The 72,089-nt window shown below is 33.7% G+C and overlaps 7 protein-coding genes and 1 pseudogene across 18 annotated transcripts in view; 4 read left to right on the top strand and 4 right to left on the bottom strand.

The window, feature by feature from the left end:
- Positions 1–276, top strand: part of LOC104900128 (H/ACA ribonucleoprotein complex subunit 4) — a 2,055-nt gene extending 1,779 nt beyond the window's left edge. Inside the window, exon 1 of the mRNA XM_010687479.4 lies at positions 1–276. This exon is cut by the window's left edge and continues 1,779 nt beyond it. Coding sequence (XP_010685781.2) covers positions 1–64 — 64 coding nt within the window. The 3' untranslated portion in view covers positions 65–276.
- Positions 277–3,218: 2,942 nt separating this feature from the next.
- On the top strand, positions 3,219–8,096 carry LOC125491625 (uncharacterized). The gene is made up of 3 exons (XM_048633684.2): positions 3,219–3,760; positions 7,031–7,232; positions 7,779–8,096. The coding sequence occupies exons 1-3, from the start codon at positions 3,444–3,446 to the stop codon at positions 7,890–7,892; spliced, it is 633 nt and encodes a 210-aa protein (XP_048489641.1). The 5' UTR covers positions 3,219–3,443; the 3' UTR covers positions 7,893–8,096.
- Positions 8,097–8,152: 56 nt separating this feature from the next.
- LOC130589420 (probable xyloglucan endotransglucosylase/hydrolase protein 27) lies at positions 8,153–9,869 on the bottom strand (annotated as a pseudogene).
- Positions 9,870–16,436: 6,567 nt separating this feature from the next.
- Positions 16,437–23,306, bottom strand: LOC104900129 (uncharacterized). Of its 12 annotated transcripts, none has more exons than XR_007276167.1 (15): positions 23,101–23,306; positions 22,868–23,002; positions 21,960–22,026; positions 21,782–21,863; positions 21,659–21,709; positions 21,296–21,392; positions 21,093–21,176; positions 20,733–20,773; positions 20,272–20,331; positions 20,112–20,171; positions 19,726–19,777; positions 19,494–19,605; positions 19,001–19,049; positions 17,167–17,214; positions 16,575–17,079 (listed from the first exon to the last, which is right to left on the bottom strand). XR_007276167.1 is itself a non-coding variant. In XM_048647931.2 (13 exons), exons 1-12 carry the CDS (start codon positions 23,261–23,263, stop codon positions 19,523–19,525), a joined length of 975 nt encoding a protein of 324 aa, XP_048503888.1. In that variant the 5' UTR covers positions 23,264–23,306; the 3' UTR covers positions 16,437–17,214; positions 19,494–19,522. The 12 variants fall into 12 exon arrangements, 1 of the variants encoding a protein (XP_048503888.1); XR_007276165.1 differs by having other exon boundaries at positions 17,167–17,321; XR_791042.3 differs by having other exon boundaries at positions 17,167–18,912.
- On the top strand, positions 16,722–17,392 carry LOC104900130 (17.4 kDa class I heat shock protein). The gene has a single exon (XM_010687483.4). The coding sequence runs from the start codon at positions 16,722–16,724 to the stop codon at positions 17,199–17,201; it is 480 nt and encodes a 159-aa protein (XP_010685785.2). The 3' UTR covers positions 17,202–17,392.
- Positions 23,307–31,108: 7,802 nt separating the features above from the next.
- LOC104900131 (U-box domain-containing protein 13) lies at positions 31,109–35,749 on the top strand. Its single transcript, XM_010687484.4, has 4 exons — positions 31,109–31,622; positions 32,955–33,071; positions 33,277–33,732; positions 34,242–35,749. The coding sequence occupies exons 1-4, from the start codon at positions 31,350–31,352 to the stop codon at positions 35,382–35,384; spliced, it is 1,989 nt and encodes a 662-aa protein (XP_010685786.2). The 5' UTR covers positions 31,109–31,349; the 3' UTR covers positions 35,385–35,749.
- Positions 35,750–46,211: 10,462 nt separating this feature from the next.
- LOC104900132 (dof zinc finger protein DOF2.4) lies at positions 46,212–48,392 on the bottom strand. The gene is made up of 2 exons (XM_010687485.4): positions 48,039–48,392; positions 46,212–47,783 (listed from the first exon to the last, which is right to left on the bottom strand). Exons 1-2 carry the CDS (start codon positions 48,087–48,089, stop codon positions 46,629–46,631), a joined length of 1,206 nt encoding a protein of 401 aa, XP_010685787.2. The 5' UTR covers positions 48,090–48,392; the 3' UTR covers positions 46,212–46,628.
- Positions 48,393–61,646: 13,254 nt separating this feature from the next.
- Positions 61,647–63,971, bottom strand: LOC104900133 (dof zinc finger protein DOF2.4). Its single transcript, XM_010687486.4, has 2 exons — positions 63,543–63,971; positions 61,647–63,268 (listed from the first exon to the last, which is right to left on the bottom strand). The coding sequence occupies exons 1-2, from the start codon at positions 63,591–63,593 to the stop codon at positions 62,099–62,101; spliced, it is 1,221 nt and encodes a 406-aa protein (XP_010685788.2). The 5' UTR covers positions 63,594–63,971; the 3' UTR covers positions 61,647–62,098.
- Positions 63,972–72,089: the final 8,118 nt, after the last annotated feature.

Below are 72,089 nucleotides of genomic sequence, written 5' to 3' on the forward strand. Positions count from 1 at the left end.
TGAGAAGAAGAAGGAGAAGAAGGAAAAGAAGAAAAAGAAGGATAAAGACGCTGATGAAGAATGAAAGAAGACAGTTTTTGGATGGAAATAGCTCTTAGAATTGTATGTTATTGTTTTCTTCTTTAGTTATCTCAGGCTGTTAATTTTGTAGTGTTTGCATGAATTTCCAGAAGAACTATGTTGGAATTTAGATTTTGCTCATTGAATGAGTTCTCTTGTGCCCTTGACCCTGGGGCCTTTTTAATTATGAAGTTATGATAATATTACCCTTTTTCATGCTCTCTTGAATTACTTTAGCAGCGTCTTGCTTTTGCTCACCTTAATTTCATGGTTTTACTTGTGTGCTTCTAACTTGTAGCCCGTAGCCTTCTTCGTTCATGGTGACTTTTCATGACGAAGAACGGGCAGTTTATTGAGGCCATTGGATGGTGTTCTTTGATTATCATCTTATGTTGTTTTGGTCACGCTTTGGTTCAACCTGCACTCGGCTTTCGTTGTACTAACCAATATTGCATCTTATTCCTATCTGTTAACCAGTGGATTTCATGGGAACATGTAGCAATTTTGAGACACATTGTTTTTGTCCCTGTTTTAATGTCTACTTTGCAATATCAATATATGCCATTTGATACCCCTCTATGTGAGATTCAGATGCCATATTCTGTTACTTCAGAATATGCAAGTGAATTCGAACTTGTTTGCTCCCCACACTTTTCAAGCAAGAATCAATGCGTAGGGAAAATTCCACTTTTGTAGATGCAGGAACCTTTCTGAGTTGAACAATCCCTTGAACTAGAGCTGATCAACTCCAGCCCAACCCGATTTTTGGGCGGGTTTGGGAAAAATTTTTTGGCCTGCGGTTGGGCCCGACCTGATTTTTTTTGCTTTGGGCCGGGAAAAAAAATGACTTTTTAGTCTATTTTTTAGCTCGGAAATTCCGCTTGGCCCGGGCCTGAAATAGTGGGGTTTGGGCACAAAAATTTGACCCGGCCTGACGTGACCAATGGGCAATTTTTTTAGGCGTGGCTCAAGTGCTCAACCAATGATCGCCTCTACCTTGAAGTGATGGAAATGAAAATGAGTGCTTGCTCTGTTTTTAGCGAGCGCACTTCATTGGTGACTACGTCGGTCGGTGACGACAGCTTACTCATCCCCTTCGTAAGTTCGTATGGCACAGTCTGAATTTGGTTTCAGATACTGTATACTGTTGAGAATTGCTATGGCTCAGTTATGCCAGGATCCAAAATCTGAATTAAATCTTCTGTATTGGTTTCGAAGTTTAAGAAGATATTAGATGCAGCCTTTATGTATCGTGCAAACTCAATTATCTTCTTATTAAATTCTAATTCATCTGTTGATGGAGATTTTTCTTATTGAACTTTAGCTCGGATTAGGATTCTCATAGCAACTCCAACGGTGCAAAAGAATGACTTGTTAGCAAGTTTTCAAAATAGTTAGCTAGTTGCTAAGATATTGGAGAACAAAATAGAGTTTTGCTTTGCTAAGCAAATTGGCTCTATAAAGCAAAAGAATGACTTTTGCTCACATTAGTTTATCATGATTAAATTTTCATTTTATGACATAAAAACCCTTTTTTTTTCACATATTCAAAATTCACAATTTATATCTGCTCATCTTTTATATCTGTTTTTTAATAGTGACTTTTTTTTTTTTTTTCATAAAGCACATGAATTAGCATTAGGTTCACATTAATTTAGTGTGGACCAAGTCCATATAAGTTTTTTATATGTCTGATATGTAACCTGGCAAAATGCACCTAAATTTGTTAGAAGCCCATAATCTCTAAATCCCTAAACCCCAATCAAAAATAAAAACTAAATGTTAACTATTCCCAATTTATATAAAAACTATCATTAATTGCAATATCATGGTATAGGAAATTTAAAAAATAAATGTTTTTTTATTATAAAAATAACTACTTTTTCTTTCTTCTTATGACCAAAGAGAATAGCAAAAAATAGAGAGTTACTTATTGAGAATATTTCTTTATTTACTCACATTTTTTAATTATGAATGCTATGTTCTTATATGAATAAGGATAAGAGATATTTCTTTAGTTCATTATTAATCATACATATCTTTAGAAATTCACTAGTTGTTGGACTCTAGCGATATCTCGAGTATTGTAATAAGAACAAAAATGGTGGTTGACTAATGAGTAATGACTCTCAATGTGAGGGAAAAAGGGCTTAAGAGTTAAGAGTTAAGAGTTAAGACCTCATATACATTGATGCATATACCATGAGGTGTGAGTATGGTACACCCAAGTCTATTATCTTATTCATTGATTATTTGGGATGACACATGATAAATTGTATATTTGGCCAAGCGTTTTAACAACATACTGTTCCATCTTAGTTGCAACAAATTAATCGACATATTTGCCAATGACCAATAATATCTCAAATTATCTTTTAGAGTTTTTTGTCATATTTTGTAAGAAACAATCTTATGATTTTTCTTTTGTGATAAACAACCTTTAAACTCTATTTTCTTGTCAGGTCAAATGATCAAACCTTTCAACCATTTTCCGGCATTGACCATATTTTTTCTTGTATTGACCTTTTCCCGATATTTTATTTGTTTTGGAGTTTCATTTCCCTCCATATTTCCCCATATATAACCGTCTTTCCCACCCTTCCACACTCAACCACATTTTCCCACCCAAATCCAATTTTTCCCAATAAAATCCCCTCAATTCGGATTTTCAGTTGGTAAGTTTAGGGTTCTTGATTCCTACAATCGTTTTTTGTCCTATGTTTTGGGGTTCTTAATCTCAATTCATTAACTTTTTTCAAATTAATTAGGGCTTCTCTTTTCAATAGATCTAGGACATTCCTTCAAACTTAATATGTGGTTTTCTTTCTTGCAGTAATATAGTGAATTGCAGTTGTGGATTTCCAGTGGCAATGAGGACAACATGGACCCATGTGAACTCAAGCATAAATTTTAGAACTTGCAAATTTTCTTGTCAAATCAAAACTCCAAACCATTTTAGTGCATTGACTGGATTTTTTCATGCATTGACTTTTTTTTTCTTGTTGGGCCTCTGGGTAAGTGGTCCTATACAAGAGCATCCCAGAAGTAATTCATCTTACCAATAACGGGTCCCCGAAAAAGGGCCAAAAAAAATAGTAAAAGAGTCAAACTGCGTCACGTATTTTAAACTAGATGAAAACATATCAGAATGAAAAACCTTCTAATAATGCGCGCCCACGGCCCAATACAATGCTTATCTTTTACACTTTACTTCATTTTGTAGTGTGCACTGCCAATTTGCGAATTGCGATGATCCATTACTTCTGTTAGTAGTTTTCTATACATGCTCCAACTTAGGTTAAAAATAACCAAAAAAACCCTATTTTTTCCATTACTCAAGTCTCTGGTTTACTTTTGCAACTAGTAACAGCAAAAAAAATAAAATGGGGTTGAGGCTAAAGTTGCTTGTAAACAAGGAAACGAAGAAAGTGGTATTTGCAGAATCAGGGAAGGAATTTGTGGATTTTTTAATGGGTTTAATGGAGATTCCACTTGGTTCCATCCTTAGACTTCTCAAAGAAAATGGTACAGATACTAAGAATAGTAGTGTGTCTTTGGAGAAATTGTATGAGAGTATTCACTTTCTTGAAGATTCCTATCTCCAGAAATCTGATCTCAAGAAGTCTATCTTGGACCCTAAATTTACGTCTGATGCTAAAATTAAGCAAGCTCCTGTGCTTAGCAAAATGATCCAAGCTCGGTCAGTTTCTTTCTTCTTCTTACTTTTTTTAATATATTTGATGCCCCTGTCATGCACTAAGGCTAATTGACTATTACGGCCCGTTTGGTAGTTGGTCATAAATGGTGGTAATGGAAATGAATTTGTGTGTAAATTTGTGAAAAATATCATTGTCCATTCCCGTGGTAATGCTAATTTATCCTAAAGTGTCCATTTTCCTTCTTGAATTTTCATTCCCATCCAATACCACCTTGTAAGGTGGTAATGAGTGGTAATGAAAATTGCTTCCCCTTGGAGACAAAAACACAAGTTTAGGAGTGAGATTGATTGCTCATGGAGAAAAAATGTCTCCCCATGGAGATTTTAAGGGTGATTCTCTAATAAAATTACACTTAAAATTCATTCCCATTACCGCAATTTATTAACGTCTACCAAACGGGCCGTTAGAGTATTTCCTGCCGTTGTCCTCTTTATGAATTATTAGGAGAGAGAATAAAAGTATTATTAGTTTAGTAGGAGATAGAAAAAATTTGGCCAAAAATTGATGACTAGCTCTTGATGATGAAAAGAAGAGCAAAGAAGGAATGGGAGAAGAGAGAATATATGGTGAGGAAGTAATAAAATAATCAATGACCACAAACCATAGGGCAACCATTGGTTGTGCTCTTAGTGGTCGTTTGGTTGAATATGAGGATTCCCTATAAAGTTCTACTTACCCGGCCCCATCCTTCATTAGCACCACTATGTAATGGTTGACATCCAATTGCCTAGGAATTGCAAGTTTTTAGGAAGTGCAAGTATAAGTAGATGTTTGTTTAACTAGAGCATAAGAAGTGGAACTTCCTAGGAAGTTCTACTTCTAGTTCCCTCTAGGTAAGTGCCATTTTCCATGGGAATTCCATCTTCCCATAGCCTACCAAACAATTTTGCTTACTTCCTAGGAAGTGAAATTTCATGGGAAGTGAAAAAATCAACTTTTTAAGTGCAATCAAACGATATCTAATATTATATGTAAAAGAATTTTAACTTTTGACAGTATTAGGTTTTTATATATCGTTGTATATATATATATATATGGTGCCAGGGTTAACATTAGATGAAAAACATAAAATAAACAAACACCAAACAAAGTCTAGCTCTTACAAATCATATAACGGAAAAATAAGTAAAACTAGTAAGAAATTGCTTGATATGGAGGCATTTGTTTTTTTCGATGAATGTGATAAATGAGTCTTAACTCTGATGGTTATGGTCGATAATCGCTTGTTCCTAGTAGCGATAAATGAGAATACCTTGTAGCTTCTTCGATACAACCTCCATGTAAAGGGTATATCATACCTGATAGAAGTGGTGAGAGGAGCGAAATTCTTTCACAAGCTGGATGCTGAACAAACAAGTACGAGACTTGCATCTCGTAGCATGAGCAATCCCAATGACCTCTTGTCCCCTCAAATTCTTGGCTCATGATTCCTTGAAGAGTCATGTTCCTTTGTGACTCCTTACTCTCATGAGAGAGTATCTCGGGTTTATTCCTTTGGTAGGAGAACCATATTTGAGTTGACGCGTTGAAAACCATCAAATTTAACTGGGGTGCCGTCTTCTACGTTTAATTTTTTTAAGGCAAAGATCGTTAATTGCCAAATTGAAATGAGAGATAAGAAAAATTAGCTCTCGAACAAACCTCTGATATACAAAATCGAAGAACATGCATCTCAGCTATGAAAACCTTCCCCTTCCATGCTCACGCTCACATATTTTTGAATAGACAACTGGAGGATTTCTAAACTTTGGTTCTCCGCTTGCAACTTCCATTTTTTCAGGCTCTAAGCTATTATCGTATTTTTGGTCTAATACACTAGAACCCTTTCCCATAGTCACCCTCAAGATTGGGAATTTTTTTCGACTCAAAATTAAGTAGCCACTCTGTATCTTGGAAAGATCTAACTCTAGAGACAATGACGGGAAATTGACTATGCTATCTGAACTCAACTTTACCTTCACTAAACATTCCAAGAAGCCTACACTGCTACACACTCTTCCATTAATAATGACACATTGATTAGGGTATTTTGTGGAATACTCCCTCCGTTTCCTAAAGATCTTCCCACTTACTGTTCCTACAGATACCAAGGAAAATCAAGTTGTGTGGGGCATGGTGTGAGTAAACTAGGAGAGAGAAAGAGGTTAAGATAAATAAACAAATAAAAGGGGTTAAAGTAGGAGAGAGAAAGGGAGTAAAATTGAATGAATAATGTAATGGTGGACCATATGATATTGACATGAGAGGGTAAATAGGGAAATTTGTTTTGTCAAATAAGAAATAAAGCAAAAGAGGGAAGATCTTTTGGAAACACCCTTAAACGGAAAGAGGGAAGATCTTTAGGAAACGGATGGAGTATTTTGTAAGTTTAGGTATATGGTATGAAAAGTTCAAAGAGAGAGTACAACGTAGAATTTCAAAAAATATAGTGGCATTGTGTAGAAAAACCCTTCTTAGACAAGTATAAAAATTTAGTTTGCTAAGATTTTGTTCAACAAGTCTAGTAGATTTATTCTTGTGGGGGTCACACCACTCATATATCTTATTTAGCTAACTAAAATTCAGACTATGCATCAATTGCCACGAATCCAAGGTAGAATGAATTTGGAGTTCCCCAAATGATTCGTATAGATTTATTTAATCAGTCACCAATATGAGTATTAGTATTACTACGTTTTTTCCTGTTTCTTGTAACCACTCACCTATTAGAATTTGATAGATCCTGAATTGGAGTCAGGATCAAACATCTCCCATTGTTGCATTTTTGAGATTGAACCCAAAACCTTGAAGCAACCCCTTATAGACTGATTCTTCATTGTACATGGTTGGTCATTAAACTGATAGTACATAAAGTGAGAGCTAAATAAGAATAGAGAAATTGCATAAGGATTTTCTCATTGTTATATGCACTCTTATACTCATGTCTGACACGGGTACGTGTCCAAACTAAGTGTCTAACTCGGCTAATCTATGAAAATTTTACATGATTTTGGCCGAAAATGCACGAGGTGTCCAAGTGTGTACATCCAAGTGTCAAGGATCTGATACGCATACTTGAGGTGAACTGAAAGTTCCATATAACAGTGCAAAGAGCAAATAAAAAATATATTGACAATTGTCTTGTTAAACAGATAATGGGATCTAAAGCACAGTAGAGTGTAGAGTAAATGAAATTGAGATAAAATTGAGCTAGCTAGTAGTGATTTGTCTAATGATTTCATAGCTCATCAATTTTGCAATGTGCTTGACAGAGGAAGCAGTTCCTACAGCGCCTACAGCTCGAACCGAGACGAAATAGATGGTTATGTTAAAGGTGCTGCTACTTACATGGTGATGGATGATCTTACAATAACACCTTCCTCTACCATTTCCAGCATTAATCTCTTTAACATATATGGCATAAAAGATATGAGCTTCCTGCGGGAGATGCTTGTTGAGGTTGATTGTAAAAAGGTCTTTCTCTTGCCCTTCTAATTACATATTTCCGAATTCTCATTAATCATTATACTATCAAACAATCTTGAGAAATAAAGACCCTCACTCTCATTAATCTATCTTAGCAAGAGTATGTATGTGTCTATAAAGTTAAATCGTAAATCATTTCTAATTTAGAGAACGTGACAACTTCTACCAGACATTGTGTAACAATGCATGTAAATTTTAAATCTAAACATAGGGAGTTAGGGACTGGGGAATATGTTCGGATTGGCATGCTCGACCTATCAGCTTGACTAAGATTCGAATTCAATCCAATTTAATCTTTTTACCATATTATGTAATTATATCAACTTTAAGTCTTTAACCTTTTATACGATATATTTTGAGCACAAGTCCTATATTGATTTGAAGCCAAACCTGAACCCAACCCATTAACTCGAATTGGAGGCTCCCAAGTGTGCATCATTTGAGCAATTACTAATATTGTAATTAAACATAAACAATGTATCGTTATATGTCTTATATATACTTATTTAGATCTATAAACTGATGATTCATCAGGCCTTAGAGCTGGTGAGAGCTGCGTTTCAGTCTAGCTCGGTCCTCACAGATGTATTCATTAGCAAGGATGAAAGTATTGCTGCTACCACTAAAGCTGAAAGTGTACGAGTTTGATTATAATCCCTAATGAGATCTGCATGTAATCTACCACTCGAGCAGTTTCTGTAGAATTATGTGTTTGATAACTCCTTTGAAATGGTAGATATGTTAGGCTGTTAGGCATTAATGAACTCATTTATGCTTTTAATAGCTTATGTGATGGATGGAATGTTACTATGGTTTTTCAGAAAAGAAATTTCTGGCACAGAAGATAATGTTTCAAATTTTTATCTTTTGGTGAACAACGTAGCATTAAACTAAAAGTTCATGGCGAAAAGCCTATTACAATTTGCAATCCAAAAATAGCAAGTTGACTATTCATTTGTTTTATGGTGATAAATGAGAACTATATTTTGGGACGGAGGGAGTACTATGTTTCAAATTTGTTTTGGGTTATTGTTCATACTATGTTGGTTAAATTCATATGTTGCCTTGGGTAATGCTTGTGATTGGTTTATCTTGTTCTTACATGTTTGAGAAACAAATTAGAGCTCTCATCATCCAACAATTGGAATTATATGGAACTTTTGCAATTTTTCTTTATAAAGCAATCCAACCCCTACATGTAAAAGATTTATTACACCACCTAAATTAATCATAACAATCTCTAATATATAAGACAATACATGGAGGACATCAAAAAACTAGAAAAAGAAAAAAAAAGAAAAGATAATTAACTGTTCCAGTTTGACGAAGGGGAAAGTACGACATTATTTAAACTAAGAAAACAAAATATAAAGACAGTTTTTCTACTCAATTAAATTTTATTTTCTACTTCATATGCTATCACAACGCTATCGCACGCATTACGTGCATGTAAGGCTAGTAACTAAATAAATCAACTCTAATTGACATATTCTACCAGAATGATCAAATGTACGAGGAATAATTTAATTGTTTCTACAACTGTTATTCTAAAAAGAAGAAGAAAAAAAAAAAAGACATGCACATGAATATCAAAAGATATAAAAATTAGGTAACTAATCTAGTTAAGGATGCACATGCACCAACTAACACTCGGGCAAAGGAGTTCTATACCTCTTCTTATCATCGCAATACGAGTATGTAAGATATTGCCTCCTAAACTCCTCATATTCCCCTAGTGTCTTTGGTGTCATTTCTCCACAAACTTTGCCATAATCCGACTCATTGTAACAAGAGACTTTTCGAATCGGGTCAAGCGGACACCCGTGGATTACAAAATCCGAGAATTTGGTCACATACGGGTCGAGTTTGTTGTTGATCTTATACCGGCCTCCATTAGTAGCCCAACTCGAACCATCCCATATAGTTACATACAACGACATGGGCTTAGACGGATAATCCCCACCCACCCCATCCACATTTTTAATTTCCCTTATTAGGACGTCATCCACATAAAAAGTTATCCGACTTTCACTCTAAAATATGCTATATCTATGAATTTCTTCACCCGGGTTGAACCATAATTTGTACCTCTCTTCCCTTCCTCGGCCCGTACTCCCATTACCATAAAAATTAGTCTGGAGTATCCATTCTCGACGATTAGCATGACCTAAGTACTCGAAATCGATCTCGTCGTGTTGAGTATCATTATTAGCTAAGTAAAATGCCACAACAATTCCAGCGGTATACTTTTGTGATGGTGGCTTGATAAGAGCACTAAATGACCCGTTTTTGTAAGGATTTCGAGAAACAAATCCGGATCCTCCGATTCGATTATCAAGGGATAAGTAGACAGAATTACCATTATCTTGGATGAGTATGTTGTTTTCTCCAAACAATGTTTTGAATCCATCATTAAAAGTCATGGTGATTAAGTTTCCAGGACAACCATAACAAATGGTAATTAGCATGCAAAGCAGCAGAAGCTTCATACGAAATTGTAGCATTTTTTTTTCTTTAGTCTTTGTTCAAGAACTCTAGATGCACCTGTGACAGTGTAATTGACAATAAAATAGAGCATGCTTAAGTTATTTTTGTATTATTAACATCAAGAATTCAACATATGTTACTTGAATTCTTATTTATAGTACACCATAACATTAAATCTTTTGTTACTTTTTCCCATCAAAAAAAAAAAAAAAATCTTTTGTTACTTTTGTCATGAAATTACATTTATTATGGTTGTGCAAACCACAAGTTTTAGTAACTTGGTAGAGTTACAAGAAGCATAAATATTCATATTTCTTATTACACCATAGTAATCAAATTGTAAGATAGGACACAAATACATTAACAACATTAATCTCCTCATTTTTTTTCATCGTTTTTTTAAATATCATGACATTTTTAATTTTATATTGTATGTGAATTACAAGAAGTTGTTATTCAAAATGTACAGCAAAACAAATAAGATTACTTATGCGCATGAATGTGTTAGATTACTATCAAAAACCGGCCTCTTCATCATAAACATGACTACATGATGCTTTGATTAAATCTAACATTATATATATACAACTATAATTATAAGCAACTTTAAGCACTAAGAAAACAATAAACTACCCAAAGAACATTTCTAAATTATCAACAACAAAAACACCCATGAATGCATCATGCATGTACATTACTAGCTACTAGTATATTACTATGACATTTATGATTTACCTAAACTTGAATTGCTTGTTTGAGTAATCCAATCAGTAATGGTCTTCTTAATAATACTCCAGCATGCAAAGAAAAACAATTTAAGAGAAATGTGAGAAATTTATTTTATAGCTAGCAGGGATAGAGAGAGACTAAAGCTGAGTCATTACTGATATATGCAACAAAATTTGCTGTATTTCTTTATGAGTTTGTCTTGTAAGAGATCGTCTATTTTTAAATTAAAGTTAGGTAATGATAAGCTGAATTGAATTGAATTGAATTGAATTGAATTGAATTAAATTGAATGTAATAAATATATAAATAATATTTTAAACAATAATAATATGAATAGTAAATAATAATTATAATGATAAGTAATAATAATGAATAATAATAATAGTATTTTGGATATTTATAAATGATAGTTATAAATAAATAATATTAATAATCATAAATTAATAATAATAATTATTAATGACGATAATGATAATTAATAATTATTATTTTATATTATTTGTATTAATATATTAATACTTGATGATGATATATAATAACAATAATATCTAAGAAGTAAATTAATTTTATATTATTTGTATTAATATATTAATACTTGATGATGATATATAATAACAATAATATCTAAGAAGTAAATTAATATTACGATTTTAATAATAAGATTTAATAATATAAAAATATTTAGTAATAAAAATAATGATTGGGTTGGACCGCCAAAATTACATCATAAACCGTCTTGACGCAATTTGATTGGTTTATGGGCTAAAAAAAGTGGGTTTATTTGTGATTGACCTAAACCATGTTCCTCCTAATAATAATAGTAATAATAATGAGTAAAGCTATAATAAACAAAATAATATATAGAAACAACAACAACAATAAAAAATAATAATAATAATAATAATAACAATAATAATAATAATAATAATAATAATAATAATAATAATAATAATAATAATAATAATAATAATAATAATAATAATAATAATAATAATAATAATAATAATAATAATAATAATAATAATAATAATAATAATAATAATAATAATAATAATAATAATAATAATACTTAATAGTAATGATATATATTTAAATAATAATAATAATAATAATAATAATAATAATAATAATAATAATAATAATAAGAGTAATTAGTAAAATAAATTATACCAACATAATAATAATATTTAACAAAATGGTTATAAAAGAATGGAGCTGAACTGAACTGAACTGAACTGATTGGAGCTGAACTGAACTGAAGTGAACTGATGGGAGTTGAACTGAACTGAAAATAAGCTTGGGAGAACAGGCCCCTAGGCCAATTCGTTAAATTTAATTTCACTAAAGTAAAATAATTTTTACCAACAAAATTGATTTTCTATGGTTATTCCCTTAGGCAATTTACTAATTAAATCTAATTTTTTCTCATCTAACTTAATTTTTGCTGATAAACTAATATCTATCTATAGAAATATATTAAAAGGTATGTGTGACAATGTATACACGCCACATGTCATCTATGTTACTCCACTAGAATTGTCCAATGTGTACATAAGTCATGTCGATTAACAAAAGTAAAATTTAGCTTGCAACAAGATTTGAACCCGTGATCTCTTGATATTATAACATGACACAATTACCATCTCATCCAACTTTTAATCATGCTTTAAGTGTCCACAATAAAAATTAAAATTACCGTATAGGAAAATACATAATACAATAAGAAGCCACCAGAGAATCAACCATCTTGGTAAAAATAAACCCGGAGGCTATTACTTTGCATTATGAAAAAAAAAAAACCTCACTTACAGAACTACAAAAGTGAAAGAAAGGATGTGTAAATCAATAAACATTAAAAAAAATCTAAAAATCTATTTAGCATGGAAACTCTCATAAAGTCCATGTTTTTCATTTTCGAAACTCGAGAGGACAAAAATTCTTTAAAAGACCAGTGAGTTTCTTGCCTCAGTGATCTTCAGTCACAAAATGATATTTTCCCAAAAAAAATCTTTTAGCTAACTCTATAGTCTATGCCCTATTATATACATCTTTTGTCGGTAATAAACAAAACTACAACAGATTTCTACGCAACAATAGTTATTTAATCCTAAATTTTGGGTTTCAGGAGAAATGAACAAATGGGGTGTTCATAGACTTTTTCGAGGCCACACAAATGTGCCAAGCAACCAAGCAAATATTACAAGTCACATCGACTTTCCTAGGAATGTTTCGGGAGAAAATATGTATAGGCCCGGAGAAATCCAAAATATCCCAAAAACAACCAAATTGAAGTTATAATACACGTTTTCGTACTTTCCCGTGGCACGAGATCTGGACGGCACGAGGTGCGTTCTAGGGACATAGGATGACATTGGAAAGGAGTCAAGTGGCTTGGAACGAATATATGGATGCATTTACGTTCATTTTGAGACAATTTTGGGTTTCACTAGAAATGAACAAATGCGGTGTTCAATAGCTTTTCGAGGCAATGCAAATGGTGCGAAATATCCACGCAACGTTACAAGTCATGTCGGCTTTCCTAGGAACGTTTCGGGAGAAATTTTGACCAGCCCGAAAAAGTCCAAAAGTGTCCTAAAAACAACCAAAATTGAAGGTTATAATACACGCTTTCGGACGTTCCCAGTGTTCGAGCTCCGAATGTTACGCGATTCCTCCTAGGACATGGTAGGTCATCGGAAAGGAGTCATGTGGCTTGGAACGAATGTATGGATGCCTTTACGTTCATTGCAAGATAATTTTGGGTTTCACGAGACATGAACAAATTGGGTGTTCAGAGGCTTTTCAAGACAATGCAAATGGTGTCAAGCACACGCGCAACGTTACAAGTCACGTCAGCACTCCTAGGAATGTTTCGGGAGAAAATATGAACAAATCCCGATAAGTCCAAAAATATCGCCAAAACGGCCAAAATTGAAGGTTAACACACGCTTTTGGACTTTACACCACGGGATGCCCCCTAGGGCCATGGGAGGTCATTGGAAAGGATTCATGTGGCTTGGAACGAATATATGGATGCCTTTTTGTTCAATTCAGGGTAATTTTAGGTTACACGAGAAATGAACAAATGGGGTGTTTAGAGACTTTTCGAGGCAACACAAATGGTAATACACGCTTTTGGGTTTTTCCGGGGTTTGAGCTCCGAACGTTACGTGATTCCTCCTAGGAACATGGTACGTCATCGGAAAGGAGTCATGTGGCTTGGAATGAATATGTGGGTGCCTTTATGTTCATTTCGAGGCAATTTGGGTTTCACGAGAAATGAACAAATGTGGTGTTATAGGCTTTTTGAGGCAATGCAAATTGTGCCAAGGAACCATGCAACATTACAAGTCACCTCGGTAGTCCTAAGAATATTTCGGGAGAAAATATGAACAGGCCACGAGAAGTTCAAAAAATAACGTAAAAACGGCCAAAATTGAAGGTTATAACACACGCTTCGGACTTTATCGGGGTCCGAGCTCCAAACGCCACGGGATGCCTCCTAGGGCCATGGGAGGTCATTGTAAAGGATTCATGTGGCTTGGAACGAATATATGGATGCCTTTTTGTTCATTTTTAGGCAATTTTAGGTTTCACGAGAAATGAACAAATGAGGTGTTTAGAGGCTTTTCGATGCAACACAAATGGTGTCAAGCACCCGCGCAACATCACAAGTCACGTCCACCTTTCTAGGAACTTTTCGGGAGAAAAATATGACCAGGCCCGGGAAAACCCAAAAATGTCTCAAAAACAACCAACATTGAAGGTTATAATACACGCTTTTGGGTTTTCCCGGGGTCCGAGCTCTGAACGTTACGGGATTTCTCTTAGGGACATGATACGTCATCGGAAAGGAGTCATGTGGCTTGGAACGAATATGTGGGTGCCTTTATGTTCATTTCGAGGCAATTTGGGTTTCACGAGAAATGAACAAATGTGGTGTTATAGGCTTTTTGAGGCAATGCAAATTGTACCAAAGAACCGCGCAACATTACAAGTCACGTCGGCACTCCCAAAAAAATTTCTGGTGAAAATATGACCAGACCCGAAAAAGTCAAAAATGTCATAAAAACAGTCAAAATTGAAGGTTATAATACACGTTTTCGGACTTTCCCGAGCCAGAGCTCCGAACACCATGGGATGCGTTGTAGGGCCATGGAAGGTCATTCGAAACGAGTCATGTGGCTTGGAACGAATGTATGGATGCCTTTACGTTCATTGCGAGGTAATTTTGGGTTTCACGAGAAATGAACAAATTGGGTGTTCATAGGCTTTTCGAGGCAATGCAAATGGTACCAAGCACACGCGCAACGTTACAAATCACGTCGGCACTCCTAGAAATTTTCCGGGGGAAAATATGAACAGACCCGAAGAAGTCCAAAAATATCGCAAAAACAGCTAAAATTGAAGCTTATAATACACGCTTTTGGACTTTCCAGGGGCCTGATCTCCGAACGCCACGGGATGCCTCCTAGGGCGATGGGAGGTCATTGGAAAGGATTCATGTGGCTTGGAACGAATATATGGATGCCTTTGTGTTCATTTAGGGGCAATTTTAGGTTTCACGAGAAATGAACAAATGAGGTGTTTAGAGGATTTTCGAGGCAACACAAATGGTGTCAAGCACCCGCAACATCACAAGTCACGTCGACTTTTCTAAGAACGTTTCAGGAGAAAATATGACCAGGCCCGGAAAAATCCAAAAAAGTCTCAAAAACAACCAACATTGAAGGTTATAAGTAGTAAAAACTAAAGGTGACCCAATTCGATTAAAATTTAGCGGAACTAATACTACCTCCATTCTTTTTTTATAACAATGTGTTCTGACACAATTTTTAAGGATTTGAAACAAATGAGTAGTTTAGCATAAAAGTAACTCTTTAATTAACTAGAGTAGGAGAAATCATCCTTAGAAAATAAAAGCAATTTTATAAGAAAAAGTGAGTAATTAATGATGGTTTTAATAAGATAAAGTAAGGGCAATATTGTCAATTAACGTTTCTTTTTATACCAAAATTGGAATTGTTGTAATAAATTTGAAACTACTCAAAATAGTAATTATTGTAATATAAACAGAACGGATGAAGTATATTGTAACCTCATCTCATGTACAAATCTATAATATGTAAACTTTTGTGTATTATAGGAGCTTTAATGCTTTACCATTTAATACTACCATGCATCATCTATCCTAAAATAAGTAAGATGTTGATGGAGACTGTGGAATTAAAGAAAGCAATGAGATAGAAACAAAAAAAAATATGATCTATGTGCGGAAAGAGTTGGTCTTATAAAAGACCATCTAATTTTAATTTACAATTAGGCATTTTTTAGGTAAGATGAAGGGGTATTCACTTGAGGGGGGATATGGGAAATTACTCAAATGAGTCCTATGAGGTTTAATCCCTATACCTCAGGGATAACAGATGAGAAGCGATACCACTACTCCACCACCTCAACCTCAATTAGGCAACTATTCGAGTTCAATATTAAGAAGAGAACATATCACTTTTTGAATACATTGAATAGTTTAAGCGACGATTAACAAAAATAAAATTAGCTTCCAACGAGATTTAAACTTGTGACCCCTTGCTATTATAACATAACACATTACCATCTCAACCAACTTTTGAATCATAATTTAAGTATCTACATTATTATATTTGTACCTTTTAAATGTTGAGTTTTTCTTAAGTATATAGTAGTGAAAATGAAAAAAAATACATATTAAATTCAGAAACACAATACCAACTTGGGACAACTCCCGAGTCCAAATACTAATTTGCTAACTAAAACTGGTTCTAATTGAATATCAAATATAAATTTTAAGGTGACATAAATAGTGTCTTATTGCATTCATAGTGGGTTTCCGGAAATTTCTAGATTGGATATCACGTATTGGCTGGACACTTGATGCATGATAAAGCTAATACAATGTTTTCTCCTCCCTGTAAGCTAGTAGAATGTTGTAGAACATAAAAGAACCCATCATGAAAATGTCATTGATGGGAAATTATGATATAGAGAAGTTATTAGAAGATTGTAGAAATGGAGCTGAACTAACTGGGTCCACCCAAAAAGAACAAAAAAAGGAAGCAGAGAGACGCCCAGAAAGTCCGAGATAATCTTACTGCGTCTCTATATAAATGCAATGCAGTTTCAGTTCTATCAACAACACAGAAAATACCAAAGCATTCTATCCATATAACTCAATCACTAATCCTTAATCACCAGTGCTCAGCTTAAAACCATCCTCCAAAGATGTCACTCATCCCAAGCTTCTTCGGTAGCCGAAAAACCAATGTCTTTGATCCATTTTCCTTAGACACTTGGGATCCATTTCATGGCATTTTAACATCAACCCTTGCCAATGCACCCGCCTCGGCTCGTGAGGTGTCTCAATTTGCAACCACAAGGGTTGATTGGAAGGAGACACCAGAAAGCCATGTCTTCAAAGTTGATCTTCCTGGACTGAAGAAGGAAGAAGTGAAAGTCGAGGTTGAAGAAGGCAGAATTCTGCAGATAAGTGGAGAAAGAAGCAAGGAGCAAGAGGAGAAAAACGACAAGTGGCACCGCATTGAGAGGAGCAGTGGGAAGTTCCTTCGCCGCTTCAGGCTACCTGAAAACACGAAGATAGATGAAGTTAAGGCCGACTTAGAGAATGGAGTGCTCACTGTGACTGTTCCAAAGGTGGAAGAGAAGAAACCTGAGGTTAAGAGTATTGACATCTCTTCTGCTTGAAAGGTGCTACAATCTGTCATGAAACGTAAAAATGGTGATTTTCGTTGTATCGAATGAATAAGTTTGTTGTTGTGTACTTGTGTCTGTGGTTGGCTTGTAACTTATAAGTAAGTGAACCTCCTGTTGATGGGGCTAACTAAATGAGTACATGTAAAATGGTGTTCATGTGCAATTAAATTCTGTGTTTATAACTTGCAGTTACATCCCTCAGATTCATCTCCAATTTAACCCGCTATTACTATATAAGAAAAACAAACAGTATCACATACATGATACATCCATGCCTAAGTAAGAAATGCCAAGCATAATTCCTTGTCTTGATGCAACACATCATTGAAATTATCAAATAGTTAAGTGTAGAAACAACTGCCATTGATCCGCTTACATAGTTACATTGCAGGGTTAAAATGGAGTCTTACACTATCATATATTGATATCTGGCTTTCTATTGGATACAATTCAATCTATATAGTGCTAGTCTGCTAGATTCCCTGCAGTAAACAGGGACTCTAAGCAAACCTGATAGGAGACTTAGGAAAGAAGAACATTTCCGTCCGACTTTTTCTCTCTAGAAATTTACCTGCTAAGCATGCATTGGAGAGTTGGAATTCAAGAGCCAAGGGTGTATAACTTTAGTTAGTGTAGCCTTATGCGAGGGTGATCGCATCGCATCAAAATCATAGTGATATGGAAGTGGTTTAAATATGAAAAAGGATCCTGAACTAGGCAAGACAGCACAACTCAAACCTGACATGACACTAAAACGGTTCGCCAAACTTCACATGAAATAGCCTGTTATCATATCATATAGCTCTGTAATATTTCAGATTAGTTTGGTAAATTTTGAGTAATAGTCTGACTTAGCATGACACGACGCACGAACACAACCTCTTGATCCATGAGAACAGTAGAAATATTCTAAATGCATGAGCTGCAATAGTTAGGATCTAATGTACTAGTTTGCTAGTTTGATCCATTATTCAATCCTGTCCATTTTACTAGAGCTGATACGCAAGATTAAGTACAATGATCACAAACTGCTGACTACTGTAATTATATCACAATCAACTGCAAGGCAACTAGGGCTCTATCAACTATCAAGCACCTATCTTTAGTTTATTAGTCTCTGAGATGATAGGATGTGGGGAAGAAATATGAAGGATCAAATATTACCCACAAGTTTTATACTATGTGGTTATTGAATGTTGTTGCAGGCACTTGCAACGGCTATCAAGTGTAAGGAAAGAAGAAAAACAAACACGAGAAACCATATGGAATTTTTCAAATACCCTATAAAGTTGGTCAGAAACTTGAAGAGTATGAGAGTCTGGGTGACAAATGGATAGAGACAGGACAGGTGACAAAAGTATACTTCAGCTGCAGGTTAAGGTCAGATAAAATGGGCACTGGACATGGCACATGTAAACTAGGCAATTTCTTAGGGCTTATTATTACTACTTTTCATTGTTCTACCATAACCAAGTTCCCCGTCATGAGTATTGATTGGCAAAAGAGTTCTCCTAAAGAAGACAAGTGCAAAAATGCTCAGCATTACTAAATCTAAGAACTTTATGCTTCTTGACGCATAAAATCTGCGGACAGCCTACGCATAGATACTGTCAAGAAAAGCTGTGGAGCTCCAAAAAGTAGCAGATGCGAGGTCTAGAACACGAGAAGGGATCAAGGCAGGCAGATCGTTAATCTGAGTACTCTACAAAATCAGAATAAGGAGAAATAAAAGAGATGAATACAAGGAGATTCAGTATGAAGTGCAGCAAAAGAAATGAAATAACACATACCCCAAGTTGTGAAAATGCAATGCTATGAGAAATGGGTTGAAAAAATATCCTGCAATCACACATCTGGTCATAATATATTCAACCTAAAAAAAACCACGAAAAACACTTGCTACATATTCTTATGAGACCATCGTTACAGGCTTACAGCCTTTTAAAGAAGAAATTGGAAATTTCAGAAATACCAAAAGAAGGAAATAAACTAACAGATGGATTACTGTCACTAAATGTAGAACATTACGTTATAAAGATATAAGCATCTACAATTGACCAGTTAGTTTACTAGTATTAAAAATAATACGGAGAACTAATTAGCCGCAGTATTATAGGGACCTATATTCCCAGTTCTCCGCAGTATTATAGGGACCTATATTCCCTTCTAGAATCTATAAGAGTTAAAGCCTCGGAAACAAGTAACTGCAAAGAGTTTGAGAGTTAAGACTTTGTGTCTATTATATGCATCAAAACTATCAGCGTAGTACATAATGGAGCTCACCAAAGTGGTTGAGTAATGGACCGTCGATGTCATCTTAGCAAGAAATCCTTCAAGTTGCAGTAAATTCCCTTATTATATGGATTTCTAAACCTCATATCTGGTGAAGGTTGATCTGATCACAGAATTATAATAATGAAGTTACGAAGAATTTTACGGATGAGGACTAGCTAGAATAAAACAATCAACGGAAAAGATTCAGAATAGAACAAGAAGCCTAGAATGGGTAAATTACCTGGTGAAGTCTGAACAATGACATGGAACTCTGGGTATCTTCTCCAATTTATCTACGTACACATTAACATGCAAATTGTGCTGTAAATCATCCGTAGAGAAAGAATGTGAGACAATTTTAGCAAAGTACAAACTTGTTTGCTAGTCCAACTACCCAATCTCTTGCATGTTAAAGGTCGGCTTTCTACTGAATTCCTAACAAGTTTTTCTGATCTTTAATTTTACCATGAATACAAATCAACAACTTTAGTTTCTATGTTGTTATGCCTACAATAAATTATTCACATGCTACTCCCTGTCCAAAAGACATGAGAAACCACCACAATACTTGCCAACAGCCAGCATTTGGCTTCTTAACCTTTAATTCGCTCAAGTGGAGAAAGTTACCCATTCGTCAGTTCTTATATTGAAGCACGCACAATATACATGCCATGCAAAGAATACAACCTGTATAATCATCAGAGTCAATCATCAGTATCATGAAGTAAGTAGTTAGTCATCCTATTTTCCACTTTTATTTCTATCATAATAAATAAACTGCACAAACCTGCCAAAGCACTTGAAGCAAAGAAAAGTTCATTGTGCTCATGAGCAAGCTGTATTGAAGCTGCAAAATTCCAAAAGAAAAGCAAAAAGTAAAATAGAGAATAATATGCAGGATCATTAGTTGAGCATATGAATAATACTCCCTCAGTCTCTTATTGTTTGCCTCATTTGCTTTAAATTTTGACTCCAAAATCCACATTGATATATAAGAAAAAAAAATTATCTTGTGAGATTTGTTAGATGCAATGTGTAGTTTCTTAATATCAACTTTTATAATCTTAAATGATAGGTAATTAAAGATGGTAATGGTCAAATGTGCATCTTGGAGACCGTGAAAAAGTAAATGGAGCAAGAAAAAAGGGACTGACGGAGTATGTTAGGATAAGTTCACATGCTCCTTCAAGTTCAAGTTACATATTGGTATAGGATTTTCTAAAAGGTGGACAAGAACAAAAGATTTACCTTGGAGATATTCTCTTTCATAATCAAATTTCTGTTAACCCCTGAAACCCAGGTAATATAAGGCAAATATGATTGTCTTTACTTAACATGGAGGGAGGGGGATGACTTTCAATAATAGATGACGAGTATACATTAAAACAAACATACAGGGATCAAAAACCGAACAGAATTCATCTCTGGACTCTAAGTAGTATAAGACTTGTAACTATTTCAAAACAATAAAGATAATAATCTATTAGATACCAAATATAGAAAGGCAATAGAAATGAAACTAATATGTACATGTCATAATTCATTGTGCGTGTACGTGAGATTCTGCAACTGATCAAGTGAATACTTCAAAAGCCAAACAGAACTTACACTGATAAGAAAGTGCCACATATGAAGCCTCGGTGATTATAAAAGCAACCAAAAGTGACATGAAAAGGCCATAATTCTTCTGGCCTGCAGACAAGAAAGAGAACACTAATCATTCTGAAGTTGAAGCATGAATGAACAGAAAGAAAACGTTAAATAAACTATATATTAAATATTAACTTCTAGATCTGGTGCACTTTTGCTACCTATGCAGTTCCCAAATGCAGCGCAATGGTGATCAAATCCCATAACATAGGCTTTGCATATCCTACAATAGCGCATCCTCCTTGAAGATAATGCAGTCTGAAACGCGAAAAGGCATAATGAACCATCTCCTCACATATGACAAGATGTAAACAGAATTGCATATGAAATCTTGTAGTTGCACAATGAAATCTCAGGAAGATGTAAACAGAATTGAAATTTAAACTCTTAAAGAACAACTTTGTAAGTGATCACAAGACATGGTTTGAAAATATATGAACATCAGAGTAAGCTTTAAAAATGACAAGAAGTAATTTCATGTGGCAGAATAGCCTTCAAAAAGAAAATAACAAAACCAAATCTACCTCTTCACTTGAGATGTGCAAGCTTATGCCTCCTGCTGTAGATGATACTTCCTATAAACATTCGACATCAACTTGTTAGGCATGTTATTTCCTAGACAATAAGGGTTGTTTCCACTTTACAACCTCCAGATGACGACCATCTTCTAAAATAGAACCCTCTGCTGAAATGGCAGAATAATCAAAACCAGGATCACTTGATAAAATCCTAAAGCCAAGAAGTATGTGATAGTGTGAGTAACACATCATAGATAGATTACAAACATTAACAAGCATAATTCTTATTAGTGATAAATAACTCTACCTTAAAAACCCAAAAAGAAGGATTCCTAGCTCCGCATTGAATATAAAATTTAGCGACAATGAAACAGCTGCAAAACACATAAATCAGAACTTTTGTAATATTCAAAATAAGTGGAACCTTAGAGACTATAACACATTCACATTCGCACCAAGTATATATTTCAGATGAGATGATGAGCATGCAATGCCCATTCATGAACAATGTAAAAGATCAGGCATCAAACCAAGCTCAATGGCATGCAACAACAGAAAACTATACAAAACAAAATGTATCGAGAAACTTTAGAGTCCACAACCTTATTCTTCACTCTCCTCAATCAATGTTATATATCCACTTAGAAAGATAAATCTAATTCTACAATCATTATCCCTTAATTATTAGGGTACTATTACTTGTCAGTTTAAAAATAAAATATGGCAAATTACGCCATTAGGTTTGTCTGATAGTGAAATTAACCCCCTTAAGACCCTATTCTTTTGGTTTGAAGTGATCTGAACTAAACTAAACTAAGTAAGAGGAAACTAGCTTAATTGAAGCGAGCTGAACTAAAACTGTGCACAAAAGAACAAGACCTCACTTCTCAATATATTGAAATAACACCCCATTGTTTTCGACAATTGTGAAATTCAACCCCAATACTAACATCCGGTGAATTTCTCACCGAAAAGTGATGACATGGCACACTTCTATAATTACACTTAAGGAGATGGACAGAACAATGTTGTTTCACTATATATGGCTTCCATTTCTCAAGGTAAATCAAATTATCCACTTAACAGATGTTAAATTTCACCCAATTATGCAAATATTAAATTAGACCTAATCATTGATCAACAACATCAATCTTTTCAATTATTGATCAAATAGACCAAATCAAAGCTAAATTATTGACGATTAATCAACATTACCTTGACTAATGACGCTAAGATAAACCGCCCAAATAAAGATTATATTGAACAAAACAAAAGTCGGAGCTGAAGCACGAATTCCTAGCAAACGCTTGATATGCTGACATAAAACGATAGCAATTGCAAGTGCTAAAGCTGCAATTAGTAAAGTAAAAGAAGGAAAATCAAAACAAACAACAAAAAAATTGACATGATTTTAAATAAGCTTTGAATTTGGAGAAGTAGAAGAAAACCTGAGAAGAGAAATTGAGGTAGGAGAGAGACTAGAGGGAAAAGAAGAGGGATGAAAAGTAAGGCAAGTTGAGTGAGGACGCCGGAAAAAATGGAAATTGTACACCGGAATAATAACTCCGGCGACTTTCTTCGTCTGCCTGTTTCGTCGTTTAACCCTGCCATTTTCTTTGACGTTCAATTAGAGTGACTACTGTAGCGTAATGGATATTAGTTCAACTTTTAATATAATGTTTAGGAGTTAAGCAAACAATAAGGACCCCAAGTTTGGTGTTTTTCACCGTTTGGGACCTATCCTTTTTTTTTTCACCGTTTGCTACCCAAAAGAAACTTCTGAGCATAAATGTTAACCTTGATTAACTTGTGGGCCCAGTTGACAATATAATAAATGTAAAAATCCCAAAAGATATCATTTGTTGTTATTCCCAAAAAAAAAATTGTCAGTTGACAAGCCCTCAAAAATGAGGAGTGCAAGGGGATTTACCTGTACTTGGCGCCTTCCACTCCCCTGTTCCAGAAAACTTGAACTCTCTTCTCTTTCATCTCTCTCAAAGGGGAAAAAAAGTGCTCAGAAGAAGAAGCTTCATCTCCAAAAAATTCGGCTAACAATTGCTTGTATCTCTGTGGTAATCATCTAAACTCTCTATTTCTTGTCTTTTTTAGCGAAATTCAGTGTATTTGTTGGGTCATTGGACGGGTTTTGGATGTTGAAAATATGGAAATTCAAAATTCTGAATTTTTTTGGTTCATGTTTTGTTTTTTTTGTTTGGATTATACTTTATGTGGTGGTTTTATCTTGTTTTGTATGTGTATCTGCTATAAATTATGATGAACACTTAGGGTTTGTTTGAACTTTGTTATGCTATTAAGTAACTACAACAGAGGGTATTAGGTTTATATTTATGTAGTCATTATTTGACTTTAGATGTTATTTTTTAAAGGAAAAAATGGCTGAAGAAACTGAAGCTCCCCACCCAGTGTTGTTCATGCCTGAGATAATGACTATACATGTGTTCCCAAAACTGAATTGTGGTTTTTTTTTTTTGGGTTTTAGATTATACAGTTTTTTGGGGAAGAATTAACATGGTGTTTTTGCTTTTTTTGGATGAAGAAAACTGGTTCATTTGTTCCATGTTCCATGGAACCCATGTATTTATGCATTGATGAAGTAACGGTTACTTTTTTGGATTTTACTGAATATTTAATGCTTTTGTTCTTTTTTTTATTATTATTATACCTCCGGCGTGGTTAAAATGTGGTTAAGTTACCGGATTTCCTAACCCAGGTCCCAAATGGTGCATAAAAAAAGGATAGGTCCCAAAGGGTGAAAAAGTGGAAACTTGGGGTCCTTATTGTTTGCTTAACTCTAATGTTTAGGCGATTAAAATTTGATCCTTTTAAGTTTTTTGTCTAGGATTCGCCACTGGTTATGTTGCGTTGAGAAATTTTGTATCATCAACATATAACTATAAGAATTATATGATCATATATAAAAACTTAAACCATGAAAATTCTCTCACCTAATCCTTTTTTGAGGTACAATTTTTATCACATTAGAGTAGACTTGTGAGTATGGTGCATCCATGGATCACTAACAAACTAAGGGTCCCGTTCTTTTAGAATGAACTAAACTGAACTAAAACGAATTGAAATGAGTTGAGCATAAGAGGGTAAGTGAACTGAAAATAAGTCCAAAAGAATCGGCCTAATACTACTTTTTTGGTCATAGCATAATTGAAGTGCTCCAAATAAGCAAAATTTACACAATCCGAAGAGTTTTAAAATGCGCATTTAGGCGGGGTAGCTGATTAGCCATGGTTGAACCATAATACGACCTCTATTGTGACACTTCGATCAACCTCTTATGGGATGCAAGTTGTCACTTGTCACCAAAATGCGCATATATATATGATCAACAACGACCCCTGATAAACCATCAAGTCTTCCCGACGCATTCTGTATTCACTCATAAGCATTACCAAAAACTTTGCATCCATATTGTCACCTGTCTAAAACTACTTACAAATAAATGAAATATGCTTAATAGTAATGTACTTACTATAAGGCTTCCTAAAAGAAAGGTGCATCGGCCTTATTGGTATAATGGTATATGTAGTACCATCAAATCCCTCTAACCAGTCATCGGGTATCATATACACCCTTACTTGAAAACCATAACGTCCTTGTTGTTCTTGAAAACCGATTGAAGCGTTTGATCTAATGGCTTGTGATTCAACTATGAAACTCTAACCTGCTACTCTGCTAGATTATTGACCTGAGAGCTTTAATACAGAGGCTCAATAAGTTGTCTTATAGTTGCCTTAATACCATCAATCCGAATTGTGATTGTGACCAAATGTTTATCTAGGACCAACAACTGTCCTCATATATAAACTAATATAAGTCATTTCGGTACATTTTGTTTACAACTTATATCACAATAGATAATTGAAGGATTTTTCATAAGATAACACATGTTATAGGAATATTATTTATGATTACGATGTATAATTGTACATATAGATGAAGAGTCTTGTATGGTAGCTAGGTTACTTCTAGAGGTGGGAATGGGCCCGGCCCGGGCCGTTATCCGCTACGTGGGCCACGGGCCTGTCACGATCAAGAAATTTTATTTACAATTCGCACCGACACGAGCCCGCGGGCCGAACCCTCCTTTTCTGTGTTTTTTACCTAAAACTGTCAAAAATACAAAAACACAACATAAAACATGGGCAGGCCCGCGGGAAGCACGAGCTCTGCCGGCGGGCCTGGACCGAGCCGTGGACAAATTTTTAAAATTTCAAGCCCGACCCGCCATTTACTCAAGCCCGCAGACCGAACTCGTGAACAGGCCCGACCCATGTCCACCTCTAGTTACTTCACATGCTCTTATCGAGGGTCCTAGATCTGACTTTGCACGGGAATCGGAATGATGTTTTTCTCTTTTGAACTTGTTTTGCAATTCAACGAAAATGTTATCTCAGCTATTGTTCAAATGTAAAAGCGAAAACTATTAGATGTTGCGGTCTTGCGAATTGTGATCTGTGGACCATACATCACAAATTTTCGAGATTCCACAACATTTCGTCGCAGTCTTTTGTGTAAACATCAATGTCCCACCACATACATGTATGAAGTTTTATTTGATAAAATCCAAGTAATTAGATAAGAAACTTCTCTTTTATAGTCTGAAAAATGGAAAGATTGGCTAAGAAAATTTATTTATATATTTGCAAGTTGGGGTGTCAAATTGACGAAGTAAGATCATATCTATAATCCTTGATTACTGAGTTGTCATGCGCGCCGCTAATACTTACTTCATCTAAAGAGGTGATTTCTTACCATCAACGAAGTTAATTTTGCATGTTTTATACTAATAAGTTATTATAAATAAATGTTTCTCAATTAAAACATAGTGCAATAAAATCTCACATGACTGTATTTTTCCTTTAAAATAAATCACAAGAAATATTCAAAGTTAATTACATAAATAGTGTCAAAAGTCAAAACGAGTCATAAAAACACGAAGAAAGTATATCTCAAAATATCCAAAACCAAAACCAATAAATGAATAATATCTATTATATAAGCGAATGAAGGAGGTGTGGTGTCCTCCTTTAAAGTGACTAGAATACCCTCTAATAATTTATAATAATGTTTTTCTTTTTATAAAAAATTGAAAAATGAGAATTAATGAAACTTGCCATATGAGTAGGTCAAAATGAAATATGCAACACCATTAATGACTTGACAAACTAGATTGATACAATCAATTCACGAAATCAATTAGAGTCTTCAATCCAAAAAAGTTAACAATATATTGTGATAACATAATATTTCATATTTATGAAGTTCAAACAATATGGTTTATTATTAACATTTATAATTATTAAAGAAATATACTAAAGTCGTTGAAAAAAAATTATTAAATCATCGACCAAATTTTTCAGTGACGATATTAAACATTTAAAAATCATTCACCTTTAATTTAAAAAGATAATAACATCTACAAAAGAACCACAATAATTTACATCACTATCAAAATAATTTTAGATAAAAACAAACATGTCAATTTATATAAACCTACACAAATTGTCGGCGCACGCATCGGGTGCATATGCAATTAGTATATTACTATATTAATATCCGAGGAGAATGGGCAAATTAGTTGGGCCATAAACCTTAATTAAGCTGCATGACCCAGCCAACTCTTCCTAATATGTATGTGGTGGGGGCCAATCCAGAACGAGGAAAAGAAAACTCCCTCTCATGTGGGCCATATGTATGATACTATGATTGAATGAAAGTCCAGGTTCATTGACATTCTCATTGATTTTTTATTTCACCTTACAAATATATTAAAAAAAACTTTGATAGGTGTAATGTATAATCCTCAACCCACAGTTTCAAAAGGATTTTGAGTAATTTCCAGTTGCAAATTCCAGATCCTTAGCTGTTCTCAGATCATCATGCACCACCTGTACAAGATCTCTTGCACTTTAGTCAATCTGCCATGTATTGCTTGTTTGGTTGATTTACATCTTGATATCACATAAACAAATTGATAGATGTTGTAGCTTTAAAAGATATCATTTGTAGGTTTGGACGCCAGAGATAAGTTGAATTCATCATTACGAATTATCATGCAGTAAGAACATGTTACAAAAATTATTAAAAGAGACCGGTCTAATTTTAATATAAAAGTAAACTTAGTTATTAAATGGATTAAACGAGTCATCGAAAGAAATTAACTCAGTCACTATTGGGCTCGTTCTCTTTTTAATATCGGACTTACCATTACATAATTTTAATTTAAAAGTAGACGGTCATTATAAGACAAACTCAACATGGTAAACGTGTGTACTAAACAGTATCTGCTTCTTCTACAGATAACGAAAGCTTGTTTATAGGGAATATTAGATAAATAGTGTAAATTTATGTGCGATCAAATAATAATAATTCGAATTCGTGTAAATTATGAAGCCAACCCATCATTTTTAATTTGTGTTGATGTTTGCAAATAATATCCATACATTAGAGCCCAACCCCATGCTTCATGTGCCAAATCCTTATCAGGATGTGCCAGCTCGGTCCATACTCAACTCTAAATAGAAATGTATGAAAAAATGAGTTTTATATTATTTTGATTTATATATGGAGCCATGAAAATAGTGTTATAAACGAAATTTGATTTGAAGCCATAGGTTTTGCATCTATAACTTTCTTTTTTGAAGGAATTATCGCATCTATAACTCCAAGTCTCCAACAACTAACACATAGACGAACTTAGAAAATGAGATCACAAGGGTGAAATTAACGTGTAATCTTTTCACGCAAAAATTGAAGAAATAGCTGTACATACTAAGTAGAAGATTTGCTGACTACAACCTTCAAATTCGAGATTAGCATAATGTTAATTCAAAGATGGTTTTGATGACATAACAATAGTTTTTACTTAAGCGATGGTAACGCGCAAATATGTTTAATAAATAATCAGCTATTTTCTGGTTAGAATGCAACATTTATGCGTGTATAAATGGCTATCTAGTAATTAATCAGCCATTAAAAAGGTGAGGACCAAAAAAGGGAGGGGATTCATACTTCATATTCAATCTACAAAAGAAAGGCTGTAAGGTTGACTAAGTTGGGATGCACTACATTTCATTATCTGTTTCTGCTTTTCAAAAGTAGTATCATACTCTTGTTTACCTAAAAAATATTAATGGAATATTACTCTTGTTATGGTAATAATTGTCAGCTTTATAGATATTCCACCAACTAGGAATCTGTTGCTTATCCCTTTAAATGCATTAATATATACTACTATATCTCATCTAATATATTTTTTGCAAAGTACACTTCTATTAGCACTTAGCTAATTATAGTTCCAAACTAGTTTTTAGACCTCTAATTAGTTCATGTCCCGGAGGAGACGCATTCTGAATTATTTACCAATGTGTATTTGAAGTTTTTAAAAATAGAAATAGTATATTGTGTTTAAATGATTTTTCTCTCACAAATACCAACATGGGTATTGTAGTGCAGTTGGTTAGTGCATTAGCATATCAAATGAGAGGTTATGTGTTTGAGTCTTGAAACATATATTTTTATTGTTTAATGTCTCATTTGATTGTGTAGGAGAGGGGAGAATTTACATGTTAGAGCATGACATTTGTTTGTCTTGGATTTTAGATATATAGAGATATAGATATGTCTCGAGTAATTATATTTTTTATTTATTAATATTTTACTCTTAAATGGTAACACCAAGTATTACTTGATTTAATGATTAAAATATTAATAATGTCCAAACTTGAAGTCATAAGTTATGGGATCAAATGTTATGTAATGCATTTTCTTATCGCCAAATAACACCGTTCATTATCTAAGAACGCCTTTTAATATATAAGTATAGATAGATTTGTTGTAACACTATGTCACTATATATGAATATGATGATGATGCTCCTTTTGTTTAATTCATTGGCAGCTCTATCCTTCTTTTTTGGGTAGGGGTTTACTAGTTTAGTTTTCACAAGGAGAAGGAAAATGGAAATAGAAGGACAAGAAGCATATTTTTGTATTATGAAACTTGTGATATATTTTTTAGTACCCCTATATTAGTCCCACTTTAATTTTGACCTTTTTACTATTTACGTCCTCCGTTTTTAATCTTATTCGTGCACTAATATATGAAAGCATAATTTGGAAAAACATAGATATTTTGATGAATGATGGGAGAACGTGGGGACGAAAAGAAAGTTAATGACTAATAAAACCCAAAGGAATTCAACCCTTTTATAAAGAATTTTACTAAAAAAACTGTGCAAAAATGATTAAGAAATATAATTTGACATTATTTAGTAGGATGGTAAACAATAAAAAAAGTAACTTACAATTAAGGCAAAGTTGGCCTCAACACCTGCACTATAGCATGAGTGCATGAAATAGTCCCTACGACCTATAGCCAAAACCCCAAAGTATTGATCAGGGTGCAAAACGTGTCATAAATGAGGTCGGTGATTGGACTTCTCACCAGCTATAAGTCGAGTGTTAGATATTGAGAAGCCATGAAAGCGTCTTCCTTGATTATGGTCGAAGTTCCAAGTAGTTGCATTAGTGCATACAATCAATGTCGACAATAAACTCTACCATTACTTAAACTGGTATTTGAATTCTTTTTGAAACTTGAAGATGAAGTTGATCTCATTGTTATGTGGATTTCACTCTTTTAGAATTTAGGAATCATTTGGTAACAAAGAGGAAATTTGAAGTAAGAGGGAATTTAGGGGAAATTTTATATTCGATTGAGGAAGGAGAAAATGAAGGCAAACACCTTTTTTTTGTGTTTAAGTAAAAAAAATTAGGATTAAAAAAAAAAGAAACCAAGAAAGGGGAGAGAGCCTGGTGAGGACTCTTTGCACTCACCTCACCCCAAAAAATCTTTACCATTAGGCCAAACCTTACTTGGTTTATACAGTACAATACCTAATTCTACATATCGAAGATATATCTTCAATTTCGTTTCAATAAATTAAATATACAAATATATTATAAAAGTTGAACCAAATCTACCAACATCCTACATAAATATGTCTTTTCTATATTATATATCAATGAAAATATTTATTCAAATAATTTAATTTTTAGGGCATGTTCTCCCCAGTTTATTTTCAGTTCAGTTCAATTCAACTCTTGACAATACTTTTACACTCACATACCACTATTCAATCCAGTTCAATTCAATTCAATTCAGTTCAGTTCAGTTCAGTTCAGTTTAACTGTTTTATGCCGAAAAGAACATACCCTTAACCTCAAAATAAAACAAAAACCATATTACTATAAGATAGATGGTGTAATTGATAAGAGACAAAAGAAGTAATTTTTTTTATTAACCATGGTTACCCAAACCCACACCCACCAACTCCAAACTTACCAAAACCAAATATACTAGCTTAACCATAGTTAAACCCGCTCCATCAGTAAAAAAAAAAAAAACACTTCTAATAATCTAAGCGCGTATTTCACAACCTCTCTACTTTCTTCCTCCTTCTTCTCTCTCTCTTTCATGGAGCCTACCTTCTCTACTTCCTCTTCCTTTCTTCTTCCAATCACTCTCACCTTATTTTAATTTCCTCTTTCTCTCTCCTCTTTATAACACTAAATTCTTCATCTCCAACTTTCAAAAAAAAAAAAAGAAAAAAAAGTCTGCGCTGAATTAATCTTATCTCTCAATTGATTTTTTCGTTTCAATGGAGGATGAAAAAGAAGCAAAATTAATCAACAAATTAATCGATAGAATCAATGAAATTGCTTCAATTTCAGATTATCGACCTCCTGTTAAGAAACAGTACTGTAATTTAGCTCGAAGATTGAAGCTTTTAACTCCAATGTTCGAGGAAATTAAGGAGAGTAAAGAGCCGTTATCTGATGATGTTCTTATAAATCTTGTTTCGTTTGATGATTCGCTTAATCAAGCTCTTGATTCTCTTCGATTTGGTTCTATTGGCAGCAAAATTTATCTGGTTTGGATCTGCTAATTTAATTGTTCTTCCCTTAAATTTTACTATTAATTATCACTGTTTTGTTCTACTCTGATTATTGCTACTTTAATAGGATTTTTATGTATTATTTACTTTTTTTTTTTGTGAATTGTAGTTTTTTTTTTTTTTTTTTTTTATATTTCTTGATATGGAAATTGTGAATTGGCTAGTTGATTAGAGAATTATGTGTAATTGGATTGGTAGGTTTAAGGGAGATTTGCTATGAGTATTGATTTGTTTGATTGAATTGACTGAATTAGGATAGGTTTCAGAATTTGGATTAGATATTAGGGTTGAATTAGTAAATGAGTTAAGTTTGATTGGAGGTTGAATTGCAAGGGCCTTAATTTGAGCACCGAGGATTTTATGCTCGAATTCCGCCTCTTTTTCTGCTGTATACTTATTAAGAATGTGGTTCTTGATGTTTGATACTAGAATTTAGTTAATTTGAGCTCTACCAAGTGATACTTATCAATAATCATGGTATAAGCATGGAAAAGCCTCGTTCGTTGCAGAATCTGTGGATTGATAGGAATAATGCGTGTGTGGTACTATTGTAGACGAAGTCATCGAGTAGCTATTGGCCATTGGGGTTTTTGAAAGTCGAACTTTTGTTGAGGTTATTACTTGAAGGATAAGCATAAAGCATATAGTGATGGGACTTACCCATGGACGATGGTTTCATTGTAGCCTGTAGGCGATCACATTATAGATGTTATAAATAACAAAAGAAAACACCTTGTATTGTTGTCTTAGGCTGGATGCATGCATGCCAACTTTGACTTTTATGAAGATTTTGTGCTCATACGTGTTTGAAGTACTGGCCATATTAGGATTACTGGTGCTTGCAATGTAGGGGGAAGGTGAAGTAGTTAAAATGCTACATGGTCCTGTCCGCAATATTGTTTGCATATCATGAAATTCATGATATTGTACTTTGCTGCAATGTCCTGTAAACAGTCGTGCTTGGCACGGTATGGTGGTTGTATTGGTTGCATTGATCATGTATCAACCTTTTATGACCTATTGTTGGCTTATTTGACTGACTATTTGTTAATGTGGCCTTTATAACCTGGGGAATTTCGTGGTGGCAAATGGAAGAATACGAGGACTTGTTATCAAGCCTTGAAACTTCAAAGTTACTCTATACATTCTTTACAGTCAGAGCTAATTCGTCATTTATATTCTTCTATTAGTACGTGTTGTAGTTTTCTTGTTTATGCCAGTTAAGTGAGAATGATTTTGCCTTCCTATATCATTGTGTGCAATCCCTTGCCATTTTCCCCTGGTTTATTCTTTTCATGCTAATGACAGGCCCTTGAGAGAGAGCGGATTATGACGACATTCTATGAAGTGACATCGAATTTGGAGCAAGCTCTGGATGGACTACTCTCCGAGAAACTTGACATCTCTGACGAAGTAAAGGAACAGGTAGAATGAACTCACCTTGAAGGCTTGTTCTGTTGAATGCTCATGATGCTCGTATGACTATCTGATTGAGTTTTAATGACGATGCAACGTAGAAGAGAGATTCTAAATTGCACTATCTGCTTATCCCTTACCTTCTGGTAGAATAAAGTGACTAGAAGAAGAATGGCCAACATTCAGGGACTGATGCAAAAATTTATTCTTCCAGGTTGAGCTCGTTGTTACTCAGTTTAGAAGAGCCAAGGGTAGAGTTGATGCACCTGATGAAGAGCTCTATGAGGATCTAATATCTCTATACAACAGCAGCAATGACACAGCTATTGATCCTGTTGTACTGAAGAGAGTTGCTGAAAAGCTGCATCTGATGAAGCTTGATGATCTGACACAAGAGTCTGTGGCTATCACCGAGATGGTTTCTGCAACCGATGAAGATTCTGATGAGAGAATAGAGAAGATGTGCAATCTACTAAAGAAAATCAAGGATTTTGTTCAGACGGAGAACCCTGATTTGGGAACTTCTGCAGGAGAGAAGAATCTCTCATCAGGTTGTGCTGGACAAACATCTGCTGATGGGAGTCCAAAGTCTCTTGTTATACCAGATGATTTTCGCTGCCCAATCTCATTGGAGCTGATGAAAGATCCTGTTATTGTTTCAACTGGGCAGGTATTGATATTTGAGTTTACTTAAAATAGGTACTAGGTTTATGTAAAATATGTACTAGGTTTAGCGAATAAACCATTTTGCAGTTAGCTGTTTCCGGTATAAACTTGCCATCCAGCTTCCCATATTACGTTACCTTATAGATGATACTACTAAATTAACATCAAAAGGCTGCTCTCTATTGTTTTCTGAAAAAAGTTAATATATGAAGTTTGGTGCACAGCTTATGTGTAAAATCATTTACAAGTACGTGATAGAATTTAAAATAAGTTGCATATTCAAACTTTTTTGCTTTTTCGGGTGTGTGGGAGCTAAGCTATCGTGTAATATTGACGTGTCCATTTTTTTCCCTCTCATTTTTTGGTAATGTTTCTTTTTTCTCCTTTCGTTCTAAAATGATCCGTCATTCTCAACTTTTGCTGGTTTTTTTCTCTACCCTTTCTGTTCTTTTTTTAGAGAAAGTACCGATCTACTTCTCAAGTCTTAACAGCCACAATATTCCTCTCTTGCAGACTTATGAACGTTCGTGCATTGAGAAGTGGATAGGGGCAGGTCATAATACATGCCCCAAAACACAACAATCCCTCCAAAATTCTTCGCTCACCCCCAACTATGTCTTGCGAAGCCTTATAGCCCAGTGGTGTGAAGCAAATGGGGTGGAACTTCCCAGGCGGTCAAGCAGTTCTAACCCCAGCAAAACTGCATCAGCTTGTTCAGCTGCAGAACGTTCCAAGATTGACGAACTTCTCCGTAAGCTCCACTCAGGCAATCCTGACGATCAGCGATCTGCGGCCGGTGAAATCCGCCTTCTCGCAAAGCGAAATGCTGATAATCGTGTGGCCATTGCTGAAGCTGGAGCCATTCCACTTCTTGTGGAGCTGCTTTCAACACTTGATTCACGCACCCAGGAGCATGCCGTAACTGCTCTTCTTAACCTCTCAATTTGTGATGACAACAAAGGAAGCATAATCAATTCGGGGGCAGTGCCTGGCATAGTTCATGTGCTGAAGAAAGGTAGCATGGAAGCAAGAGAAAATGCAGCTGCTACACTTTTTAGTCTCTCAGTTGTGGATGAAAATAAGGTCACAATTGGTGCTTTAGGTGCGATACCTCCTCTTGTAATGTTGCTGAGTGAGGGTACCCAAAGAGGAAAGAAAGATGCTGCCACTGCACTTTTCAACCTATGCATTTACCAAGGAAATAAAGGCAAGGCAGTAAGAGCTGGAATTATTCCCACATTAATGAGGTTATTGACAGACACTGGAGGTGGCATGTTAGACGAGGCCCTGGCTATTCTGGCTATACTAGCTAGCCACACCGAAGGTAAAGCAGCCATTGGATCTGCAGATGCATTACCGGTTTTGGTAGACGTAATTGCAAATGGATCACCCAGAAACAAAGAAAATGCTGCTGCAGTTTTAGTCCATCTTTGTTCAGGGGATCCAACCTATTTAGCATCAGCCCAGGAGCTCGGAATTATGAGCCATTTGCTCGAGATGACACAGAATGGCACCGATAGAGGAAAGAGAAAGGCCCAGCAATTACTTGATAGAATAAACCGGTTACTTGAGCAGCAAAAGCAGGCTCAGGCTCAGGCGCAGGCACATGCACAAGTCGAAGCTCAAGGGCATGCACCTGATACTGCTGAGGACTGAAAGGTCTTTGGTTTTCTTGATTTTGTAACTTTTTCTATATGAAGTATAGTTTATTTTTTATTATAATTTAAGGGAAAGAGGGTGGGAGGGCCTTTTATTGATCTGCAGGGAGGTGGAAGTCACATTCCTGTGAGTGTAGTTCATTATTTTTGGCATTCTGTGGCTTTTTTTTTGTTTTTTGGGGAGTGAGGGTGAGAAAAGGATATCTTATATCTTCACATGAGGCACAGAAAGACATAGTACAAGAAAAGAAAGAATTGGCATGTCATTAAGACATGTCTGTTGAAATGTAACATTGTAAAATTCATATCAACTCTAATTATCCTCACTTTTATCAAAGGATACAACTTTCTTCTGTGCTTTGATCCTAAGGTGTTCTGATTACAGATTGACTGTTGCATTATGAATGAGAAATCTCATTTTATGGCAAATTTAGTTTCCTTGCAAGTTTATACGAGTAAATATAGTTTCCTTCTAGTTATACGGGTATTTCTCTGCGGTGAAAATAACTCTTCCTGTCATTTCAGAGATTTTTTTTTCTCCATACAGAAACTTAATGAGAACAGAGCTCCCAGTCTCCCACCATTCAACTATGAGGTTGGGGGTTTGATTTTCATCACCCGAAGTTTGGGGTTTTCTTTTCGGTAAAATTCCTACTTGTCGATCTTGATGTTTTCTTGTGGGATAAGATCTCTTTATCCTCCCTACTACTTCATCGGTCTTCTTTTAGTTGCTATATTCACTTTTGCGCAATTGTTAAGGAAACATGCGGAGATTATTAAAAAGTAGAGCAATTAAGCATAATGTGCAGTTAAAACAAAATGTTTAGCAAATGTAGCAAGTAAATGAGACACCCAAAATGACAAAATGTAGAAACTAAAAAAAGACGAAGGGAGTACTTTGCTTAGTCCTTAGATAGGAGGAAATGGAGGGAAAGAGAAGGAAAAGCGAGGGGAACAAGTTTCCTTGTTTGGTTAAGGGATTGGGATAAGAAAGGGGAGGGAGAGCGAATAATCCATTATCCCCCCCCTTTAATATACATCATCCTTTCTAAATTAAAGAGATTTAGAGGGAAAATGTAGCTCATCTTCTCCTTCCTTTTCTTTTCCTTTCCCGTTCTTCTCTATTTCTCTCCTTTTTCCTCCTATTTTACTATCCAAACAAAGAGAAAATTTAGTTTATGTATGAATTCAAATGTTGAAACTGATAATGATTATGAACTTATATATTCTTAAAATCTTAGAAAATAATTGAAAAGCTAACGAAGTTATATTACTTGAATCTATTCAAACAATTGCATTATTAAGCATCTTCCCTACATAAAATAATAAGCATCTACACAAACCACAACCAATCTATAATTGATCCTCATGTTTGTAACTAAGTTGAGGCACTATTTACAAATCACTCTCCAACTCAATTTTCTTGTAAGTTATTAGTTGGGAGTTTAACATTCGACATACAACTGTCACTTGGATTCTACATGTGCATTGGATTTTGTAGGTCCTTCATCACCAACTATGATTGATCCTTATGCTTATCATGAGAGAAATATATATTAATAGAAGTGAGTTCATATGAGAATGCATACTTACATGAGAAATGAGAATGAATTATACGCGCTATAACTCTTAAATTTTTTTTTAGACTCAAAATTTTTTAGGGGGTATAACTCTAATGAACAAGTGTTGTAACTCTAATTCAATCATGTGGTTGAGATTCTTTCTCATATAAGGAACATTCTCATGTGATCTTTCCCCTATATATATATATATATATATATACCTTTTTAAATGATAATTTTATACTCATTTTTTGTTTTAAGTTTGATAGTGGAGCTACATGTAAGAAGTTAAAAATGAAAAATATTAAGCAATGAACAAGCATAGTTACACAAGTTAACGTGTGAATTATGTTATAAATTTCTAGATCAATACTATTATAAGAAATATATTTTATGCTTATAAATTAGAAAAAATAAATTCCTCAAGTTTTTTTTTTTTTTTTGCCAAAGAAAAAAAAGTTTACTCAAGCTGATGTCTTGTCACCTCAAAGAAAAATAAAAAAAATTGATGTCCCTGAAAACTGAAAAGATCAAAGATATGGGCCCAACTACCAACTAGTCAAGTTTTTGGTCTCTTAAATGGAGCGTTGACAGTGGGAACATCTATCTGTCAAAGCTCCATGTTTACTTTGGGCTTAGCCTTTCCATAATAAAGGCCCGCATATTGACCAGCAAACGTCCTATATGGGCCCAACGTTCTCATTTGATGCTACGTACGGTTCTTATTTAATGGAACCAATTTTGGTTATCCTTTAATTTATTCCCTGGGCTCCATTTTATAGGCTATAGCCAACAAAATATCTAGTGTGATATACAAAGTTAGAAACAATCATTTACACTTTAGACAAACCAGATGCTTTATGTTCTATTTTTTCGGGTTGAACTGAACTGATATATCATGAAGTGAGTTGAACCGAGTTGAAGTAAAATTGTAATAGGAAGATAGCTGAACTAAACAAAACTAAAGTAAATTGTACTGAACTAAATTGGAACTGTACCCAAAAGAACAGGGCCTTAGCATCCTATCAAGTATCAAGAAAAGGAAAAAAAAATGCTAAGGGCTTAGTTTAATCTATCTTAACTTTATTTTAGGAATTTCATATTCTAGTTTATGCTACTTTTGCATCTTGTATTACTATTTCATGAGTACAATCTCGGTATGAATCTACAAAATATTCCTTGCTCTAGTGAGATAAAATTAGGGGTTGTGAAAAAATGACCCAATTTATTTATCGTACTCGAACATGACTTGAAATAAGTTTGAGTTGAGATTTTTGAGTCATATAAGTAAATGGATTGACACGACATACCCATTTAATTAAATGAGTTAGGTTAATGTTGATATTTTCAACTCGAAATTAATATGCTTTGACCTGTTTAACTCATTAAAATATAATTTTTTTAAAAAGTTGTGTCAAATTTAAAGTTGGTAAAATTTTAAAAATACTAATTGTAGAACACAAATAATGAAAAGAAAACCTAATCATGCATACTTTTATGTGAATTTATGGTTGAAAACCAATAATTTTTCATAAATATTTAATAGTAATAAATATGTAAATAGGTTAAACGGGTTATATGGAAAATTCGTTTCATAAACATGTCGAGTCAAGATTGAGTTTTTCAACCCGTTTAATAAACGTGTTCGGTTTAGGTTGGGACATGTTCAACCATTTATTATTAATCCGGATCCGGGTCCAATCCTGACCTTATCGGTTGATCAGCTCTACATAAAATAGTATCCGGCAATTATGAAGGAGTAAAAAGAGCACATTAGAACAAAAAACTAGGACCAATCTAAAGCATATTTTTAGATGATAGAGTTAAAAAAGATCACTGATCGACAATCAGTTAACACAAAGAAGTGTTCAATCCCTAGTCCTTTTTCAGTTAGAGCTGGTTTACTACATTACTATGGACTATGCAAATTTATGTCGGCATAATCTAGCTGGCAATCTGGACATCTGGCATAGCTCTGATATGTTTTTGGTTTTTCTTCTTTTTAAAAAAATATAATTCTTCCTCTCAAAAAATATATTTAAGAGCATTATCTTAGACATATTACCCACACGTAAGCGCAAGAAAAAAAAAGGAGTATAGTACCAAAAAAAATTGTTACTTTTGTTATCATCATCAAAATTAACTAGGGTAATCTTATATGTAGCCTTTAAATACATTTCTTCAAATGGAAACCGTTTAAAAATTTTAGACACATGATCACATCAACTAAGGTAATAAATACTTAATTCAATATTTTATTTCCATTTTAATCATCTTATACATAGCCCTAAGGGGTATTATCTCCCTCTGCAAATTAGTCATTTCTAAGTACGTAGGTCTACATGCATCATTAATACTTATAACTAAGTGTAGCAATCGATATAATTTTTTAAATTCCATTTTTTTTAAAATTAGTTGTATCATTTGGCTAAAACTAAGTTGATAATACGTACTAAGTACGTGTCAAATATTACAGATGTTATGCCAGTTAGGTTTTAGATGATAGACTCGTATACACTAAATAAAACTCTTAATAAGAATATAATTAAATAAAACTCTTATAACTTATTCAACTCGTTGTGTAAGAAACCATCTATTTAAAATTTAAAATTAGACGATGGCCCAAGATCTATATTAAGAAGAGAACATATCATCTTCTTGATTATAGTGACTAGTTTAATCTATTTATTGACTAGTTTAATTAATTTATTTAGTGACTAGTTTAATCGTTTTAGTTCTCACGTTCTTTAATCCATTTAGTGGCTAGTTTAATCCCTTTAGTGACTAGTTTAATCCATTAGCTAAGGTTGTCGGGTTAATCTATAAACTTGTTCGTTGTAGTTCGAGATTCAAAGGAAGGAGAAGAGAAGTGACGACTAAGTTATTGCGAGATGTCTAGGATTGTTAGCAGAATGTAGAATGTAGGTTTGGATTTGTCTAATTAATTTTATGTTAAAGTTAGACCGTCTATTATAATAATTTGTGTAACTCATTCTAAAGGCATATAAATATTAGTATTCAATCAATGGTAGGATAAAGGGCCTATATTTTCTAATAGGATATTATTATATATAAAGATAATAAAGTTGTTAGCTCATGACAACATAAAATGTTAAATATTAGGACGCCTAAAGTTAAATAAAAAGGAGGACAATTCATGATAAATATATTCTTTATTTGTTTAGATAGATCAGAGTTACCAGATAGCAAGGATATACACATAATTTGATCCTAAATTGTCTTTCATCATCGATCTTAATTAATGAAGATTCTTTGTGCTTTTTGTTAATGAAGTAGAGATTATGAGGCAAAACTATAATATATATTTAAATTATATATCAAGTTTAATTTATATAGAGTATTTTCATATGTTAAAAAATAAATTATTATATAATAGCGATAAACTGATTCGAGAATCGAGACAAGTGAACAACTATGTATTACTTGTTTTTTTTTTTTTTGAGGGAACAAAAGCAATACTTCCTATACTCTCATGCAATATGTACACAGTAGTTTAAGTATTAGTTATCGCATCAATGTTCGAAAATAACAAATATTATTGCATTGCATTTGAAATTGCAACATGTAATGATTGTGCATAAATATTCAAATCAACGGGTTATAATGAATTTTTCTTAAAAAAGTGGTCAGATAATATAAAATGAAGAGAGTATAAAATTTGTTTGCATTACAAGAATCCATGCTTTTACCGACCGTCAAAATCGGTCAACAATGGTGTTAATTAGTAGTGTCGGTAAATAGTTTTAATCGGACGGTAATTAACGTCTTCTTTTAAAATAATGGTCGGTAAGATGAATTTTAACGACTGCTTTTGTGACGGTCGGTAAAATCGGTCGGCAAAAGACCAAATTCTAGTAGTAATTTGTTAACCATTAAATATACAACATCTGTTGTATCATAATAACTATATTCGATGGCACATACAAATTACTGTAAAAGTGAACTAAAAATCCAACTTCACATTAGATCGAATAAAATTATATATATATATATATATATATATATATATATATATATATATAAATGTATATATATATATAAATGTACGGTAAAATCATATATAGAGCATAATTATATATGTGAAGCTTTTTTTAGATCAACTTACCTTCCTACTCCCAATTACTTAACCACAAAACATTAGACCATAAAATTGTGAAGAGTATTGATCAGAATCCTTCTTCCAACCAACCAACCTAGAAAGAAAAAAAAAAACTAAAATCCGAGGGCCAACAACTTTAGGCTTTTACATTACAAGAAGCGAAAGCTTCATATACTTGCATATACTTATATAATTAGGATAATAATTCATATACTTTGACATGATCCTGTTCTTTTAGATTTATTTTCAGTTCAATTTAGTATCTCTCAATTCAAAAGAACGGGATCTAACATAATACTTAGGGGTGTTTACCGGTCCACGATCGAAATCGATCGAACCAGAATTTGGAAAATTTTTGGACCTGGATCAGAAAAATTTCGATCAATTTCGGGCCGGTTTTGGACATGTTGGACCGGAATTTATATTTTTGTAGAAAAAAAACTTTTTTATTTGATTTATACATATTTATAAATGGAAAAATTGATTCTAATAATTCAACCTTTAGGTCGTTCGCTCAAAATAATCAAACCTTTTGATTATTATTTAATAATCCAACCTTTTATCCCAATCCGCTCATAATGCACCGTGAGACCGGTAACCTGTTAGAAAGGTATTTTTTTTTTTTTAATTCTCCCCTTCAATCGTCCTTTTGTTTCTTCCTCCCTCCCTTGCCTCACTAGACATGAAGAACCACTCCACCCTCCACTCCCTGCTCATGATCCTCACCCTCACCGCTGCTCACGATCCCCTACCCCACCCCTTTACGTACAACCCCTACTCCACCCTACCCCTTTGCGAACAACCCTTTCCCCACCCCCACCCTCCAATCTCCCTCGTTCCCCCCCTTCGTGACGACCAACATCCTCATTGTCTCCCTCTTAAACCTCTTCGTCCTCCTCCACTCGCCTTCACCCTTTTCGTCGACCTCCACTTGCAATCTCTGAGACGAGACGCATATTTTCTTCACGGGCTGGTGATGGTTAGTTGAGGTTGGGGGCGATTTTCGGAGTGGGGGAGGTGGGGCTGGAGTTTGGAATGGAGGGAGTGGGGTGAGTTGTGGGTTAGGGATGGTGAGGAGAGAGAAAGAGATTTGTGGGAAGGGGTAGGGTTTCACCGGGGAAGCAAGGGAGTTTTGGCGGCTGGGAAGGAGATCGAGGGGGTGGCAGTGGGTGGGCAAGGAGAGGGAGGGGGTGGCAATGGATGCGGGTGGGCAAGGGGAGGGAGGGAAGGGGGTGGGGATGTCGGGTGGCAGTGGGTGGGAAAAGGGAGGGTGGGGTGGCAGTAGGTGGGGGATGGGGTGGGTTGGTGGTAGTGGGTGCGCAAGGGGAGGGAGGGGGTAGTAAAAAATATTTAATTAAAGCATAAAGAATCAGAGCAAGACACGTGTGCAATTAACTCATTCTCCTGGTTATCAACCTTTTTCAACAGGTCACGGTGCATTATGAGCGGACTGTGATAAAAGGTTGGATTATTAAATAATAATGAAAAGGTTGGATTATTTTGAGTGAACGACCCAAATGTTGGATTATTAGAATCAATTTTTCCTTTATAAATTAGATATATCAAAATTAAAAAAATATTACTAAAGATAATAAATGGTAGGTTTTTAACTTTCTACCATTTAAACTATATTAATACATAAACTTTTATATTGACTAAAAAATCAGAAATTCTGATCTAACTGTCCGGAACGAAGTTTTCCAAGTTTGAACCAGACTGAAAACTCGGAATCATGAATTTTTCTAAATCGAGGAACGAACCGAAATTTTCAATCCATTCCAAATTCCAATCAGATCCAATCCAGATTCCGATTTGACCCTCTTATTTGCACCGGCATAGTAGTACTCACTAGAATTAGAAGAGAATAACATATTCACGCCAATATAAGGCCATAACACAACATAAAAACTTAGGTTTCCGTGCCCTTCTCCTTTGTTTTTGCAGATCACTCTAGTCTCTTCGTCATACTCCCCAGTCTTACATTGTTTTCCTCTTATTCTCTTCTCTCTCTCCTTCTTTTTCTTAACCATTTTACGTTCTTTTTCCCATTTTTAGCATCCCATTATTTTTCTAACTGTTTTTTTCCACACAACAGAATGAAAGAGAAAGAGAAAGAGAAAGAGAAAGAGAGAGATGGTACTGTCTTGGTCCTCGCAAAAGCAAAGCAAAATCCAAGATTCCTCTTCTCTCCCTTTTTAGACCATATAATAGACATAACCACCGTTTTTATAATATAATAATTATGTAATTAACAAGCACTATCAACTTTTATTATTTATACTATTCCAATGAAGGTTGTGTTAGAATAAAAAAATTAACCCCCCCCCCAAAAAAGGTGATTTACCCCAAGAAACTTTCCCAAAGTTTGAAAAAGATTTGAGTCAAGTTTGAACAGCAATGTGGGAAACATTGCAATAATAAGCACATCTTAGACAAACAAAATTAAGTTGATTGCAATGAGCATACATGGAGTTTGAGGTCCCAAATAAAAAGAACACTTAATAATGAAGTATACGTTCTTTTTTGACGAAGAAAAATATACTATATGATATTATGAATCTTCATGTCAAGTCATAGCCTTTTTTTTACTACTGAAAGTAATGCTATACAATGTCTCATAATTAGATCCAAGTTGTATGTAGTTTCTTATTTCAATAGTGTCACACTAATAATGTAATTTGAGCAAAATTTATAATTATGTCACGAAACGATTCGTAACCAGTTGATATATAAGACGAATTCAACAATATTTATTTTATATGACTGTTTTATTGGAGAATTTTTATAGTCAAATTATGTAAAGTTATAGTCAAATTATGTAAAGTTTGATTGAAAGCGTTAAACCATGCATGTAAGTTAATATGGACAGAATGAGTAGTAAGGTAATTTAAAGGTTTCCCCTAAAAAAAAGGTAATTTAATTAAAGGTTAATATGATAATTGAATTTACAAAAGAGATTTTTTTTTTTGAACAATTACTCCCTCCAATTATATTAGTTTACCCACTTCAATTAATTTTTGGGTTGTCATTTATTAATTTACCTACTTATTTTTCTGTTTTTGAATGGTTCAATCGGTATTACATTATTATCTTTACTATAAAGTCATTGGTCACTTTACTTATCTTGGCCCATAACATTAACTGCTATACAACAATATGTAATAAATTAATACTTTTAATTTGCATTGGTTCCTTTCTAAGGTCCTCATTCTTATTTCTCCTAATATTTTATGTCCAAATAAGCGGTTAAACTAATAAAATCGGAGAAAATAGTAAGCTAGATAGCACGAAATTTTTTCCTAGAGAGTTCATAAATTCGAATAAATGTGTTTATTTATTAGTGAATATATTAGTAGGATTTTAACACGAGACAGATAATCTCTCTTAAATCAATCATAATTTATCTAAGAAAAAGTGGAGTACAATCATATCTCACAATGAAGCCCGCCCTAAGGGCTGTATCTATGAAGCTAAAAATAGAAATAAGTTGCATTAATTGATCATTTATTACATCGGTAGATGCAAAATTTTTTCATAAATTCACAACTTATCTCCATTTTAAGTAGTGTATTTATGTCTTATATGCAACCCTAATGACTGCATATAACATAACCCATTATTATATAATGTAAAAGTTTGTTGATGTTAATTTTCATCATTTAATTTGTTGATCATATATTATGGATAACATGCATGCTATCATTTCCACAACAATTAATTAATAAATAACTTTCTCTTTTCACCTCTTCATCCTTAATTCTTAATCAAAGCTAAATCATCATCAAGTTATACACTTTCTTACTAATTTGTTTAGTTTATTATGATCTCAAAATATAGTACTTGAAGAAGTCTTTCGACAGTCAACACTGATTATATTAGTAGTACTCCTACATGCATAGTACGAGTAGTTTGTAGACAGTGTAAGAGAGAGAGTGTTATGTTGCATATTGCATGGTTTTTAGTGAGATTTTGGCGGTTCTGACTTGTTATTTTGTTCGTCGACTTTCACACTCATCACCAAACAACAAATATGTACTTGACTCTAAAAAACCTACTTATCAACTTACATAACAACTTCTCGTACCTATTATAACGAAATTATGACACTTCTGCCATTTTGCTTCTCCCTAACTACACCTATACTTGTCCTTGCAAGTTTCCGTACAACTTGATTATATCTTATTGTCTTGGAATAATCTCAACTTCTAATTAACCACACTCACTTTGCTACTCTAATTTTGTGAAAAATTCTTTCGAATTATGTGAACAAACTGATTTCTCGAACTTTGGAATCACTATATAAAGCAAATTAAAACGTGATGATGAAATTATCCATATACTCGTTATGTTTCTTTTTGTTCTTCTTGTTTCGACTTTTACGTTTGCTAATGTACGTCTTTGACCTTAAATATTTTCATTGTGTGTATTAGTAAAAATTATAATGATTAAACAATAAATATTAATAAAGTACTCATTGAAACGAATCAAATAAGACCTCACATGATTATATATATTTTTATCATATATTGAAAATAATTTAGAAGATTTTGTTCAATTGTGAATAGTGTCACAATTCTAAATAGGAAGTAGAAAAGAGAATAGAGGGAGTATAAAGGATCGATTTTCAACTTCAAATAAAGTTGAGACTTTGTTGAGTGAAAAACTCGATCAAATAATTTAGTTATATATAAGTAGGATTTTGTTCAACTTATTTTCACTTCTTTACATTAAAGGTAGGTTAATGATAAATTCAAACAAGCTAAGTTCTACCACAAGTAATTATAGTAAACTTTAATAAGTTCATATAATCTTGATTACATCCATAAAATTCAGATAAGTTCAAATAAGTTAAAACAGTCGAATAGAACACAACGTTAAATTCTGGGGTGAATTTTCACACCTTCATCTTGTTTCAATTTCATTATTGATTTGGAATGAAATAAGATCATGCACATAATTTGATGTGCTTAAAATACAGGATATATTGCATCTGTTTGGAATCAATCGTCAAAAATTGTGATATCTTAATTCAGACGAAGGACACTTATACTATTACTTTATTCATAGATCAATATTACATGTTCTAAAGTGCAAAGAGCTATTAGTTTAAGGAGAAGGATAATTAAACATAAATAACTAATAATTAGCACTTAAAGTTAATATTTCTTTAAAAAGGATTGATTAAAAAAATCTTAAGCACACCACACTCAAAATACAAGCACATCCAACAAGAAATTGAAGAAAAGAAAAAAGTAAGAACATAAAGAGAGCTTAGAGTATATAGATCACTAACTTCTAATAGTATCATCTCATCATGACATTAAGAGGGAGATGAAGATATGCATCTCAACCCTAGCTAGCTTCCCTTATCATGTTGAAGATTGATGATGATCATTGAACATCACCATTGTTCGCCGTCTCGAAAATCTTTGCTTGATCACTACTAGCTTCCATAACATTTTCCCAAAATGAGTAAATAACCAATTTTGAGTCATATCATAAACTAATTAATTAGCTAGTAGCAATATAACATGCTAATTATATTGTTCACTAAAAAATTTCACAAGAGACGGCTAGTTGAAGAAGAATTATTAAGGCCTGAAAGATGAGTCCACATGCTAGAAGAAGCTGCTATATTAGTATCATTGCCAATGGAATTATCCCAAAATCGATTACCCATTGCATTATTATCTGAAGAAGTCATGGATGCCATGAATTGCTTGCTTATATTAAGCCCTTCTTGCCCAATAACCTCCATCTTCACGGGCTCGAATTGCGAGTTCATAGATGATACATGGTCATCATGATCATGATGATCATCGTCGATTTTTTGTTGTTGTTGATGATGATGATGTTGTTGAAAGGATGAGTTATATAATCCAGCTCCAACTGAAGAGCTTGGGATTTGATCAAAACCCTCTAAGAAGGTATTATAATATCTCATTTGTTGATTGTTGGAATTTGGATTAAGTTGATGAGGAAAATCTAATTGATGAAGGTCATTTCCATCTTCACCATTAATAACTCTTCCTAGAGGGTGATGTTGAGGAGGTGTATTAAGGGACCCACCAAAGCTCAAACCTAAATTTCCCATCCCTAGTTGAGCTATGTTTTGTAAAGATGCCATGAAAGGCGACATCCCGGTCCCACCACCGGCTGAAGGGATGCCGGAGATGGTAGGGTTAGTACCACTTGAGCTCAACAAGTCCATATGTAGAGGCATTCTCGTTCTGTCCCCACCAACCATCGCGGTTGGAGGGGACTTAGAAGAGAAACCATTACCATTGCCGCCACCACCACCACTAGAGGATTTGCTGGAGGATCTCTTGGTTGATCTCCGGCATCCTCCGCCAACTGGAACGTTCCTTAGGGCCCCACCTTGAGTCCAATATCGGCGACAAGACTTACAAAAGTGACGAGGCTGTGACAGGTTATAGTTGTTATAGTAGCAGAATTTGGTGATGGTAGACTCACACCTGGGGCACTTTAGTGGAGCTACTGGAGGGAGGATCTTTGCTAAACGAGCTCTCTCCGCTGTCAAGTTATGGTGAATTGGTTGCGCCCCTGGTCCACCATCACCACCGCCGCCACCCATAACCACCTGAGATTCGGGTGGTTGGGGCAACGGTGGTGGTGGAATAAGGTGTTGATTTGGATTATTATGATCATTTCCGCGGCCACCAACACCTTGAACACCTTGTTGATGATTAGTTTGCTGCAAATATATGATAATAACAAGTATTTATTAGTACAAATTATATATAAGACTACCAAAAAAATGAGAAAAAGATCTATCAAGTATCTCTTAACTTCAATTGGAGAGGTATATTCAAAAAATGAAAGATAATATACATCATAAGAAGAATAATAGATATGGAATAATAATAATAATCTCTTATCAACTTTTAATTTTATTTATTTTCTCTCCTTGAAATAGAAGCTAAAATATGAAAAAAAAAAAAATCATTACCTGTTGCCAATGAGGAGGATCTAAATAGAGTAAAACTGAAGAGAAAACCATAGTGTTCTCTTTTTTATTTAGGTATTATTTTTGATACCTTTAATTCTTTCTTTCTTTCTTTCTCTTCCTTTTCTTTTTTTGGTTCTTTATTTCTTTTTATAAAGGTTGATAGAAGAATGAAGAAGGTTGGCTCTTTGATGATATGGTGGAGAATCAAAGTGTATGAGAAGATCAAATATTATCACCACCAAGTAGAGATGATTTAGAGAAAGAAAAAGAGATATGTGTGAAAGGGATAGGAGGGATTTATAAGAGAAAAAGAAAAGAAAAGAGAGAAGAAGAAAGCTAATTTGCTAACTAGTGAAGGGATTTTGAGGATGTGTTTTTTTGCCCTTTTGTTCTCTCTTTCTTTTTGTTTTACTATAAAAAAAATTAGGGTTTTTTTTCTTTACCTTTTACAGTTTAATATTAAGTAGTACTTCCTTAACCTCGAAGCTTATTAGTGAATAGTGATGATTTGAACTGTCAACATAAGTGTGTTTATAGTAGTAGCTTAGTGCTGCTAGTTGTGCTCGTGATGCATGAGCTTAAAAAAAATTGATGATGAGGCGGGTCCAAGATTTTAGTTAGGGGCGTTTGGTTCATATAGTGGCATAAGTTTGGAACTTGATATTTAATATCATGTGCTTGGTTTTATTTGAGCATGAAATTTTTTCTTCTATTTAATATCTAGAGGTATTGGTATGAGTCAAACCGCCTCCTCCCTTGTATTTCTAAACCCCATACCTTATAGGTTTTTAATCTATCAAATTATTAAACAAACACTATGTATGGGTTTTCTGTTGGGTATATTGATTAATATGAAACTCATGGAGGTGTATAGGTGCGGAGATAAGGTTGCATAGAAGGAAAAACGTCAAAATGCTGAAGAAAGGGGTTCGCCCGATCAGGTCGGGCAATGTCGCCCGATTGGGCCCGCAACGGATTTTGCAGCTGGGCTGTTTTGTGCTTCGCCCCGATCGGGCGGGGCAACGAACTACGACGCGGGCGTGTTTCATACGAAGACGCGTTTGGCTTGGAATTATGTGCCCGATCGGGAGGTGGGTGTTTTATGCCCGTTTTTTGTTACGAAGACGCGTTTTTCCCGAGGGGGTATAAATAGGATGCCTTAGGCTATGTTTAGTTCACCTTATTTTTGCTTATTTCAGATCTAATCAGATCAGATCAGATCAGATCAAAAAAAATAAGTTCAGATCAGATCAGTTCAGATCATGCTTATATTTAAAAATCATTATATCTTTCATTACATATTAGTAAAAATTATAATAATTGAATATTAATAAAGTACTCATTGAGACGAATCAAACAAGACCCCACATGACTATATTTTTTCTTATATATTGAGCAAAATCTAAAAGATAAGATCTTGTAATCAGAAAAAATAAGTTCAGATCAGATCAGATCAGAAAAAATAAGTTCAGATCAGATCAGATAAGTTCAGATCAGAAAATTTCAGGTGAACTAAACATAGCCTTAATACGTTTATTATTAGATTATTCATCATTATTCACATAATTGAGAGAGAGAAAGCTAGTGAGAGAGTTCTTGGAGAGTTTTTGGTAATCCTTTTTGAACGTTCATCGATTCCTAGTGCATATTCGTGGTTTTTTTCTCCCAATTCTTTGATTTCCACGTAAAAGTTCGGGTGTCTTATTTCTTGCTTTGTTATTTGTTGTTCTAGTATTTTTTGCTATTACTTCCTAGATTGATATATAGTCAATAGAACTTACGTTTTGTTCGTTCTAAACCCATACTTTATACCAAAAATTTAATATAATTTTATATTGAAAGAAAATACTTGAAGTTGTAAAAACGATAACTCGTTTTTTTCTCGAGTTCAATATAAATATAAAATAATAGATAAATAATTTTATTTATCAGAATTGTCATCTGATATCCCTTGCCTTAATATAACATGGGGTTAGCGAAGGGAATTGAGAAAAATGAGAGATTATGATTTATGATGAGTGTCTTGATGTGTCCCCCATTGGCTAGTATGGGTGGGATCATCTCACGTAATCGAAAAGCACCTTATAGAATTATTATGAAAATTTGACGTTGGTTTTATCTGTAGAATATGATAATGTTATGTTCACCTTTTATCTTTTCAGTGATTATAAGCTAAGAAAATGGTTAGTAATTAATTAATTAATTAACTTACTGATGAGTAGGAATATGTTTTTATGCTGCAAAGTTCCATGCATTTTATGACCAAAGACTACCCCCACATTACTCAGGAGTCAGGACACAATTTTGCTTTTATAAAATTAAAGCAAACCCAATTTCAAGAAGTCTTGAAATAATTAAAGCAAAACGAAATTTTTTTTTTTTGCAAAGTAAAAAGTAGAAAGAATAGGGGAATAAATTGAATAAAAACAAAAATAACCCTTAATTTTTCCCAAAGTTTTGAATGAACTTTAAGAACAAACAATTGCTCCCCACATACAAAAGGAAAGAATATCAAAGGACAAACTTTAGTACTACAATATATTATAGAAGTAGCTAGCTTAGCACATTATTCTTTTGACTATGCCTTAGAACTTCATTTTTGATACTTTTGAAGATCAAACTATACTCATTGAAATTATTGTAAATTGGTGGAGTAAGTGTTCCAATTTATGCAATAATCTATGAATTGTTTGCATTACTAATAACAATGCACATATCTCAATATGTTGGTCATATGACACTACTCCCTGATTTATTTTCTAGGATATTGTTCGCTTTCCTTTTTCATCCATTTCATTAAGAATTTATGTACCTTTTTTGGGCACAAATTCTTTTATCCGTTCACCTATACTTACACCACTATAGTAGATTCACTTGACTCTATTATTGATAATGACATGACTCAGGCCTGTTCTTTTTGATATTGAACTGAATTGAACTGAACTGAATTGAACTTAACTTAACTGAAACGAATAGTGATATGTGAGAGGAAAATATTGTCCAAAGCTGAACTGTACTGAATTAAAGTAAACTGAACTGAATTGAACTGAACTGAAAATAAGCTGGATAGAATAGGCCTCACTCTTTTTATCTCTAAGCTAATAAAGTGGGAGACATTGATTTATATTGAAACTCTCCCTTCTCCAATATCCTTGGTATATTATCTAATGTAACTAATCTCTGTGGAATGAATATATACAATATAATACTTGAGTTACTAGTACCTTTATTTGTCGTATCTTTTGGATAAGTGAGCATGAGTATGGTATTGCTGTCAGAAAACATTGACGACCCAGAATCCCTCAAATTGAGCAAATCGTCTATGTGGATTCTTCCAAAAAAAAAAACATATAGGCTAGACAAGCCTTAATACAACATATTTGCACTTTGTTACGGAGTAAATCTCTTTATCCTTTCTAAAAATTAACTAACCTAGGTAAAACTGTAGTTGCTCTCATACTAACTCATAATTTGCTTCATACTAGTATGCTCAACAATTTTCTAATTCTAATAATAAATTAAATAGATGAAAAGTACAATGAGTGCGATTTCTCTACATAATTTTGACTTATAAAAATTAATTGTAATTAATCTAAATTTGTTGCCAAAACTTTTCTATTGGAAAACCCTTCTTGGCTTAACTAATTAAGTATATGGAATAGTTAGCCCTCCTTTTCAAAAAAGTCTTAACTCGAACTTAATTTAATTAATTTAAACTTATTATACTCCTAAACTAAACTTATCTAAACTTGTTTAAACTTATATATTGCGGCATTTAAACAAGCAAACTCTTCCAAAGTTGAAAATTTTAGATGACAAACCTAAAACCAATCCATATCATTTCTCTCTTCCTCCTTTTCCTTCCCTTTTATTATTTTTTCCAGTTCATCTCTTCCCTTTCCATGTATATATATATATCTCTTCTAGTCAAACACATTGTAATACAAAAGGATTTGGATCATTATTGTTGTATGATTAACACTCAAAAGGTTATAAATTTCGATAAGTACTCATAAAATCTCATGCATGGAACAATAACAACCTCATTTCGAATTAATGGCTTACATAAGCTTTGAATGGACCACAGAAAAGGGAGGGGAGGAGTGTGGTGTACTTGTGGAAATTATAAATCTGATGTTGCCATCTGAGATAATATATGTATGCATGATGACGTTTAAAACGCAGGTTGAAGGGAGTTACTTAAAGATATATGCATGCATTCAATGATTCAGCTTCGATCCTTTTTACTACTTATCCTTGCAAAGATACTTACGTATCCCTCAATCATGCATCCATCCACATTGTGTGAATCTCACAAAAACTGTAGCTATACCACTTTTGCATTATTGTTTCGTTGATAACTCTAACACAGATCGATTGAGTCAAAAATTATTACGGCTAATTGAGGTTTTGTTTGGCAACACTAGTTGAAACGAAGAGGAAATTAAACCATTTTATGTCGTTGAGACTAATAAAAGGGTGTTTCACAATTAGTTGTTGTTTGTTGGCTGTTGACTACTTTAATTGGTTGGTATAACTAGCCATTTTTCTTGGTTGATGTGGCTTGTTTTGACTATTGTCTGTTAAATTAGATGCTAGTGTTGGCTGTTTAATGCACAAAAGCTGAAACTTAATGAAAAAAGCTTTTAAAATTAGCTTTTAATTTGGTTGAAAAGTATAAACACGTCTTCAAATACTTTTTTATTTTCCTGTTTGAACACATGAAAAAGCTAAAAGTCAATTAAATTAATAATCACCCAAAAGTCATATACCATACTCTGTCAAACGTAGAAACTGATAATTAAGCTAGTTTTTTTTTTTAAAAAGATAATTAAGCTAGTTAATTATATGGATTGTTTGATAAAAATACGTGTTTACATAGCCAAAATATGGCAACATATTATGAATGGTCGGAACTCAAAAGGTATAATAGATAGCTTGTATTTAATCAGACATGTAACATATTGGCAGTTGATTTTAAGACGAAACGACGTCATTTGAACTTATATGATACTACCTTCTCAAATCTCAAATGTACATAATGGTGATTGGTGGACTGAATTAACATGTGAATGTCGAGCAGAAATGCGTTTGGACATGAAATCATTGGCGTAGCTTGGTGGGGCGCGAGGGTTCTAGTTCTTCTAGGGGTCACTTGGATTACTTAGCTTGCATGAATTTTATTGATTAGTACATGTGAGTATCCTACATTGGACAAAGGAGGCGAGATTAAACTACTTTATAAGCCTTGGAGTTACTCCTCCTATCACCGTATGGTTTTAGGATGAAACCTTCTTGGGCTTGTAAGTGGACTAAACTCTTCTGTTCATTTTTGGGTTACCTAAGCCATTTCATATAATATGAATTAACCATACTTAAAAGTGACATCAACTAGCTACTTAAGGGCTCGTTCGTCATCGTTTTCAGTTTTCAGTTTTCAGTTTTATTTTTAAAACCAAAAACAAAAAAATGGAAACCAGAAAAAGTAGTTTCTAGTTTTTAGTTGTCAGTTTTCAAAATTGACATGTTTATTAGTATAAATATGACTAATTTAAAGTTTATTATCCTCCTTATATCATATGACTTTTATATTCATAAAACTAAAAATTGAAAACTTACAATGATGCCGAACGGGCATAAGTTAGTGGGCTAATTCCACAATTACCAAATGTTTTCAACATGAAATTTCGCTATACTTATATTATACTCCCTCCGTTTCACAATATAAGGCACGCACGAGGTTTGAGGTCGAACTTTGACCGTTAATTACTCTCAATTTATGATGATAAAAATTTTTTTAAAAAATATTATTATAGTATTTTTCAAGACGAATCCAATGGTATAATTTTTATAATTTTTATTTATCGTATTTGAGAGATATTTGTGGTCAAAGCAAATTTTCATAAAACGTAAATGCCTTATATTTTGAAACAGAAGGAGTACTGTTTACGTTTCCTCTTGCCCTGGCCCTAACACATCCCCCAACAATTATAGGTACCACTTACCAGTGAGTAATATAAAATAAAGATATATTACTCTTTTAAGTAAATGATGCAGTATATTATTAATCAATTTCATAAACAATATGACAGAGGAATTATATTGATTTAGTGGTATTACTCAAGTTAAGTACTATTAACATGAGGTCCGAATAGTACATGTCAGCATCACTAACTTAGCTAGCATGTTGTCAACCTCATGTAGTCCACAGACCACTAGTACTGTCCAATTAGGGCTGGATCACTATGCCGTATATATGGTCTGTGCAATTTTTTTGTCGGCAAAATATAATCGGCATAACACTTGGGAGTTGGGATATGCATATGGATAAACAACTTTGCTATTTTAATTTATATGAAAATGTTTTTCTTATGACAGATGATCCATTTTAAGCACAAAAAATAAAGAATATAATAATACAAGTAATATTTTTATTTTTCACATTTTAGTTTATTTTTATTAATCAATATATGATTTCACCCATACGCAAATTAAAGTCTTATATCGTATTACCTAAAGCAAAAACATCGAAACAAAAATTAGTTAAAAAGTTAGTAGATGGAAAAGTGAGAAGTATATATAAAAAAAACCTCAACAATTAAGAAGTTTTACAAACGTACTTTAAAGTTTATTAGAAGAAAATATATAGATGATTTATGAACTCGCATAGTTAAGAAGTTTTACAAACGTAATTAAGCCCTTGACTTGTTTAATTACTTTTTGTATAGTGTTTGACATTTAATTGCTTCTATTACATTTATTTTTCTCCAACTTCCTCACTGTCACTTTGTGGCTCACTCACGAGTTCCTACCAAGTCAAAGACCGAAAATTTGACTTTTTCGCCGAAAGAAGTGTTTTTGGTACCTTTTAACAAAACTTAAATGTAGGTTGGTATATCCGATCCCCACAAAAAAATTAGTGAGTTAATCCCTACAAATGCCCTATTACCCTGGTATATCCCCGCAAAAAACTCGAACTTAAATAATATAAATAATTTATAAATAAATCTCATACTCCCTCTGTTTTTTTTATCATTCTCACTTTTCTATACGCGTATCCCAATGCACTTCTTTGAGCTTAAATATCTTTCATTATATATTAGTAAAAATTATAATGATTGAATATTAATAATGTACTAATTGAAACGAATCAAACAAGACCCCACATGACTATATTTTTTCTTATAAATTGAAAAAAAATTGAAGAGATTCTCTCTAAGTATGAATAGTGCCAAGATTCCAAGTGAGAAAGATAAAAAAAAACAGAGGGAGTATTAAACATATGGAGAAGTCATGCATTTGTTTGTGATTTATATTATACTCTCTTTGTTATCAATCCTTTTTTAACTTTATATGTCTCTTTAAAAATCTTAAATATTAAAAACAAAAAAGAATGAGACTTCAAATGTTATGTCCCACTTTTTTGAATTAAACTATGTGCTACTTAATATTATTGATTCACATATAATCAAGTTAAATCCAATTCCTATTTTCGAAAAAAATAAATAAAATAACTTATAATCCACTTGAACCAATAAAAATGATTTGCAAAAACAGTGATACAAATAATGCTATGTTTGGCAAAAATTGACTGAAATGGAGCTAAAACTGCTAAGGTGGCTGAAACTGATTAGGTAGCAGCTGAAACTGTTAAGGTGCTAAAACTGATAAGCTAGCTGATTGCATAACCTGTTTGGTAATATTATTTGTGAATGTAGCTGAAATATCTTTTTAAACTTAAAAACATAAAAAGAAAATATCTTAGGCTTAAAAAGATAAAAAGAAAATAATAATAATAGTAAAATTTCAGCACCTGACTCAGAAGCTATATGTTACTCCAACTCAATTTTAGTCAACTTTTGGACTTAAATTTTATTTAAGTTCCTCCACCAAACACCACTAATCATATAAGGTGACTTAAAATTGTAGCACCTTATCATATAAGTCACCTGAAATGTTTCCCCAAACAAAGCCTAAGTGGGATTGAAGACTTCTTTTTCCAGAAATTTGGAGGTATTAGTTCGACTTACTATTATCATCATTTCTAATTGAACATAAAACTTTGTGTTTTCTGTATTATATTATTATTTTGTGACCTTTTAAGTTAATAATTCTATGCATATTAGGAAGAATTATAAGTTATTGCATCATTATTAACTATCATATGTTTATTCATGCATCTCAATGCATATTTTTTTTGGATATTAGATATTTAGAATTTTTACCCTGGAGGAGTGTCAAATTACGCGTTAGTGAGAGAAAAACAAGTGTTACAATTTATAATAGAAGAGATTGGAGTATTATCTAACTGCAAATCAATCCCTCATATTCATTTTTCATACACTAGTTTTTATATGCACGCGATGCGTGCGAAAATACGTTGAAAATTAATTTTTTTTAGGGGATGTAGAAAATTAAATTAATTGTTAATTATATCGAATAGATTATGGATATTTAAATTGTTGATGGTTTTTTTTTGTAATGTCTTTTTTCATTTTTAAATTAGTTAGGTAGTTTTTTTTTTTATGTTTAAATCTTTTCTTTTTTAATTAAAGTAAATAGTTAGAATTGAGATGTAATAAGGGTAAAATGGGATTTCTAATATTTTGGTGTCCTACCCCTCTTCCCATATAGAATAGAGATTAATCTATATGATCTATTACCCTATTCATGATTGTTCTTATTCCAAGTAGGCTACGACTTTCCTTGGAGTTCTGAAAATCTATTAAATGTTGATGATAAAAACATTAGTTTTTATGTCTGTAAAATGATATATAGAATCGACAATCCTAATAGAAAAATCATGATTTTTTGCTATTGTTTGTGTGTAACCGTCTCAAAATATTCAACTATATTCCTTTAGATACAAAAACATTCAACTATAATAGGCATATATAGAGCTTTATTAGAAGTACATATAGCTAGGATACTAAAATCTGAGTCATACTCATACCAACACCTTTTAGGCTTTTGCATACAAATTACAAAAAGCGAAAGCTGCCATACATCGTATGATACATAAACATAACATTAGAATTAGAAGAGAAGAACTTTTCACGCCAATCTAAGGCCATGTGTTGGCATCAACATGCATACAAACCATCTCTGCTTTAAAAAAAACATACGAATTATTTCACCGAGAAAAAATACTACATACCTTTCACAATACATATATTATCTTTATATAACGCATAAACTAAGGGCGAAGAAAGAAAAAGTTGTAATTGCATATAAACTTATATGATCATGTTTTATATGAGGAAATGTATTACTTCCTTCGTTTCATATTACTCGCTCTCAATTCACGGACTCCTAGGCAATATTGGAGAAGAGAGAGGTACAGAGTAAAAAGAAAAGGAATCTATGTGATAGGATCGGAAAGTGATAAAGAGAGTTTATAGCTAGAGATGTAAATGGATCGGGTTCGGGGGGATGGAGCATCACCCGCTACCATCCGCACCACCCGATCCATCCATCACCCGGAAAAATCACCACCCGAATCCATCCATCCATTTACTTCCGGGTGAACGGATGGATCGGGTTATAATCGGGTGAAATTACCTCAAAATAATGCTACCCATGAAATTTCAAAAAAATAAAGTTTCAACAGACAAAACCATAGATCCACAACCACAATTCAAATTAATTTGAAAATCACAGTAATTCGCATACAGAAATTAGAAAAATTAGGTTGGGCATTGGGCTTTTAGATTTGGACATTTAGCTGGGCCTTGAGGATTGGACTAAAAAATGTTTTTTTTAAAAAATAAACGGATGATGGGTCGGATTAACGGGTCGGGTGATGGATGAAAATTCTCCACCCGAATCCGATCCATCACCCGCATCCGGTAATTTGTCACCCGTTCACCATCCGTTTAAACATGGATTTTCACCCGTCCATTAAGACGGATGGACCGGGTGACCGGATGGTCCACTGGATATTGCCATCTCTATTTGTAACCCAAAAAAGAAGTGTAGAAAGTATGTGAAACTTTCCACAATGAAAAGTGTAGCGAGTATTATGAAACGGAGAAAGTACTCCCTCTGTTTTTTTTTTTTATCGTTCTCACTTAAAATGTTGACACTATTCATACTTAGAGAGAATCTTGTAATTTTTTTTCAATTTATAAAAAAAAATATAGTCATGTAGGGTCTTGTTTGATTCGTCTCAATTAGTACGTTATTAATATTCAATCGTTATAATTTTTACTAATATATAATAAAAAATATCTAAGTTGAAAGATGTGTATTGGAAGATGTGCACATAAAAGTGAGAAAGATAAAAAAAAAATAGAGGGAGTACAAAACATCTAAAAAAGGAAAATAATACATGTACTATGAAACCGAGTAAGATTTAACATACTCCCTCTGTTTCAAAATATAAGGCATTTACGTTTTACAAAAATTTGCTCTGATCACAAATATCTCTCAAATAAGATAAATAAAAATTATAAAAATTATACCTTTCGATTCGTCTTGAAAAATACCATAATAATATTATTTTTTTAAATTTTCTATTAATATAAATTGAGAGTAATTAATAGTCAAAGTTCGACCTCGAAAATCGTGCGTGTCTTATATTGTGAAACGGAGGGAGTACCAACCAACCAAACAACACGACATAACCAACATAACTCAACATGAAACTTAGGTTTTCGTGCCCTTCTTCTTTGATTTTGCAAAATTTACTATCTTCTCCACTTTCATTCTCGCTCTTACATCATTCAACTTAGCAACCAATATATTCATCAACAACGACACTTCACTTTATTTTTTCATTGTTTCCTCTTATCTCTTTTTCTTCCTTTTTCTTAACCATTTATCTTCTACCCATTTTTAGCATCCCAGTTCTTTTTTTAAAAAAATTGTGTATTTTCATCCATCCCCACAAGAGAATGAGAGAAAAAGAGAGAGATGGTACTATCTTGGTCCTCGTAAAAGCAAAGCAAAATCCAAGATTCCTCTTCTCTCCCTTTTTAGACCATATAATAGACATAGCCACCGATTTTTTTAAAAAATATAATAATTGTAAAATTATCAATATCAACTTTTTTTTTTGTACCACCCAAATGAAGGTTGTGTTAGAAAAATAACCAAATAAGTAAAACAAGTAAATAAAAAAAAAAGATTTACCCCTAGAAACTTTCCCAAAGTTTGAAAAAGATTGAGTCAAGTTTGAAGAACAATGTGGGAAACATTCTAATAATTATCCCATTAGAGAGAGATATTAAAAAAGAAAATAAATGTAGCAGGATTATAATGAGTAAATTTAGAGCTTGAGGTCCCAGCATCAACTACTATAACAGAAAACTTAACAATGAAGTATATGCCTTCTTTGAGAAGGGCAATTTTATAGGATTCTCCAGTTCAATTGTCAAGCCATCACCCTTTTTTTTTTACTCTTGAAAGAAATGTTATGGGTCTCATGTTTAGATAAAAAAATGATATTAGAGAGTCCCATCTTAAGAATATGCACAAGGCTCCCAACTAGAAATGGCAATCCAGTCCAGATCCGTCCTTATTCCACTGTGATCCGAAGAAAAAAATCCAAGTTGACTCCGACGAAAAAATAATCTGAATCCGACTCCGTTCAAAAAGTACGACTTCGAGTCAGAGGAGGGTCGGAGTTGGATCTCATAAAATAATCCGACTCTGACTTTAAGTCAATTAATCCTTTTCTCTTATTTATGTTAATGTATTATTATTTATGTATAACTTGACTTTGACTTTCAGCCAACTGTATTCTATAAGATTTTTTCATTGAAGAAATGATTGTTAAAAACAATAGTAATATTTAAATTATTTAAATTTGTACTATATAAAATTTTCATATGATTATTAGATTAATTGTACCGATTAGATTATTGTATTATGCAAGACTTTTCTATTATGAAAAATGGGCGGAATCGGGATCAAAGTCGGATGTTCAAATTTTATGTCGGATGTGCGGATTTAATATTAAGTCGAGTCGGATGTCGGAGTCGGATTTAAAATCCGACTTCTTGTAGGGTCGGAGTCGAATTATGCATAATCCGATCCAAGTCCGACACGTTGCCATCCCTACCCCTAGCCTAGAACCTGGTATTTAGGTACTTATTTCTTCATGTGATTGATTAGTTTAATTACCATTTAACTTCAGGTCTCCAATTCCCGAACCCTATCATATATTCGTTCACATAACATGGCTTTTACGGTTTCCAAAACACATCTTTCATAATTTTATCTTTAACAACTAAATTCATATAAAAAAAGGGTTACTCTATATAATTTTTTTCACAATTAGCAAGGTTTTTTCCCTACAAAGTTCAACTAGCTAGTGAGATTCTAGTAAATGATTTTCATCCCATAATTATATATGCAAGTTAACTATAAAAGTTACTTTTTCATCTAAGAGAAAGCTAAGCCACTCTTGACTGATCATACAACCATCTCACACAAGAATTATTTTATTCAGAAGAAATTGTAGCTAGCTAAACTAATTTTCATATGTTAATGTTTAAGATAACATATGCAATAGCATGCTATCATTACTAATTCCACAACAATTAATTAATAATTTTGTTTTTTGACCCCTTAATCAAAGCTAAATCATCACCAACCATTTCTTATTAATTTATATAGATAGCTCTAATATAATCTAAATACATAGTTGAATATATCGATTGACAGTCAACACTGATTATTAGTACACTCTAGTAGACAGTGGATGAGAGAGAAAGATATCATTTTATGTTGCATGGTTTTGAGTGTGATTTTGGCGTTTTTCACTTCATCTTCTTGTAATCTTCTTCTTGGGCAATCACACTCATCACCAAAAAAAACAAACAAGTAAGATTTTTTTCCTCTTTTTTTTAGGTGAAATTCTCCTTATTATAACGAAATTATTACATCGCTGCAAAATTTTCTTCTATCTAGCTATAACTATACTTGTACTTATAACTTACAAGTTTCCGTACAATTTGGTATCTCGTTATTATCTTGGAATCATACATCTCCAGGTCTTAACTATACGTCTCTTTGTTACTCTATTTTTGTGAAAAATTCTCTTGAATAATGTGTAATAATCTAGTTTCTCGAAATCTGGAATTTCGATTTAAAGCAAAACGTGATAAAATTTTCCCTTTTTCTGAAAATAAAGTGTTAAACTTGTGCTATCTCAAAGCTGAGACTTTGATAAATGAATAACTTTAATTCATGGTGTAAGTACAAATTACCGAACCTAATACTGGTTTCATAATTGTCTTGTTTGATTTTACGGTTAGTTTGGACATAAGATAATGTGCATATTTTTTTAAGAAACAAAAATTACTCCATCATTATTTTGGATTGAACCGTCATATAATATTATAAGTATACTATGATAGCTAAATTTAGCTAGTCGGAGGAAATATATTATGATAGCTAAATTTAGCTAGTCGGAGGAAGTATATTATGATAGCTAAATCTAGCCGGAGGAAGTATATTATTAGTATATACGAGTGATTGATAAATCAAAATTATTAGAGGACTTTACATTGGGGAAATGAGCTTGATTACAAACTAGGGATCAAAATTGAAAGTTCATTGATTAAAGTGTAAATGAAGAGCTAAGTAAGCTACACACAATAGTTTGGAAGAAGAGAATAATTTAATTAATTAATAATTAGCACTGCAAGTTAAGATTTCTTTTTTAAAAAAGACTTCATACAAAAATCTTACACACCCCACAATCAAAATACAAGTACAACCAACCAGAAATTGAAGAAAAAAAGATAAGTAAGAACATGAAAAGAGCTTAAAGAGTATATGGATCACTAACTTCTAGTAGTATCATCTCATCATGGCATTGAGAGGGAGATGAAGATATGCATCTCAACCCTAGTTTTTGTTATCATGATGAAGATGGATGATGATCAACGTTCACCTATATATATCGGTCATCTCGAAAATTCTTGGCTAGATCAATGGCACCCATTTGTGTAACTTCTTCCGAAGACCGAATTTTAAGTCAGATCATAAACAAATTAGCTAGAACAAGTTTGAGATCAACAACGTACCGATTGATGTAAAAGTAACATTTTTCATAATAGATGACTAGTTGAAGAAGAATTAAGGCCTGAAAGATCGGTCCACATATTAGTAGTAGTAGCTGTATTATTGTTGTTGTTGTTGTTGTTGTTACCAATGGTATTAGCCCAAAATTGATTACCCGGTGCATTATTGTTATCTGAAGATGACATAGCCGCCATAATTTGCTTGCTTATATTAAGCCCTTGTCCATTATCCTCCATCTTCACAGGCGCGAATTGCGAGTTCATTGTTGATGAGCAACTCTTTTGAAGATTATCTACTTGATCATCATGATGATGATCATGATCATCGTCGATTTGTTGATGATGATGATGTTGAAAGGATGAGTTATTATACAAACCAGCTGCAGCTGATGAGCTAGGGATTTCAAAACCCCCTAAGAAGTTAGGGAATTGCATAGGTTGATTGTTAGAATTTGTGTTTAGTTGAGGAAAATCCAACTGATGATGGTGCTCATTTCCACCACCACCACCACTAACACCGCCACTCGAAAACCCTCCTAGAGGGTGGTGAGGAGATGCGTTTAGTCCCCCACTAAAGCTCAAACCTAAATTTCCCATCCCTAATTGAGCTATGTTTTGTAAAGATGCCATGAAAGATGACATCCCGGTCCCACCACCGGCTGAAGTCATATGGCCTATACCACTTGAACTAACTAAGTCCATGTGTAGAGGTATTCTTTCCCCTCCAACCATCGCGGTTGGAGAGGAAAGAGAGGATTTCGACGAAGAACCACCACCACCACCACCACTAGAGGATTTGCTGGAGGATCTTTTGTTCCTCCGGCATCCTCCACCAACAGGAACATTCCTAAGGGCCCCACCTCTAGTCCAATATCTCCTACAAGTCTTGCAAAAATGGCGGGGTTGTGTGAGGCTATAGTTATTGAAGTAGCAGAATTTGGTGTTTGTAGATTCACACCTGGGGCACTTAAGTGGAGCCTCTGGTGGGGGGATCTTAGCTAAACGAGCTCTCTCCGCCATCGAGTTAGGCCGAATAGGTTGTGCCCCCGGTCCTCCACCGCCACCACCCATACCCACCTGAGATTGAGGTGGTTGTGGTAACGTTGGCGGTGGAATAAGGTGTTGATTATGATGATGATCATTTCCGCCACCACCACCACCACCACTCCCTTGGAGAACTTGTTGATGATTAGGGTGCTGCAAATATATGAAATAACAAGCATATATTAGTACAACAATTTATAAATAAGGCTACCCAAAAAATAAGAAAAAGAAATTCCTCACTAACTCTAACTTTAATTAAAGAGGTATATTCATAAATGAAAGATATATATCATAAGAAGAATAATGAATAGAGAATAATAATCTCTCATCAACTTTTACTATATTTTCTTCCTTTTTTTTAGAAAATTAATTTCTCCCTTCTTAAGATAGAAGCTATTATATGATGAAGAGTTAAAGAAACCATTACCTGTTGCCAATTGGGAGGATCTAAATAGAGTGGAACTGAAGAGAAAACCATTGTTTCTCCTTTATTTAGGTATTTTTCTTTTGATATCTTTAATTCTTTCTTTTAATTTTTTTTTTTTTTTTGGGTTCTTTCTTTTATAAAAGGTTGATAGTAAGAAGAGGAAGGTGGGTTCTTTGGGGATATGGTGGAGAATCAAAGTATATGAGAAGATTAGATAACACCACCAAATAGAGAGGATTTTTGAGAAAGAAAGATAGAAAGAATTGTATAGAAAGCAAAGATAGAAAAGAAAAGAGAGAATAAGAAAGCTAATTTGCTAGCTAGTGAAGGGTTTTTCATGGTGTGTTTTGCCCTTTTTATTCTCCCTCTTTTTGTTTTATTATAAAAATAATTAGGGTTTTCTTTTTTTTCCTCTTTCACTTTTTAATATTATCATTATTTTAACTTCCTTAACCTCGAAGCTTATTAGTGATGGCTTTGAACTGTCAACACACAGTGATCTACAGTGTGTTGTATGTATGTAGTAGTAGTAGCTAGTGAGCTTTGTTAGTGCTGCTACTTGTGCAGTTGTGCTTATGATCTGTGGGGTCTGAAGTAACGGAGTCAGTTGACACATTATACAAGATTAAAGTAGTATTTATGTATTTTTTTATTAAGAGCTTATTCTCTTCGGCATAAAACAACTGAGTGAACTGAAATAAACTAAAATGAATAGTTATATGTGAGAGTAAGGGTCTGTTCTCCCCCCAACTTATTTTCAGTTCAATTCAATTCAATTCAATTCAGTTCAGTTCAGTTCAGTTCAGATCAGCTCTTGACAATACTTTTACTCTCACATATCACTATTCATTTCAGTTCAATTCAGTTCAGTTCAATTCAGTTCAATTCAGTTCAGTTCAGTTCAATTTAGTTCAGCTGTTTTATGCCGAAGAGAACATGCCCTAAAAGTATTGTCCAGAGCTGAACTGAACTGAACTAAATTGAGCTGAATTGAAAATAAAATGAGGAGAACATGCCCTAAATATATATTGTTTAATTTGTTGATTCAGCAACCTCAAATTATCAGTCTTGAATTCATAATTAATATCGGAACTAAAATCTTGAATCCTCCACTGTCCATGAGCTAAAAAAGGTTGCTAATGCTGGCCTATGGCAAGAGAGGATGATGCTTTGACCTCTCATGCATGCAAGGAAGAGAGAGAAAGTGAATGAAGAGAGAGAAAGTGAGAGATTATGGTTATGATGAGTGTCTTGATGTGTTCCCCAATTGCTATTATTGGTGGGATCATCTCACGTAATCAAAAAACACCTTACAAGATTATTATGAAAATTTAACAGTGTGGTAATCTGTAAACTATAATATTAATAATAGTATGGTCACCTTTTTATCTTTTCAACCATTATAAGCTAAAAATTATACTTTGTAAGTTTATTAATTAACTTACTGAGAGTATATATTATTGTATTATAAAACTAATAGCTACTTACTGACTAGGAATATGTTTTTATGCTGCAAATTAAAGTTTCATGCATATTGTGACCACAGACTACCCCACAGTACTCAGGACACAATTTAGCTTTTATAAAATTAAAGTAAACTTAAGGGGTCTCCAAATTAAAGCAAGGGAAATTTTTTTTCTTTACAAAGTGAAAAGTAGAATGAAGAATTAAGAGAAGTTCAATAAAAACAAAAATAACCCTTAAATTTTCCCAAAGTTTTGAATGAACTTTAAGAATCAACATTTTTCCCCCACATACAAAAGGAGAGAATATCAAAAGACAAAGTTTAGTTAAGTTCCATTGATTGACTTTGAACTTCATGTTTTTGTTAGGTTCTAAAGATATAATCATGCTGATGTATAAATTTGTGGAGTAATTATGTTAACTATGCAATAATCTACAAATGTACATGATATTATTGTAATTATGCATGTACAACTCAAAATTTATTTCCAAAAAATTAACCATCTACCCCTACTCAGGGACGGCTAGGGCCATGTAAGGGTGTGCAAGTGCACAACGCCCCAAAATATAAGGGCCCAATTTTATTAGTTGTCTGCCCGAACAAAAAAAAAACTAAATCTACTTACAGGTTGTTTGTTGTTTTTTGCCAATTTATAGAGTGTCATATTTAATGCAAATTCAACGAGGTTAATTTCTATCTGGTGTTTTGCTTCGTCTCTTCCTACTCTCCAAAAAAAACCTTATTAACGACTCTTCCTTCTCTTCCTATTCACTAAAAAATTTTAAACTTTATAATTAAATTTAGCACATAGCCCCTAAATTGTACGAGACGGCCATCCCCCTACTTATTCCACCGTCTTGGACCCACTTAACTCTATAACTGGCATGAAGAATCACTCTTCGTCTCTCGAATCACTCAGCTAGTAAAGTGGATAGTTCGGGTCATTTTTAAACATTCTCTCCTCCCTTTTTACTAGGATTTTTTGATGCGAATAATCCCACCTTTGAGCGATCCTCCCAAAACAGTCCCACCTTTCATAATTTAGTAATAATCCCACTTTTGTGGGACATTTGTAAAAAAAGGATCTTTTTACTGGTCACCGATTCGAAAGGTGATAACCCACCCTTTATGTTTTTTTTTTATAAAAAAAACCCTCCCACTACCCCTCTCCCACCCTCACTCACAGTATACCCCCACCCCACCCCCTGCGGGCAGGCAGCCACCGCCCACCCCAATTTTCGTCTCCAGCCACCCCCTTTTTCCATGTCCCTGTCGCCCCTCTCCTAGAATGGTTTTTTTTTTTTGAACTTGCATAGTATGGAGGGAGAGGAAGAAAGGAGAAAGAGGAAGAAGAAGAAGAAAGGGTGGGGGTCTGCCGTGGTGGGGTGGCTAGGTGGTGGTAGTTGTGGAGGAGAAGAAGTGGAGGAAGGAGAAAAGAGAAAACCTGTATTTGCAGGTTACCAATAAGTAAAGGTCCATTTTGAACAGACACATCCTAAAGGTGGGATTATTCCCAAATTTATGAAAAGTAGGATGATTTTGGAAGGATCGCTCAAAGGTGAGATTATTTCATCCAAAAGTTCTTTTTATTATGTGTATCTACCATAATTGAATATCTTTCTAAAACGAAAATTGTACTCAATATTAATAGATATTTCTCTTTGCCCTCACCTTTTCAAGCATGACTAATACACTTATACACATACGAAATAATGCATTTTTTTTCTCAATGGGAGTAATACTTTTTGCATAGTCACAACCGCACAGTAATTACATAGATGAAAGCCTACTACTATTGCGTTTTATTTATCTAATTTTCACTACAATTAACTTAAATTAACTTATTAGCTTTGTACTTAACTTATGTAAACTTGTTGAAATTGTGAAATGAATCTAGATTGCCTTTGTTGGACCTCAACTCAACTTCATTCACTAAATTATTATTCTTAAATTTAGCTTATGGAGACTTATAATCCTTGGACTCAAGTAATATAAACTCTTCTTTCAAACAAAAAGTAATGTAAACTCGTTTTTCTTGAAACAAGTGAATTTAAGGTATGGAGAACAAAGTTGTGCATTAACCTTTACAATACTCTAATTAGTGAATTTATTGACCCAAATTTAACTTTAATGGACTTATTTGAGCCTATGAAAATTGTGAATTTAATTTGGATAACTCTTATTGGCTTGACTTGAGTAAATCGAGTTATCGACCCTTAACTATCTTAGCTTTTAAACGGATGTTTCTTGATTTAAGTAATTGGAAATATGAATATTTATATATTAACTCCCCTTTGTTTAGAGTTGATCAAATTTAACCTGATATGACCCGAAAAATGCTCAAGCTTAGAAAAATCTTTAGGCCCAATTTTCGGGCCTAACTAGACGACTAATAAAATCATTATTTATTTTTTTGGGATTGGTTTTAATTTGAGCACTCAAAAGTAAATTTTTTGAGCCATTTTTGAGCCTAAAAAGCCGGCTATATTTGGTGCAAAATAGCGAGTTTTAGGCGCAAAACTCAACTTGAAATTTGTTTCGGCCTGACTCGAAACGAAAACTTGTTTTTTTTTTTTTTAGTATGGCTTGACCCGAACCTGACACAATCCACCGTTGAGCATTTCTAACCCCTCTTCTTACTATACTCTTTTCTAATAGGCGAATATCAAGCACGTAAATAGCACCCACACATGTCACCTTCTCTCTGCTTGTCCCATAGCCACATGGGAGAGGATTGGGTCGACGGGGAATGTTCCTTAGGTATCGTTGTAAACACTCGGTTTCGTGCATTTCTCGAATATATCATATTGCTTGCCTAATCTTTAATATGCACTTTTGCTTCTTTCATACTTTTCTTCCCTTTTCTTTTTTCGTCTTGTGGCTGCAAAGGATAAAAAACAATGAAATTGACTACATACTTCCATTTGAAAGAACAAATATGCAAGGGTATATCTCCTTTCTCGATTTTGGCCAAGAGATTAATGCATTACTATTTTTTTCTTTAGTGCAAAAGTATAGGCACATAGAATCTTCTCTATGTTATCGTTCTTTTTGACTCGATATAAAGAATAGAAATCAATAAAAAAAACGTGAATAGAATATAGTAGATGTGTAGAACTATGTTGAATTTTAGTGTAGAATCAATATGGCGGAAGATCTCGGAGTTTTGGGTGATTTGTGATCCAAAACATCATAAGTAAATATGAGCATGACACTCAAACAATTCAACCCAATTAGGGTAATGAACTTTTCACGATCTAGGAAAATGGATGAATTTCTTGATGGTATTAACAGATAGTGCATGATGGAATTCGCGGGAAGTAGGAGGGTTTGAAGGTTGGGGTTCCACCACCGGTGTGTAGGGTGGCGTAGCCGCGTATGGATAGTCCTGAAGCTTTTTGTGGAGAATAAATTAATTGTTTCGAAACTCGAATCCATAACCTCTCATTTGATATGCTAATACACTAACCAACTACGCTACAATACTCATGTTGGTCTTTGTGAGGGAAAAAATCATTTAAAGACAAGATACTATTTTTATTTTTGAAGATTACAAATACACGTTAGTAAATAATCAGGAGCGTATCGTCTAGAACAAGAACTAATTTGTAGTTTAAAACCTAATGATAATCCTATACATATTAGAAAACCTATCCAGGGTTAGTATTTTAAGAACAAAATATATCCTACAGGTACCTATTCATAAAGATGATACACAGGCATTCTAAAATAAGGCCATAATGAGTTTTTATTTATAAATTTGCACTTGTTCTTATGGTAGGTCAACATTTTAGTAATGACAAACCGACAATTTTATATATTAATATTAAGAAAAATATTAGTAGTAAATTTTTTTTTAACTTCTATATAATTTTTTTTTACTCAGAAGCACCTCGGGCCTAGTATCAGCAGTTTGCTACTTTTTTTTACTTCATATGGGGTTTGTTATTACTAGGGGTGAGCATAACCGGTTATCCGGTAGAATTTCATAGACCCGAACCCAATAGCTATTAAAAATCTGGAATTGGAACTGGTCCAACCGAGTCCTAAATTTTTGGACCCAGACCCGGAACCGTTGGGTACTAGGTCCAGAACTGGGTACCCAGTTGTAAGTTTAACAACAAACCAAGATGGGCCGATCGAGCTATAAAATTTTAAAAAATAAAAGAAAATGGGCCTAAAGGCCTAATACTAAGTACTAACTTTTTATTTAACACTATTATCCTATTACAAGCATATTCTTATGCTATCAAATATCATTCATCTTTGTTCTCCCAATTTAGCACCTCAATGTTGAGATATGACAAAAACCCAATTCTAATTATCGAGTACCGGGACACAGACCCGCTCTCACCGGGTACCCAGATCCGGAATCGGTCAACCCGGGTACCCACCAGGTACGTACCAAGTCTAAAAAATCTACCCATAATTAGAACCAGATGCAACCGGGTCCCTTTTTTGGGACCTAGATCCGGACCCAGTTGGACCGGGTTCGGGTCTAGGTATGGGTACCCAAAATTTTTGCTCACCCCTAGTTATTACTAAGAGTGACCCATCTTTGTTCACATACAGTCAGGGTCACGACTACGCATATCTATTATTTTATGTTGATGATATTATTTTAACCACTTCTTCGAAGAGGTTACGTGAGAGACTCATTTCTCAGTTGAAAACTGAGTTCTCAAAGTCAGATTTGGGACCCTTGGGTTATTTTTCGGGTATTGTTATTACCATAATTCTCTCTTCTATGCTTCTCTCTCAGCAGAAATATGCACAGAAAATATTGAAACGTGCAGGCATGAGCAATTGTAAACCTGCAGCTACTCCTGTGGACAGTGGACACTAAGTCTAAATTTAGTGCTGATTCTTGTCCTAAATACTAAGTATCGCTGCCTTCGTGATGCTCTTCAGTACCTCACTTTCATTCTTCCTAATATCTCTTATGCAGTACAGTAGGTATGCCTTTTTATGCATGACCCCATGGAGTCTCATTATAATGCTTCAAAGCGCATTTTGCGTTATATTTATATCCTTCTAATTCTAGCGTTTGATTATTTATACTGATGCTGATTGACAGTGGGTGTCCTGACAATCGTCGTTCCACATCTGGATACTGTTGTTTTCTTAGAGACAACATTATTTCGTGGTCCTCTAAGCGTCAAGCTACTCTTTCTCGTTCAAGCGCAAAAATAGAATATCGAGGTGTTGCTAATGTAGTTGTGGAGTCTTGCTGGCTTCGTAACGTTCTTTTTGAGTTACATAGCCCTGTACGCCATGCCACTCTTGTATACTGTAATAATACATAGCCCTGTACGCCATGCCACTCTTGTATACTGTAATAATGTCAGTGTAATCTAGTACAACACCAAAGCACCAAACATGTTGAGATGGATATTTATTTTGTTCGCGAAAAAGGTTGTGTTGGGTAGCGTACGGATTCTTCATGTTCCTTCTAGATATCAGTTTGCAGACATCTATCTTTACAAAAGGCCTGACTCGATAACTCTTTACACATTCTAGATCCAGTCTTAATTAGTGTACGCTCGCCTCCCGCTATGATTGTGGAGGTGTGATAGAGAATATATTTAGGATGATATTTTCTCATCGGATTAGTATATATTTGTATAGACTTATCCCTATATAGTTTGGATTCCTAACATGGTTAGGGTTATTATTTTCTAAACGCTATATATATTGATTAATGGGAATACTCCAGGTTTACGGAGTTTTACACAATCTAGCAAATACGTTTGTCTCTTTTATATGAGAGGTTTTTAAGAAAAGCGTTTCATTTATTTCGGTGTGTTTTTTTAGTACTCTTAAATTTATATGGATGCTAATTTTTAAATGACTTACATAGCCCTTGAATTGACCAATGAGAGAAAGAGAAAAAGGGGGAGTGTGGAGATAATGGACCTGATGGTGTCATCTGAGACGGGAGGGTACGGTCGGGCCAAATGGACCACTACATGCACGATGACTTTAAAACGTAGGTTGAAGGAAGCTACTCGAAGATATATATATGCATGAATTCAGCTCGCTTTTTACTACTTATCATTGCAAAGATAGATACGAATCCTTCAATCATGCATTCATCCACACATTATGTGAATCTTATAATAACTACAGTACGTAGCTATACAACTTTTGCATTATTGTTTATTCGTTGGTAACTCTGATATGAATCGATCAAATTGAAACTTGTATTATAATAATCTTATTGGCGTAATTTTGATAATCTTAAGCCAATTAAACTTGAGAATCCCGTTGTATGATTAGCATGCTAGTAATATACGTATAATTTCGTGTAGAGATTAAGAATATACATAGATTACATACGGTTATAGTCTTGAACATTTCACCCGTTCTGTAAAAACCTAAACTTTTCTTTTTAGTTTCCATTTTTAGATTAGTAAGGGTTTGGAAAGAGAAAGAAAAAGCCAAGTTAAAAGAGATGATTTTTTCTAATTTTTAAAAAAAAATCTGAAAAATTGTTTATAATGTCCCTTTCCTTTGTGTTTATAAAGATAAGGTATAGGTTGATATATGGTAGAAGATTCATCTGTATTCTCCTAAGTTTGTTTGAACTTTATTGAAACTAAATACTCCCTCCGTCCCATAATATAAGTCCCCTTTCTATTTTGGGAGTCAATCTTTAAAAAGTTTGACCAAATATTCTTATTAATATATACAAGAAAACATATCCGTGTGAGATCTTGTTGGATTCGCCATAATATGTAGTTTCATATTATCAACTTTTTATATTTTTTACTAATACGAAATTGAAGATAGAGAAGGTCAAAGGTGCGCCTTGAAGACTGTGCAAAAGAAAACAGGACTTATATTTTGGGACGGAGGGAGTAGTTTTTATCTGAAGTAATCTGAATTTATTAATTGAAAAAATTACTTAACTAAATTTATCTAAACTTAACTAACCAAACTTATTTGAACCTATCTAAACTAAATCTAGCTGAATCTATGCAGATAATAGAAATTCACATTATTTTATTATTTGGTTAGTTATTTGGTTGACAAGAAGTGGGAAAAATGAAAGCAATGAACATTCCTGGGAGATTGAAATT

The sequence above is a fragment of the Beta vulgaris genome, chromosome 7 (genome assembly GCF_026745355.1).
Source record: "Beta vulgaris subsp. vulgaris cultivar EL10 chromosome 7, EL10.2, whole genome shotgun sequence".
In the NCBI taxonomy this organism is placed as follows: Eukaryota; Viridiplantae; Streptophyta; class Magnoliopsida; order Caryophyllales; family Amaranthaceae; genus Beta; species Beta vulgaris.

Excerpts from the sequence above, each read along its gene's own strand:
- LOC104900131 (XM_010687484.4), top strand. The coding sequence starts at position 31,350 with ATGGAGGATGAAAAAGAAGCAAAATTAATCAACAAATTAATCGATAGA. Across the intron at positions 31,623-32,954 it reads TTGGCAGCAAAATTTATCTG|GCCCTTGAGAGAGAGCGGAT; the intron begins GTTTGGATCTGC and ends TGCTAATGACAG. Across the intron at positions 33,733-34,241 it reads TTATTGTTTCAACTGGGCAG|ACTTATGAACGTTCGTGCAT; the intron begins GTATTGATATTT and ends CCTCTCTTGCAG.
- LOC104900130 (XM_010687483.4), top strand. The coding sequence starts at position 16,722 with ATGTCACTCATCCCAAGCTTCTTCGGTAGCCGAAAAACCAATGTCTTT.
- LOC104900132 (XM_010687485.4), bottom strand. The coding sequence starts at position 48,089 with ATGGTTTTCTCTTCAGTTTTACTCTATTTAGATCCTCCTCATTGGCAA. Across the intron at positions 47,784-48,038 it reads ATCCTCCTCATTGGCAACAG|CAAACTAATCATCAACAAGG; the intron begins GTAATGATTTTT and ends ATATATTTGCAG.
- LOC104900133 (XM_010687486.4), bottom strand. The coding sequence starts at position 63,593 with ATGGTTTTCTCTTCAGTTCCACTCTATTTAGATCCTCCCAATTGGCAA. Across the intron at positions 63,269-63,542 it reads ATCCTCCCAATTGGCAACAG|CACCCTAATCATCAACAAGT; the intron begins GTAATGGTTTCT and ends ATATATTTGCAG.
- LOC125491625 (XM_048633684.2), top strand. The coding sequence starts at position 3,444 with ATGGGGTTGAGGCTAAAGTTGCTTGTAAACAAGGAAACGAAGAAAGTG. Across the intron at positions 3,761-7,030 it reads AGCAAAATGATCCAAGCTCG|AGGAAGCAGTTCCTACAGCG; the intron begins GTCAGTTTCTTT and ends TGTGCTTGACAG. Across the intron at positions 7,233-7,778 it reads TTGAGGTTGATTGTAAAAAG|GCCTTAGAGCTGGTGAGAGC; the intron begins GTCTTTCTCTTG and ends ATGATTCATCAG.
- LOC104900129 (XM_048647931.2), bottom strand. The coding sequence starts at position 23,263 with ATGGCAGGGTTAAACGACGAAACAGGCAGACGAAGAAAGTCGCCGGAG. Across the intron at positions 21,177-21,295 it reads TGCATTTGGGAACTGCATAG|GCCAGAAGAATTATGGCCTT; the intron begins GTAGCAAAAGTG and ends TCTTGTCTGCAG. Across the intron at positions 20,332-20,732 it reads TGAAAGAGAATATCTCCAAG|CTTCAATACAGCTTGCTCAT; the intron begins GTAAATCTTTTG and ends GGAATTTTGCAG.